The following is a 72,089-nucleotide window of genomic DNA, read 5'->3' as shown; positions in this document are numbered from 1 at the left end:
TGTCCAGTCCAGTTTTATGTCCCAATAATAATAAAATAATAATCATAAGAAGAAATAAAAATCCTATACAAGTCACTTAAGAGCTTCCTATGTTCAATGTCCTATTCAGAAAAAGAATCAGCAGACATGTGTTACATAAGAACGGCCATAGTGGGTCAGACCAAAGGTCCATCTAGCCCAGTATCCTGTCTTCCGACAGTGGCCAATGCCAGGTGCCCCAGAGGGAATGAACAGAACAGGTAAAATCATCAAGTGATCCATCCCCTGTCACCCATTCCCAGCTTCTGGCAAACAGAGGCTAGGGACACCATCACTGCCCATCCTGGCTAATAGCCATTGATGGACCTCTCCTCCGTGAACTTATCTAGTTCTTTTTTGAACCCTGTTCTAGTCTTGACCTTCACAACATAGAATCATAGAATATCAGGGTTGGAAGAGGTCATCTAGTCCAACCCCCTGCTCAAAGCAGGACCAATTCCCAACTAAATCATCCCAGCCAGGGTTTTGTCAAGCTGGGTCTTAAAAACCTCCAAGGAAGGAGACTCCACCACTTCCCTAGGTAATGCATTCCAGTGCTTCACCACCCTCCTAGTGAAATAGTGCAAAGAGTTCCACAGGCTGACTGTGCGTTGTGTGAAAAAAAGACTTCCTTTTGTTTGTTTTTAACCTGGTGCCCATTAATTTCATTTGGTGACCCCTAGTTCTTGTGTTATGAGAAGGAGTAAATAACACTTCCTTATTATTCCATGTTATTTTATTTCCACTTTCAGGGATTCGCCCGTAATAGAAACATGTGTAAATGGCACTTTGCATTTAAAGGTTAAACACCCCCAGAAGTGTCTAACCCCGTGACAGTGTACCCCATAAGGCTTTATGGGGAGGGGGTGCTTATAAATGTATGTATGACATAACTGGAATATGTTTTGTGCTGCCTGTGCCATGTAATATATCTCCGTAAAGGTTATGGTCTACTATATCTATTCATCCTATTTGTACATATATATCATTTTCTACTTGAGGTTAAGAATATGGGCTGTATGCTTGCTTGGTTTCTAAGTAAGCTTTGGGAGGCATTTGGTCAGCTTCTTTAGGAAGGAATTCACCAGATTAAGTACCTGATCAGGAAACACTTGGAGAACAATGAATCTTGGAATGCTCCAATCCACATAAGAAGTCTTCCTGGAGACATGCAAGATACCATGTGGACAATGGCTTTGGCCTGTAAAGACTGAGTCGTGCAGGGACATGTGACTTGCCCAGGTGACTCCAGAACTCCATCTTGGAGCTGGACTTTGCATAGGAGGGGGGTCTCCACCCACAAGAGCGAGTCTCTTTAAACCCGTGGGAGATCCCTCCATTTTGTCTTCAGCTGGCTAAAGAAGGAGCCTCTCCACCCCCCCAGGATTCTTGAAGGAAACTGGAACAAAGGACAGTAACTATAGGGGTTGTGAGTGATTGCTGGACCCAGGCTAAAAGGAGATTAGCCTGAAAAAGGGAGCATTCTGGAACTGGTGAGATTATCTGTGTTCAGTTTGATTAGACATAGATTTGCGCATTTTATTTTATTTTGCTTGGTGACTTACTTTGTTCTGTCTGTTACTACTTGGAACCACTTAAATCCTATTTTCTGTATTTAATAAAATCACTTTTCGTTTAGTAATTTACTCAGAGTATGTATTAATACTTGGGGGAGCAAACAACTGTGCATATCTCTCTATCAGTGTTATAGAGGGCGAATAATTTATGAGTTTACTCTGCATAACCTTTATGCAGGGTAAGACGGATTTATCTGGGTTTAGACCCCATTGGGAGTTGGGCATCTGAGTGCTAAAGACAAGCACACTTCTGTGAGCTGTTTTCAGGTAAACTTGCAGCTTGTGGGCAAGTGATTCAGAGCCTGGGTCTGTGTTGGAGCAGACAGGAGTGTCTGGCTCAGCAAGACAGGGTGCTGGAGTCCTGAGCTGGCAGGGAAAACAGGAGCAGAGGTAGTCTTTGCACATCAGGCGGCAGTTCCCAAGGGAGTTTCTGTGATCCAACCCGTCACAACCCCACCTTGCCGCACACACCCAAATTTAAAAATGAATGTTAATATTCTCTATAGAACTGGTTGTCGTTTTCCTTCTGCTGTTTACTGATGCTGTCCTACTAACTCATGAGAAAGCCAGTGGTTTGATTTCTCAGTATCATCTTTCAGTGAGGGATTGAATTGAAAGGGGAAAAAAAAGGTGATGGTACTATTCTAAGCTTTTCCCACAATATAAGTTCTGCCCATATGAGCAGAGCCAATGGTGGTGCTCACAGTAGATTGGGCTGATGTTTAAAATAGCATTATGTGCTACCATCTGAGCTCCTCTGGACTCCTAGAGCTTGGCTCCCCCTCCTGCAGGCTTCAATATGCCCATTGGCTTTGCTGGGTTCCTTTCTGATTGGAGGGGGGGGGAAAAGTGGTGGCATCTACCAAATGCCACCCTTTGTGGCAGTTAAAATGAGATGTCGCTCATAGTATATTGTGCAGATCTGTGATTCCTCCTCCTTTGTTACTGGAGCAATGAAATAGTTAGCACTGTTGACATTTATATGATCATTTGGGGCATCTGACTTAATATTTAACAGAGATGAACAGGGCAGTGCACACCTCTCACAGCTACTGTTGCGGGCTCTCTGTAGATTCATCTGTGTCTCTTTATTCCTAAAATTCAATCCTCCCTTTTAAATTTTTTTAATGAAAGCTGAGATTTTAAAGAAAAAGACAGCAACTTCAGACAAGTATTGGTCTGCCATACTGTGTACCAGCCCAATCTGAGGCCTGCTTTCAGGCAGCTTCCAAATAAAAACAAGGGCTTTAGCTGATGGGCACTGCCTCTGCTATCCAGGAGCTCTTCTTTCACAACAACACTGAAGCTGTTCTGAGATCACACTATTGTTGTTAGTAAGGAGCCACCATAACAATGCTAACTTTCTGTCCTAGAGGAATGAGTCTTTCCTTTTCAGAACTCCCAGCCCACCAGAGCTGGAATTCCAAACCCCAACCACCAAACAACAAAAACAAACAACACTGGTGTAAGATGAAAACTCATGCCTACAGCAGTCCTATAAACAAGACAAATTACAAATACAGGTCCAATCCTTCACATGACTTTCCCTTCTTGAGAAACTTTCATTTAGGATTCCATTGCACGAGTATTATCATTGTGTTTCAAAAACCTGATTTGGTGGACTCAGTTTTGATACCAGTAAGTTTTAGGTGCCACAGAAATAGATACTACCAAATTAGTAGTGCTGCTTTGTTCTCTATCCTTTAGTTTTCACATCAGGGGACACAATTTTTCTCCATTTCATGCATCACAGCAACAAATCCCACCGTGTTCTCAGTTTTGATGTCTATCATCTAAGCATCTCCAGGGTGCTCTGCATTTTTTACAACTAGGCAAAGTGTTTTTTTTAATTATATCAAAGCAATTAGCCCATCAGGGAATAAGTTTCCTAAGCATGGTATAGAATTTTAGCTGTGTGACTCCAATTCAACAGGAACTAGATGGCTATATCCCCATGCCACATTTTGAAACTCTCCCTGTAGGTGTCAGTCTGCCATACTTAACTAGCAAGTTTTCCTCCAGCAAACATATATTCTAAAAATCAGTTCCAATAAAAGGACAAACACATCTAGGAAACAATTTTCACCATTTATTTTGGCAGTGTGATAATTTCTTAATCCTCTGTGACTCTTCTTTTTGTTTTGCATCCCTTGCAGTGAAGAGCAAAACTGAAAAGCACACGGAAACCATCTAAGCTGGGCTATATTTTCTTACCTGGAGATAACATCAGAAACAAAATAATTGAATGCTGCAGCTTGAACAATCACCCTTTTATTGCAGCACAGCCAAAATAAAAGAGGGGGCCTATTTACCCTATTTTCAGAATTAATCTGTCAAGAGAAGGACGGGTGGCACTACAGAATATCAGTCAACACCCCCACCTACATTTGCCAGTTATTGTAGCTCTTTTTAAAGAGAACAGTGATTAGAAAAATAGTACAGCATAAATAAACCCTTCCAATATGTAACTGTGTTTGCTAAATTAGAACAACCAGTACAAATATAATCAAGTTCCAAAGTTGAGGGCACTTCCTTGAGACTGTCCGGCAAACAGGTTCCTCCCATTTAAACTAGAAGAGGACTGATAGATCCTGTGCCTCAAATGCTGAGGTATAACATGGAGAAGTGGGCCAATTTCTCAGATACTCAGGTGGAATGTGGTTCCAGAGGCCCTGAAGGGCAACAGGTCGGTTTAAATTTTCTGAATTCATTTTTTGTTATGTTGGGAAATGGTCTTTTTTCACAAAGAAATTGTTGGCAGTGTCAAAAGGTTCCATTTTGTACAAAAATGTGGTAACATTTTCACTTAAAAAAAAAAGGTTTGAATAATGTTATTGAAATGGTCGTTGACATTTTTCATTGACCAAAAAAATGTGGTTTTCGTTAAACAAAAATTTTCAATTTTTTGGGGGGGAAACGTGATAACTTTTTTTTTTTTTTAATTTTCACAAAAACACCCAGTGGCTTTCTCCTGAAGAAGTAGACCAGTTGCTGAAAACAGATGGGTGAGGATGGGTTTAATGAGGTTGGCAGCCAGAGGGCTAGCAGAGATTTAAGAAAATGGAGAGAGCTTATGTTGAAGGAGAGAGCTGTATTTATAATGGAGCATAGCCAGGTCACATGTTGTAAGGAGTGCGGATGGGGGTGAGGTGGTCCTCAGGATGAATATACTCATTGTACATCAGTGCAATTTACTGAGGATGAGATATTTGTCCGAAGCGTTAAACCACACTCTTAAAAATATGTAATATAAATTAATTTTCATTTTTTCTTGATGTGACATTGTGGAATCTGTGAAGCATGGAGGTCCATCAGCAAACACATTGAGTAAATAATTAACAACATACTTTGCTCTTCAACCATCTGCCTGACTGTATTAAAGTTCAACCAGAATAGGGCAATCTGTTACATCAGGAAAAACTGATTTCTACTAATATCAACCAGGAATACTTGATTTGTGCTTTGGTAATTATCTAGCAATTTATGCTATAAACAAGTCCAATGATTCTTTGGGGAAAATGACACTGGTTTGTGTAGTATGAACGGATGTTTATCATGCAAAGTCAAGATAAAAAAAAACGAATCTTAAATTACAGATTTCATGATCAGAAAAATTGAATGTTTGCTCCAACAGAGAAGATGCTGTGGATGGCAAGTCTACATTTGCAGAACTGACTATTGAGAGCCGTTAGCAGAAGGGCCCTGTTTTCAGTTGCATGGGTGCTCTCTATCTTCTGAAAATCAGTTTCCTTCAAAGCGTTTCAGATAGGTCACCCACAAATTAACGTGCCTAAAATCACTAGTCAATTGAAAATTTAGTCTGAGAGACCATGGATGACAGTGAATATTAATTAGGTTTGATTGTCAGGCTTGCAAATTACTGCTCTCTTGCTGGAAAAACAAAATATAATTGAATATTATAATGCTCCTGGCTCCTCTTGCAACTAATTACTTCTAGAATGAAAGATAAGCTTCTTGCTTTACAAGGATGATTCTTGAATTACATGACAGAGGCCATGCAGATTCAGGTAGACATTGCAAATTATAATAAACACACAGTCCTTTTAAAAACATATACACTCTACGTAGAGCATATGCACCTCCATATAGAGAAAGAAAGCACTTGTGGTGAACAGCAATATTCTGAATTTCCTGAATCATCTAATCTTTTTTTTTTTTAAATCCTATTACTATGAAATTAAGTGAAACCTTTTGGCAATGAAAACCGTGCTAAGAAAGACAAATCATTAGCCTCACAAGTTATTTATTACACTATGCATGTTTGTCTTTCACCAGCTATTCTCCCTAGTTTATAAATCTAAACCCCCCATAATTCATATATGTACAATTAGTTAAATGTGTTTTCAGGTGTTTTACATAGCATACATCTGACAGGCTCTTCTAATATCTTAGGGTATGTCTACACTACGAAATTAGGTCGATATTATAGAAGTCAATTTTTAGAAATCGATTTTATTCAGTCGATTGTGTATGTCCCCACTAAGCGCATTAAGTCGGCGGAGTGGCTAGCATCAACTCACAGAGCGGTGCACTGTAGGAAGCTATCCCACAGTTCCCACAGCCTCCGCTGCCCATTGGAATTCTGGGTTAAGCTTCCAATGCCTGATGGGGCAAAAACATTGTCGCAGGTGGTTTTGGGTACATGTCGTCACTCTCCCTCTCCCTCCCTCCATGAAAGCAACTGCAGACAATCATTTCACGCTTTTTTGCCTGGGTTACTTGTGCAGATGCCATAGCACAGCAGCTCACCACGGCTGTTGCGAGCATTGTAAACACCTCACACATTATACTGCAGTATGTGCAGAACTGGGCTAAGAGACGGCAGCATGAGGACAATTGTGATGAGGACAGGGACACAGACATTCCTGAAAGCATGGGCTGTGGCAATTGGGACATTATGGTAGCAGTGGGGCTGATTGATACAGTGGAACGCCGATTCTGGGCCCGGCAAACAAGCACAGACTGGTGGGCCCGCATAGTGTTGCAGGTATGGGATGATTCCCAGTGGCTGCAAAACTTTCGCATGCATAAGGCCACTTTCCTGGAACTCTGTGAGTTGCTTTCCCCAACCCTGAAGTGCAGGAATACCAAGATGAGAGCTGCCCTGACTGTTGAGAAGAGAGTGGCGATAGCACTGTGAAAGCTTGCAACGTCTGACTGCTACCGGTCAGTCGGGAATCAAGTTGGAGTGGGCAAGTCTACTGTGGGGGCTGCTGTGATTCAAGTAGCCAAAGCAATAACTGACGTTCTGGTATCAAGGGTAGTGACTCTGGGAAATGTGCAGGTCATAGTAGATGGCTTTGCTGCAGTGGGTTTCCCTAACTATGGTGGGGAGATAGACGGAACGCATATCCCTATTTTGGCACCAGACCACCTTGCCAATCAGTACATAAAACGCAAGAGGTACTTCTCAATGGTGCTACAAGGGATGTTTCACCGACATCAGTGTGGGATGCTGGGAAAGGTGCATGACCATAGGCGTGCGCAGCCAATTTCATTAGGGTGTGCACCCAAGGAGACCCGCCCTAGCCCTGCCCCTGCCCTAGTCCCACCCCCATCCACTCCCTCCTACTTCCTGCCCCCTGACTTCCCCCCTCAGAACCCCAACCCTCCCGCTCCTTGTCCCCCCTGACTATCCCCTCCTGGGACCCCTGCCCCTAACTTCCCCCCAGGACTCCACCCCCTACCTAAGCCTCCCTGTTCCTTGTCCCCTGGCTGCCCCCCTAGGATCCTACCCCCTAACTGTCCCCTGACTGTCCCGACCCTTATCCACACCCCCACTCCCAGACAGACCCCTGGGACTCCAACGCCCCATCCAACCACTCCCCGCTCCCTGACAGGACTCCAACCCCCCCCCCTCCCTGCCCCCCCCCCACCCCCTCCAGAGACCCCCCCCACTAACTGTCCCCCCAAGGACCCTCCTTGCTCCCTGTCCCCTGACTGCCCTGACCCCTATCCACCCCCCACCCCCTGAGAGACCCCAGGACTCCCATGTCCCATCCAATTCCCCCTGTTCCCTGACTGCCCCCTCCAGAGACCCCCCCGCCCCTAATCCCCCCCAGGATCCCACCCCCTATCCAACCCACCCTGTCTCCTGACTACCCCCACCCCTTATTCAACCCCCCGGCCCCGGCCCCCTTACCATGAGATGAGGCTCCTAGCCTCCCCGCAGGATCGCGCAGCCCCAGCCCCGAGAACGCTGCGTGCGGCGGCATAGCTCCAGGGGAGGGGGGGAGCATGTCTGCCTCCCCGCACAGCCCCGGCCCCCAGAGCGCTGCACACGCGGAGGCATGGCAGGGGAAGGGCCGGCGGCTTGCTGCGCTCAGCTGGGCGCTCCAGCCCGGGAGTGCAGACCCCGCGCCGGGAGAGTGGGACCATTTTTCCACCCCTGCATTAGGGTGTGCCTGGGCACACCCAGCACACCCCATGCGCACGCCTATGTGCATGACACTCGCATCTTTAGGAATGCCGGGCTGTTTGAGCAGCTGCAAGAAGGGATTTACTTCCCAGACCAGAAAATTACTGTTGGGGATGTTGAAATACCAATAGTTAGCTTTGGAGACCCAGACTATCCCTTGCTCCCATGGCTCATGAAGCCGTACACAGGCAGCCTGGACAGTAGTAAGGAGCAGTTCAGCTATAGGCTGAGCAAGTGCAGAATGGTGGTAGAATGTGTCTTTGGATGTTTAAAAGGGCGCTGGCGCAGTTTGCTGAGTAGGTTAGACCTCAGCCAAACCAATATTCCCATTGTTATTACTGCTTGCTGTGTGCTCCATAATATCTGTGAGAGTAAGGAGGAGATGTTTATGGTGGGGTGGGAGGTTGAGGCAAATCACCTGGCTGCCAATTTTGAACAGGCAGACACCAGGGCGATTAAAAGAGCACAGGTAGGTGCACTGCGTATCAGAGAGGCTTTGAAAACCAGTTTAATGACTGGCCAGGCTACGGTGTGACAGTTGTGTGTGTTTCTTCTTGATGCAAACCCGCCCCCTTTGTTGATTTAACTCCCTGTAAGCCAACCACCCTCCCCCCTTTGATCACAGCTGGCAAAGGAAATAAAGTCACTATTGTTTTGAAACCCTGCATTCTTTCTTTATTAATTTTTTAAAAAGGATGATAATTGATAAGGTATCCCAGGTGGAGTAGGGGAGGAGGGAAGGACAAGACCACATTGCTTATTGTAGCCACACTACAAATCAAAACTGTTTGAATGACAGCCTTCTGTTGCTTGGGCCATCCTCTGGAGTGCAGTGGCTGGGTGCCCAGAGCCTCCCCCCCACATTCTTGGGCGTCTGGGTGCGGAGGTTATGGAACTTGGGGAGGAGGGCAGGTGGTTGTACAGTGGATGCAGCGGCGGTCTGTGCTCTTGTTGGCCTTCCTGCAGCTCCACCAGACGCCTGAGCATGTCCGTTTGCTCCCCCATTAGCCTCAGCATTGCATTCTGCCTCTTCTTATCACGGTCACTTAATGCTTTCCTGGACTCTGCCACTGAATGCCTCCATGTATTCAGCTGTGCCCTATCAGTGCGGGAGGACTGCATGAGCTTGGAAAACATGTCATTGTGAGTGCGTTTTTTTTGCCTTCTAATCTGCGATAACCTCAGGGATGGAGATGATAGGGGGAGCATAGAAACATTTGCACCTGTGTGGGGATAAAAAGGGAGAGTAAAATTTAAGATGATACATTTCTGAGAACAAAAGGGAGACTCTTTCACAGTGAATCAAGCAATTCACAGCAGACAGCACATGTGCTTTAGGTACAAGGTCACATTTTGCCTTTTATATTGAGCGCCTGCCGGTATGGTGACACATCACACACAGCTGGGCAACAGAATTTGGTTTCCAGGCAGCCATGGTAAGCCAAAGGGTACATGGGCTTGGCTTCTAAGGCCTTGATAACATGTGGGAATGTTTTCAAACTGCAGTGCCCTCCTTTCCCATAGCAAGCAATGCCGGTTGGGTTTGCCATTTAAAAGGAGGGGCTGTGGTTTTCAGGTGGATGTGCAGCACACACCTCTCCCCACCCCTCTGTGTGGCTAATTGTGATGATCCCTTCACCCCTCCCCCCCTCGCGTAGCTATTCTCAAGGATGATTCCTTTTAGCCAAGCGCAAACAGCCCCACTGAATGGGGTCCTTTTACAGTTCCCTTACAAAAATTCCCCTATTTGAACCAGGTGACCATGAATGATATCACTCTCCTAAGGCTAACACAGAAAGATAGAGACCGAATGTTGCTTGAATGCGACCAAAACCCAGGACCATTCACTGCCATGCTTTGTTCTGCAATGATTCCAGACCACTTGCTACTGGCGTGGTAAAGTGTCCTACCGTGGAAGACAAAATAAGGCAGCCCACACCAGAAACCTTTGGCAAAGGCTTTCACAGTACCTCCAGGAGAGCTTCATGGATATGTCCCTGGAGGGATTCATGGATATGTCCCTGGAGGATTCCCGCTCCATCCCCGGACACGTTAACAGACTTTTCCAGTAGCTGTACTGGCCACAAATGCATCCCAAGTCTTCAGGGCAAATCAAACATTAAACACTATTGCTTTTAAATCCTGTACTGTAGTTACAAATGTGCACTCACCAGAGGGGCCTTCTCCGCCTTCAGGGTCGGGGATCCCACCTTGGGAGGGTATTGGCTCCAGGGCGAGGAAAAGGTCCTGGCTGCTGGGGAGAATGGATTCACTGCTTGCCTGCTGCGCATTCTCCTCCTTCTCCTCCTCCTCATTCACAAAATCCTCCTCCATGTTGCATGAGACTCCCCCCTTGCAGGTGTCCATGGACAGTGGTGGAGTAGTGGTAGGGTCCCCCCCTAGAATGCCATGCAGCTGATCATAGAAGCGGCATGTATGGGACTCTGACCCAGAGTGACCATTTGCCTCCTTTGTCTTTTGGTAGGCTTGCCTGAGCTCCTTGACTTTCACGCGGCACTGCTGTGTGTCCCTGTTGTAGCCTCTGTCCATCATGCCCTTTGCGATTTTGGTATATATATTAGCATTTCTACTTTTTGATCGGAGTTCTGCCTGCAGAGATTCTTCTCCCCATACAGCAGTCAGATCCAGTTTCTCCCGTTCGCCCCAGGCTGGAGCTCGTTTGCAATTCTGGGGGGACTGCATGGCCACCTGTGCTGCTGAGCTCGCCACGCTGACCAAACAGGAAATGAAATTCAAAAGTTCCTGGGGCTTTTCCTGTGTACCTGGCTAGTGCATTGGAGTTGAAAGTGCTGTCCAGCGTGGTGACATTGGAGCACTCTGGGATAGCTCCTTGAGGCCAATAATGTCGATTTGCGTCCGCACTACCGCAAATTGGACCCAGCAAGGTCGATTTTAGTGCTACTCCCCTCGTCGGGTAGGAGTACAGAAGTCGATTTTAGGAGCTCTTTAGGTCGACGGAACAGAGTTGCTTGTGTAGATGCATTCATTATAAAATCGACCTAACGCAGCTAAATTCGACCTAACCCTGTAGTACAGACCAGGGCTAAGATACAATTCTCAGGGAAAGCTTTTCATCACCACTGTGGAGTACTTAGGTCCTGATCCTGCAAAGATCTTTGTATGTGCTTAAATGTTTGCACTGCAGAGAACTCCATTGCAGTTAAGAAAACCACTCACAGTGAGTGAAGTTAAGCACATGTATAAGAATTGGAGCCTTAGACTGAAACACTTTTGGGGCAGGGACTATTTTTTGTCTTGTGTGCAAAATGCCAGCCAAAGGGAGGCACCAGTCCCTGACTGGCTCTCTGGGCATTAATTCAATACAAATAAGTAATGATAATAACCAGTAAAGATTGCTTCAGACAAGGCATTTTCACTGAATACATGCATATGTATTTTCACTGAAGGTATGTGTGATTATGCATTTTATACAAACATAGCATGTAATATTTACTCAGTAACTGAGTCCAACTGAAACAGCTGGAGGAAAATACCACCTTCAATAGCTATCAATAGAATATTTCTTTCTTGTAAAAGAGTGAGAGACAAAAGCAGATGAGCTGCCCCTCCTGTGATCTCATTATAGCAGCAAAAATATTGCTGTTGGGTGAAGTTCATAGTCACCTTAAGATTTTCTGGATTCAGTCAATGAAAAATTTCAGTTGTGAGACTGACCTTGACATCTATATGTGATATTCAATTCCTGGGATGTTTTATTCAATTCCTGGTACTGCTCATTCGGACTGTTTCAACTGATGTCCATAAGTGTTCATAGACTGAACAATTTACTACAACTACTGACTACTGTCAATGTAGCATGTTATAGGTCTAAGTCCTTCTTTGTTATTCTGGAGGAATGGGATACCATGCCAGGAGGAAGATGGGATAAATGATTTCCAAGAAGTTGAGAAAGAGGAAGCAGGGCAGAAATTAAAATTAATTATTCACCCCTTTAAATATATATATTTAGTAGAAATGGTAGCAGCTGGACTCACTGCTGTAAAGTCATTTAAAGACTGCTAGCTAGTTGCAGCAACCATACTGCCAGTGCTGTGGTTGATATGAAGACAGCTAATGTAGCTAGCCCTTAAGGAGTTCAATCTATTATGCTACATTATTGAAAAGAAGATTAAGAAGTGATTTGATCATAGTCTGCAAGTACCTACACAGAGAAGATATCCGGTACCAGAGAGCTCTTTAATTTAGCAGTTGAAGACATAAGATCCAGTGGCCAGAAGTTGAAATTGGACAAATTTAGACTGGAAACCAGGCACATATTTTTACCCCTGAGGATAATTAAACATTAGAACAACTTACCAAGGGACATGGGGGATTCTCCATCAACTGAAATCTGTACATCAAGATTATATGTCTATCTTAAAAATATGATATTAATCACACAAATTATGGGGGGTGATATTGGAATTAAGGATGAAATTCTAGGGACTGTATAGTTTATCGCAATGTCCCTTCTTGGTTTAAAGTCTATGAATCTTGACAGAATGACAATTGGGTAAATTCAAGAGGAATTGCAAGAGTGGGGAATCTGTGTAGACAATTTTAGGAGGGAGAACCGTCCTCTGCATTGTGTTGCCCCTGGCCACCTTCCATCTTGGAAGCACAAAGAAATTATAAAAAGTATGTGAGATTTTTTTCCCTGTCAGTTCTTGAAAAGGTTTTTATGTACCTGCAGCCCCTCCCATCTCTCTCTTGCAATTGAAACAAATGGCTCATATTTCTGTGAAAGCTATTCTTACACACCAATTTTTCTTTAGCATAACTTGATGGCTTACTAACGGGCCCTTTAAGTTTGTTCATCTCCCGGAAAAATAGTGTATCTCTTCTCCTCTGGGGGACTGAGCTTTCCTTGTAAATCAGGATCCAGATACCACCTTTGCTAAATGTTAACTCTGAGTAATGATATCCGTTTGCACAGCACTTGTCAGAATATGATCAATAACATTTAATATGCATGAATAAAATAAAGCCAAATTAAAACAACACATAGGCCATATAAAGCTCTGATATCTAACCTAGTGGATGAGGGACACGGAAACAGTATATTCTAAAGAGGAATGGATATCTATGACCTTGCAAACAGATCAGTACAAGAATATTTCCATAAACACAAAGAACAACATGATCTTATGATTTGTATTCATAAGACATTTTTACACTGGAAAGAATGCATTAAATAAATGGGCCAAATGCATCCCTAGGTTAAGTATAGATTTAACTCAAGTTTGATCAACAGCAGGGCATAAAAGTGTATTCTGATGCTTTAAAATATATAACGAATTGATTAAGTTCTTAAATTGTTACTGCATACAGAGCTTTAACATTGCAAACAGATACATTAAAAAGCAATCTGAAAAGTTTTTGCTACCTGCTAATAAAGACTCCAGTCCTGCAAGATCAAGTGACACCTGAAGTGGTTCAAGAGGCTAAATGCTGCACCCAGATTTAAATGTCTCATCAACGCTTGCAGGGAAAGCATGGAAACCTGAATTTGAGTCCTACAGGCAAATACAGGAAGAAATTATTTTAAAATATATAATTCATAGCTGTATATTTAAATATTTTGAGGTGTACCCAGGTATTCTGTGATTCAGTCTCCTAGCTCCATTAGGCTCCTCTGAAAATCCCAGACTTACACTGTATTGTTTGGATGTTTTAAGCCCTTAAAATGTAAAACAGAAATGGAGTCCTGATGGCAAATCATGTCAGACTGATGAGAAATACTCATTCTGGCATCAATTTAGGCACTGTAGGTTGTGTTTGTTGGGAATAGGAGTTTACTCAGTACAAAGACTGTCCCATTAATGACTTGTCTGACATTGGACAGATACCAAAGTTAACTTTGCACAGTCAACTCATCTATCAACCCAGCTGACAATATATTGTTACATTATAAAAAGGCTTCCATGTTAATTTAATGAGGGTGGGGAAACAGATTGGGTGCATGTGTATCTCAAGAGAAGTGAAGGCTATTGACAGGATTAGCCAGGACTTCAAAGGAGCAATGCAAATTTACATCAGCTGAGGATCTGATTCTAAGTATAAAAGGGAAAATTCCACCCTGACTATAACTCTAATTACTTATACATGGGGTGAATTTAGTCCATAGTAATTTCTGTAATGTCTGACTTAGATACATACATAAATTTCTAAGGCCAGAAGGGACCATTTTCCAGCAGTGGTTACACCAGTGCCAAATACAGAGGTAATCTCTCTACTCCTCCAGATTCCCCTGTTTATGCATCCCAGGATTGCATTTGCTCTTTTGGCCACAGAGTCACAATGGGAGTTCATGTTCAGCTTATTACACTGGTCTACAATTTTTGAGAAGTTGTCTGCTTCAGAGATGAAATGTGCTATTTATTATGTATTTTGATGTGCTGAATTCAAATATGACAATTAAAACAACTGATTGGCTACTGTTTCTAAGATATTTAAGTTTTTACATTTTATGTCTATGTATATTGTGTAGATAGTAGAGTTTTAATCATAAATTGTAAACCTAGGTCTTTTCATGTGTTTATGGTTGCTTTACATGATAATATTTCACCTGTCCTGTTTATGTAACACTTTAAAAATCAGCAAAAGGGTTCTATAAATAAAATTTATTATGAAACAAAAGGCAAAAAACTATTCTGTACATAGTTTAGTCCTATTCAGTGTCTACTCGGCGCTTCTTGGCTTGTCTCTTGTATTCATTAAATGGAGCATCTCTTGTCACTGTCCAGCAATAGTCTGCAAGCATTGATGGGCTCCATTTGCCCTGATAGCGTTTCTCCATTGTTTCAATGTCCTGGTGAAATCGCTCGCCGTGCTTGTCGCTCACTGCTCCGCAGTTTGGTGGAAAAAAATCTAGATGAGAGTGCAAAAAATGTATTTTTAGTGACATGTTGCAACCAAGGCTTTTGTATGCCTTGAGGAGGTTTTCCACCAACAACCTGTAGTTGTCTGCCTTGTTGTTTCCGAGAAAATTTATTGCCACTAACTGGAAGGCTTTTCATGCCGTCTTTTCCTGGCCATGCAGTGCATGGTCAAATGCATCATCTCGAAGAAGTTCACGAATCTGAGGACCAACAAAGACACCTTCCTTTATCTTAGCTTCACTTAACCTTGGAAATTTTCCACGGAGGTACTTGAAAGCGGCTTGTGTTTTGTCAATGGCCTTGACAAAGTTCTTCATCAGACCCAGCTTGATGTGTAAGCATGGTAACAAAATCTTCCTTGATTCAACAAGTGGTGGATGCTGAACACTTTTCCTCCCAGGCTCCAATGACTGTCGGAGTGGCCAATCTTTCTTGATGTAGTGGGAATCTCTTGCACGACTATCCCATTCACAGAGAAAACAGCAGTACTTTGTGTATCCAGACTGCAGACCAAGCAAGAGAGCAACAACCTTCAAATCACCACAAAACTGCCACTGATGTTGATCATAGTTTATGCACCTCAAAAGTTGTTTCATGTTGTCATAGATTTCCTTCATATGGACTGCATGACCAACTGGAATTGATAGCAAAACATTGCCATTATGCAGTAAAACAGCTTTAAGACTTGTCTTCGATGAATCAATGAACAGTCTCCACTCATCTGGATCATGAACGATGTTGAGGGCTGCCATCACACCATCGATGTTGTTGCAGGCTACAAGATCACCTTCCATGAAGAAGAATGGGACAAGATCCTTTTGACGGTCACGGAACATGGAAACCCTAACATCACGTGCCAGGAGAATCCACTGCTGTAGTCTGGAGCCCAACAGCTCTGCCTTACTCTTGGGTAGTTCACCTTGTGTTATGAGGTGTGGTTCAGAGGAGGAGGATGGGAGAAAATGTGGGTCCTGTGACACTGATGGTTCAGGACCAGAAGTTTCATCCTCTCCCTCGTCTGACTCAAGTGAGAATGATTCTGATGCATAAGGAACCAGCAGTCCTTCTCCATGGGGTACTGGGCGTATAGCTGATGGAATGTTTGGATAATGCACAGTCCACTTTTTCTTCTTTGACACACCTTTCCCAACTGGAGGCACCATGCAGAAGTAACAATTGCTGGTATGATCTGTTGGCTCTCTCCAAATCATTGGCACTGCAAAAGGCATAGATTTCCTTTTCCTGTTCAACCACTGGTGAAGATTTGTTGCACAAGTGTTGCAGCATATGTGTGGGGCCCACCTCTTGTCCTGAACTCCAATTTTGCAGCCAAACTAAAGGTGATAGGCTTTCTTAACCATAGTGGTTATACTGCGCTTTTGTGATGCAAAAGTCACTTCACCACAAACATAGAAGTTATCTGCACTGTTCACACAAGTACGAGGCATCTCTGCCCACTTTGGCTAAACAGAAATGTGTCTCTTTGCAAAATCAAACACTGACAAATAAGAGAGCACGACACTGTATGATTTCTAGAGCTGATATAGGGCAATTTGTTCAGCAGAGTGATGTAAGCTTCGTTATGATTGCATCATCCATGACTTCTAGGAATAACATGATGCAATTCATATCATGTATGACGCAATACCAGCTTCAGATTGCCTCATTCATTGTTTTGCCTAAAAAGCAAGTACTGTCCACACCCAGTCATAGATTTATTCATAGATCCAGTCAAAGATGTATTTTAGTCATTTCTGGTTTAAATTGAGATCCCTTCCCTTTATAACTCACTTATCCTCCGCCATTCCCAAGTCAAGGGTCGTATATACTGACCCAATAGCATATCTTGAAAACTAGAGCCAATCAACAATTTTAAGCATCATTTTCATTCTCAGTGACCCAGAATTAGTAAAGTTTGACTACATTTATTTCAGAAGCATTTTGGCTATAGAGCAGTGTTATCCACCATCAACCTCAAATCTTTTTCAGTCACTGCTTCCCAGAATAGAGTCCCCCATCCTGCAAGTATGGCTTACATGCTTTGTTTCCAGATGTATATGTTTAGCGGTATTAAAACACGTTTGCTTGCACCCAGCTTACTGACTTGCTAGATGTGATTTAAAAAAAAATCAGTACAAAATATTTTTAAAGGTTATCTATTCGAGCTGGGTGAACAATTCACAAACATAGTCAATGAATAACTTATGCGATGAATTTTGTGTACTTCTCTGAATTCAAGATTAGACAAATAATGTTGTGTTGTTCACCCACTTCAGAGGCATTCGGTCAGACAGTCGGACTCTGAGCTATCGTTTTGTGGCCAGATGCAGGTCATCCACCAAACTGCTATTCTTTCTTATTATATTATACTATTTCTATTTTGGTGAAGTAGTAATCAGGAAGATCCTATTTCTCTGTTCATTATTCACATAGCATCAAGTAATAGGAGAAAAATAAAAATTAGAAAGGATAATTCAACAGTAGACAAATGCTTCTTTAATTAGGCCTTGTATTCAAGTAACCTCCCAACCTAGAAGCCTGTTATGACAGTTTTTGCCTGTGTACGCAGGAATATATTGAGAGGATTATGAAGCAATATGCTAATGGGCAGGGTGAAGCAGTTAAAAAAAAAGTATAATCATTGCTAATAATTACAAGAAAAAACAAACGGCGTTTAATAAATGATCCTCATGCATAATAACAAAAAGAATCAGGATGTTTTAAGATAATCTTGTTTGAATGTCTTATCAGAAGGTGAAATATATTTAAATAAATTATCTATAGTTAAATCCTCCAGGAAGAAAGAATGGGCCAAATTTAGAGCAACAGAACCATACATGAGTGAGCCGGGAAGAGTTCTTCAGCATTTCTCCCCACAGGAGCACAGAATGGGAGGCTGTGGGAGTGCTGGATGGGCATGGGAAGTAAATCAGTGTTGCAGAAGGGAAAGCTGTGGCAGATATAGGCCGAGAACAGCAGGCCAATTGGCTATAGCAACAGCAGTCCAGCTACTCAGGTTCTTCACCACCAGCTTCTGAGTTTCAGGGTGGAGGGAGAATGGAGGATGCTATCCCCCAAACCCTCACTCTGAACTATCTCCTGTGTACGCCTGGCTGGCACAAGGGGATTAGGATTTCACTCTACCTCAGCAGTAAGTTTCAGTTGGATGAGAATGGCATTAAGAAAACAAACTATGCCAGAAAAAGCCATGAACTCATTATAATGAACTAGCAATTCTGAACTGAAGCAGGCACAATAAACCCTCTGTGTTAGTTCATAAATAGCAAAACAAAAAAGAAATCTGAAATACTTGAAGCTCAGCTGTTTTGTGGCATCTGCCTACAGTATTTCAATACATTTTTACTAATCACCTCAAACCCCACAGTTCAGACTATAATGCTTTTTCAATTTAAAACTAATCTTTCCAAAATTCCCTCTGTAGCTTAACAAAAAATTGTGACTGGTTAGTGAAAGCAGGAATCCTGTATTTAAGAGATAAATCAGGGGCTATCATTGCACTTTCAAGCCTAAAGTGTTAAACTTGAAAATTAAGTATTTTTGCTGTTAAGTAATCATAGAATCATGACACTGGAAGGGACCTCGAGAGGTCATCTAGTCCAGTTCCCTGCACTCATGGCAGGACTAAGTATTATCTAGACTATCTCTGACAGGTGTTTGTCTAACCTGCTCTTAAAAATCTTCAATTATGGAGATTCCACAACCTCCCTAAGCAATTTATTCCGGTGCTTAACCACCCTGACAGTTAGGAAGTTTTTCCTAATGTCCTACCTAAACCTCCCTTGCTGCAATTTAAGCCCATTGCTTCTTGTCCTATCCTTAGAGATTAAGAAGAACATTTTTTCTCCCCACTCCTTGTAACAACCTTTTATGTACTTGAAAACTGTTATGTCCTCCCTCAGTCTTCATAGGTCATAGGTCATGTTTTCTAGACCTTTATTAATTTTTGTTGCTTTTCTCTGGACTTTCTCCAATCTGTTCATATCTTTCCTGAAATGTGGCGCCTAGAACTGGACACAATTCTCCAGTAGAGGCCTAATCAGCGCGGAGTAGAAGAGAAGAATTACTTCTCGTGTCTTGCTTACAACACTTTTGCTAATACAGTGTGTGTGTGTGTGTGTGTGTGTGTGTGTGTGTGTGTGTACAGAGCTCTCTCCCATCAACTTATTGTGTCTTCACCAGACTGGTAAATCGATGCCTGCTGCATCGATTGCAGCAGTGCCAATTTAGCCTGTAGTGAGGACAAGCCCAAAGGAGCCAGAAATACATCAGGGAATCTGTCCCTTTTCTAAACATTCTTACCATCCAACCTTGACCAGTGGCAGCAACAGCAGGAGCATCAACGTGGATTAGGCACTAGTGGCCACTAGCATTCTAATCACTGGGTCAGACACACAGTCGTTTAAGTAACTATGATTGCTGGTGCTTTGTCTACACTAGGGCTCCCATCGGTGGAGTAACAACAGTGGAAAATTTTAGGGAAAAGGGCTAGCATAGACCAAGGGTGTTAGGGATGAGTATCGTCCGCTAAATCACAAACACAGCATCCTAGCTTTGACTTGAGGTCCCACCAGTAACTGACCAGACCCAACACTAGTTAGCTTAGATCTGACAAAATCACAGTATAATGAAATATAGCTATAGCCAGTACATCTTACTAATATTTATCACTTGTTAACAGCAGTGTGCATGACACCGAAAATGCATATTCTCCCAGGGAGTTTACAATTTTCTATGACCACCCCATCTGGATTTGTATGCACATATTTTACTTGGACTGTGAGACAAAGGAAAAAAATAATCCAAAGAGTTCTGATCTCACTACATTTTTGTCTATAAAGTGTTCATGAATCCTCTCACATGCATAAATGATTGTTAATTCCACCTCCTTTGTTTGTACCTTTACCTTTGTTGGGATAGAGATTTGAAGAATACATATCCAGGCTAGGCTGTTATTGCAAGGCAGCACATGATCACAAACCAAAAGGGGCTAGATTCAACCACTTTTTTGTCTACACATTTTAGTATATGTTCTTTTACTCACTCAGACTTTCTTACCGCTCCCCAGTAAAAGCAATATACTGAATTCTTTCCCCGCCACCCTAAAATAAATGATGTTAGTGTGTGTGAAAAATGTCAGAAGTTAAAGTCCTATTTACTTACAGATACAACCTGGGCAAAAGCAGTTCAACCTTCTCCACACTGATTTGCCAACGTGTCTCAAACCCTAACATGCAGAGATTGCCTATAGCGATGAGAAACATGTCACAGCAGGAACTTTCTGTTACTACATGGTTGTGCAGGGCCAAGTACAATGGGGCTCTGATACTGGAGGAGAAAAATGAAGATGTGGATGGGAGAAGGATGCAAATCAACAGTGGGAATTCAAATTTCAGATGGTCTTAGATTCTACATTGTTACCATGCTTACCAGGTGAATCAGAGACAACATAATAAGCCACATGGAGATATTGATGTGCCTACCTTTTTTTAGTTGTACAGATTTAGACACTGGTAGTAAACCAGTTGCTACTCTATAGAAGGCCACAGCCTGGGAAAAAGTTCAGGCTGAAGAAACCCAACACAGAAGACGACCAGCACAGCAAAGCAAAGATTAATCAATTTTATTGCTACAACAGCTAAGCTTGAGGGTGCTGAGAAAAACAACAGCACAAAGCAGAAGAGAATCATTATTAAAGCTGCAAAACAGATGTGAGTCCCAGTTTTAAAATGTGGGCGTCCTTGTCTCTCTTTTTGACAGGAAATCTAAATGCAAATACATTTGTTATACCTAAGTATCAATTAGAACATCCAAATACAGGGTTTGAAAATTGGGCCGGTATTCGAAGACACGATGGATCCAAAGGTGGCTCCATTTATATGCCTATAGCACATAGCAGCCTACTCTGGACTCGGTCTGTTGGAATACTTCCTACTGTGTACTATGAGCACTTAAAATCAAATGTAATAGTAAACATTGCTTAATCTTTCTTTGTAAAATAATGGGGCTCTAACATAAGAAGTAAATTGCTCAATGAGGAAATGAACAGGTTGCATTGGGAAACAAGTTGTTAAGAACTGAGCTATGATCTGAGGATTTACATATTTAGAGTCTGTACTTTAATGTTTGCCCAGTGCCTTATAAATATCTGCATGTTATTGAACGCTTCCATAGCAAACAGTGGCAGAATTATTTGTCTGACTTAGATCTGACTTGCATTCTAGTTCCTTCCACACTTTCTAAAAATCCACTGTCTGTTTTCTGCAGCTGAACCTGTGAATTGTTTATGTTTAATAGGCATCTCAGACATTTGTAAACTGTTCCATTGTCATGTAACAACTATTCTTAGGAGATACACTGCCAGCTTTTCATTGTGTGATGTCAGATATATTGTTAAAGCCACCAGAATACAAAGGCACCTTCAAGAAGCCATCTATCACCCAGAAAGCCTTAGGGCCATCATGATAGAGGAGGAGATCTGACATTTTTCTTTTGTAAAACTAGGTTTAGGGAAAAGGTAAGACAGCCCAGTAATGAACTCCCTTAAAAAAAGAGAACCTTTACCTGGATTTGATATATTCTGCTTCCAAGAGAGAATGTGGGGTAGTGTAGAGCTTTGGCAGTAGGGAGAGTGTGTGTGTTGAAGGCAGGGAGTTGGCATGACAATTACCTATTTCCACCTATAATAGTAGCAATGCTCCCAAATAAGGTGGTGGGAAGACTGGGGGTTACTGGGAGAGAATGAAGGATGGTTCTTGAGTGGGGGTTGTGCACGGTGGCTTTGCTCCTGAAGAAATGTGAAAAACTTTAAATGAACTTTTACAATATTGCTAATATGAATATTGCTAGCAGTTAAAGACAGGGGCCCTCATGCTGGCCTCTGTGACTACACAAAACTTGTGCACACTCACTTATGAGCACAAACTATAGAATTTCTTGTGCAAATTATTTGTATATGTATACTATCAGAGGTTTACTGACAAACCTGTACACAGAAAAAGGACTTTATCTTAAAGATATTCTTTCACAAGCAACAGTGTACAAAACTACCCATGTAAAAATAGCACACACAAGCACCTGGTGTGTAAAAATGGAGCCAGGTTGGAGTTGCTTTAAAGAATAGCAGTGGAGGAATCAAAATGATTCTATAGTGATCACAGGAAATGGAAACGCCCAAGTTTAAAAAGACCAGCATGGCTAAAATCAAGGAATTTAATATGGGCTATAATGAACAGGTGATGATTGGAATTTGAAACTTGTTATGTCCGAACACAGGCTGTTCACATTCACTAACAGCTAAAATACAGGGAATCAGTGTCTTGAACAATGAATTTAGAATGCACAAACACAAAAAACAAACAAACAAACAAAAAAACCCTTCCATAACTGTTCTTGGTTGTGGATCTTATCAGGAAGTAGTTTTAAGACATGTTTTATTCAGGACAGAAGTTATACTAAACAAACTACTACATTGAAAGAGCTATTTATAGTAAAAATGCACAACTCAAACCAACAATTTATTCTGTTTCTAGTGATTTATGTATATAAAACACTTGATGTACAAACTCGTATTTGTACACCACCTGTGCAGCTCAGAATGCTTTTACAATTAATTTGAACAACACTCCTCTGAAGTAGGTATTATCCCCGCTTTTAGAAATGGGCACAGAGATGTTAAAGTAAGAATTTCAAACGTGCTCACGATTGGACTAACTGTGCTCCCACTGAAATGAATAGGAGTTTAGAATTGACTTAAATGGGAGCAGACTTAGGCCAACCAAAACTGAGAGTTTAAAGGCTTGTTCAGGGTCTTAGAGTGAGAGAGAGAAGAACAGGAATAGAACTCAGAGTCCAATCTGATTTCTAGACTATGCAGCCTTTCATTTGCTTTTTGTGGAAGTGAAGGCAGATGCTCATCCCATACATTATTCAAAATAGAAATGTTATCTTTTTGTTCTCACATTTCATATTGTCCGTCATCTAATGGCAAACTGTATGAGAAATGAAGTAGACGGTGGTCAGAAGACAGGCCAAGAAAGGTAATTTTTCAATTTTTTCCAACAGAAAACAAATGCTATATATGTTGGGGAGAATATTTTTTATTTTCCATTAAAGACAAACTGCAATGTCGACTGACTTGGTTCATGATTGCCAACTTGAAATAAAATCCAAGGTGGGAATTATTTATTTATGCAAAGATGGGAATGCTCTGAACAAGCAGCAGAACAGGAAAACTAAGGCTGCTGTTTCATTTGTCACCTTGGGCATCTGCATGAATTTTAGATCTGTAATTTGGTTGGCATGTTTCATGTCCTTGAGTCAGCACCCAGCTTATTTACGCTGAGACAAATGAAGAAGGTACCTGAACTGATTTACAAGGGCTGATAAAACAAGAAACAACCACCAACCATAGGAACATGACATTTATAGAAAAAGATATTTATAGTCTAATTCTCTGCTGTGGGTTCTGCCTTCCTATGCACCTAGCCTCCCTGTAATTAGAAGGCCCATTGTACTTGGATTACACTTTCTGGACATATGGAGATTGGTTTTACCAATTAGTCTCAGGCACCCTTTCAAAAAACAAAAAAAGTAGCCACATCATTCTGAGCCGTTGATTACAAAGCTAGCTCAGCGTTGCTTACCACAAAATGGCCAGTGGCTTTGCAGCAATGGGGTCCAGCGGATAGAGCTTAGAAGGAAGACTCGGGAGACCAGGGCTCTATTTCCAGCTCTGCCACTGGCCTCCTGGTGACCGTGGGTAAGTCACGTCCCCTCCGTTCCTCAGTTTCTCCTCCTCCCCCATTTCTAAAATGGAGGTAATAATACCGACCTCCTTTGTCAAGTGCTTTGAGATCTATGGTAACAGGTGCTATAAGATTGAGCTATTATATTATTCTGCTTGCTGAAGAAACCTACATTCCTGTTAATCCCAGTGTTTCCATGCATCATAGTGTAAATTGTCACTGTGAGGCTGGATTCTCCTCTTCAGAAAACTCACGGGGAGGTGGGAGAGGGGGCAACAATAAGTAGGAAATTCTATGAGTTGATAAGGTTTAGTTCCTGACTCATCCCATCAAGTGACATGGGATTTTCAAGGTGTGTGGGCTGACGCATCACAGAACTGTCCAGAGATCAAGGAAAGACCCTGTGCTCACTCCCCTCTCATGAGTACAACTTCATTAGGAGCCATGTTGCCATTGCCTCCCTGCCTGTAAGTGAGCCATCTCCAACTTGGGAAGAAAGTGCACAGTAAACTGTGCCCCAGTTAATGAGGACAGGATCAGCATCTATTCTAATAGGAGCTTTTTTCCCCACCCTGCAAAGGATGGTCACAGGATGACATAAATACAACTGCTGTTAGGGTGACCAGATGTCCCGATTTTATAGGGACAGTCCCGATTTTTGGGTCTTTTTCTTATATAGGTTTCTATTACCCCCCACTCCCTGTCCCGATTTTTCACACTTGCTGTCTGGTCACCCTAACTGCTGTCCTGGGCCTAACACATTATGGTGAGGTGTCAGCTGAGTAATGTTTGCATGTAGGGGCCTTAGCTGTTTTAGTGGGATGTCAATTACTTTGGCAAGCTTCTCCTTTCCCCTCCAGTAGATTCATCCATTCTATGCTGCACGAGATGGGGGTGAACCTGTGCATCTCCTCAACCTCAAATAACAAGACGGAGAATTTATTTGCACAAGGCACCGAAGAGCTTCAAGGAAATGTTAAAGAGAAAACATGTAATCTACAGCAGACCATGTAGAACTTGGTTCAGCAGCGACCTCTAGTGGATGACACAGTAGTTATATGAACTAAAGACGATAATGCAGTTCATACCGCAGAGAACATCTTGTTTTATTTGATTGGCCCGACTTGAGACTGTGCTAGTAAAACAATTTAATTTATAAATGAACATAAGCACGGCCGTACTGGGTCAGACCAAAGGTCCACTAGCCCAGTATCCTGTCTACCGACAGTGGCCAATGCCAGATGCCCCAGAGGGAGTGAACCTAACAGGTAATGATCAAGTGATCTCTCTCCTGCCATCCATCTCCATCCTCTGACAAACAGAGTCTAGAGGCACCATTCCTTACCCATCGTGGCTAATAGCCATTAATGGACTTACCCTCCATGAATTTATCCAGTTCTCTTTTAAATGCTATTATAGTCCTAGCCTTCACAACCTCCTCAGGTAAGGAGTTCCACAAGTTGACTGTGCGCTGTGTGAAGAACTACTTCCTTTTATTTGTTTTAAACCTGCTGCCTATTAATTTCATTTGGTGACCCCTAGTTCTTGTATTATGGGAATAAGTAAATAACTTTTCCTTATCTACTTTCTCCACATCACTCATGATTTTATATACCTCTATCATATCCCCTCTTAGTCTCCTCTTTTCCAAACTGAAAAGTCCTAGCCTCTTTAATCTCTCCTTATATGGGACCCGTTCCAAACCCAATCATTTTAGTTGCCCTTCCCTGAACCTTTTCTAGTGCCAGTATATATTCAAGATGTGGGCGTACCATCGATTTATATAAGGGCAATAATATATTCTCCCTCTTATTCTCTATCCCCTTTTTAATGATTCCTAACATCTTGTTTGCTTTTTTGACCACCTCTGCACACTGCGTGGACATCTTCAGAGAACTATCCACGATGACTCCAAGATCTTTTTCCTGATTTGTTGTAGCTAAATTAGCCCCCATCATATTGTATGTATAGTTGGGGTTATTTTTTCCAATGTGCATTACTTTACATTTATCCACATTAAATTTCATTTGCCATTTTGTTGCCCAATCACTTAGTTTTGTGAGATCTTTTTTAAGTTCTTCACAGTCTGCTTTGATCTTAAACTATCTTGAGCAGTTTAGTATCATCTGCAAACTTTGACACCTCACTTTTTACCCCTTTCTCCAGATCATTTATGAAGAAGTTGAATATGATTGGTCCTAGGACTGACCCTTTGAGAACACCACTAGTTACCCCTCTCCATTCTGAGAATTTACCATTAATTCCTACCCTTTGTTCCCTGTCTTTTAACCAGTTCTCAGTCCATGAAAGGACCTTTCCTTTTATCCCATGACAACTTAATTTATGTAAGAGCCTTTGGTGAGGGACCTTGTCAAAGGCTTTCTAGAAATCTAAATACACTATATCCACTGGATCCCCCTTGTACCACATGTTTGTTGACCCCTTCAAAGAATTCTAATAGATTAGTAAGACACGATTTCCCTTTACAGAAACCATGTTGACTTTTGCCCAACAATTTATGTTCTTCTATGTGTCTGACAATTTTATTCTTTACTATTGTTTCGACTAATTTGCCCGGTACCGACGTTAGACTTACCGGTCTGTAATCGCCGGGATCACCTCTAAAGCCCTTTTTAAATATTGGCGTTACATTTGCTGTCTTCCAGTCATTGAGTACAGAAGCTGATTTAAAGGACAGGTTACAAACCCTCGTTAATAGTTCCGCAATTTAACATTTGAGTTCTTTCAGAACTCTTGGGTGAATGCCATCTGGTCCCGGTGACTTGTTAATGTTAAGTTTATCAATTAATTCCAAAACCTCCTCTAGTGACACTTCAATCTGTGACAGTTCCTCAGATTTGTCACCTACAAAAGCCGGCTCAGGTTTGGAAATCTCCCTAACATCCTCAGCCGTGAAGACTGAAGCAAAGAATTTGTTTAGTTTCTCTGAAATGACTTTATCGTCTATAAGTGCTCCTTTTGTATCTCGGTCATCAAGGGGACCCATTGGTTGTTTAGCAGGCTTCCAGCTTCTGATGTACTTAAAAAACATTTTGTTATTACCTTTTGATGAATGAAATGAAAACACTGATGCTTATATGACAATTAGTAAACTACTCTAGCCCCTTGTACGGCAGTCTCAGATAGCTATCCTGATTACATCTTTGGGGTCAACAAGAGAAAGAAAGCCTGGTGATAAAAAATGAACATTAAAAACAAGTGATTTCAAGACAAAATATTTATTGTACTAAGCTTTCAAAGGGGTATCCATTTTCAATCCTTAAACAATACAGTAGATGTGTAATGGGCTAGTTAGGTACTATTAGAAAACTGAATGCAGTTCCCTTAGTGATTTTTGTTCATAAATTAGTCAAGAAAGATAAAAATTTAGGACCTGATCCTGAAAAAAAAAATTATTATTGGGCAGAGTCTCTTCAATGGGACTACACCCAGTAGCAAGCGAAAGAGTGTTCACAGGACTGGGCCCTTATCCTTTAGTGCTGATATTTATATCACAGTATCATAATTAGTAGTAAATATTAATGAGAAAAATAATGCCAAGCCAAAAGTTCTCAAGCAACAATAACAACAACAACAAAAGTAGAAATGGTGGAATAATAAATATCTACAGAAATGAAAACAAGATAAATTCCTTAATTACAGAAGTTTTGCATTTTACTGGGGAAGGGGAGGGAGAATGAGTGGATTGTAGATTTGAGAAAATGATTCAATAAACAAACCTCCCTCTGGCTCGGTCACTGACGGGGGGTTTACATAAAAAAGGAGATCTAAAAATGTTCAACTCCTTATGTGGAGGAAAGAGCATGAGAATAAACAAATAATAAAAAAACCATGCTACAGTACATATAATTCACCACTTTTAGCTTATATAGCCCTTTATGTATCTTACAAAATTGTATTATTCTACATATTATACGTAAAAATAAAATACAAAGGCAAATCCACCCAATTTGGTGTTTTTTTAAAAGTATAATTTAACATAAACAAACCCATTGCGAGTTATGCTGTAATGGGGAGTGTATGCTTCATATGTGCGTTAATATATCAATGTTTCCAATTACTAAAATAGCCTTTAAATGGTCTGAGCACAAATAATTTCTCACAGACCAGTTCTATCAGAGATTTTAATTCTCAAAATCCCACTGCCTCATACATCTCAAACTAACTCCTGACCCTTTTCATTACTCAGCACCATGTTCAGAAAAATAAGACAAAACATCCCCAATAAAATGATATTTTATAGCCCTGCATATTTGTAGACATTCACATGATCTTCTAAAAATAATTTAAAACATAATGGTTGGTTTGGCATATGCAAAATACCAGCCCCTGTTCCGAAATATTTTTCTGTTTACATGAAGCTGCCTTACTGCTCTTTCTTATTTCAGAGTAAAAAATATCCAAAGCTGTATAATGCAAGGGTGACTGCTACTCCTAGGCCTATACCTTGACATCATAAAGCTTCATAAAGGCTTCATGCTCAAAGCTCTTGGCCTGTAAACAACACAGCTGGTAACAGCAAGTAGTAATCAATCCCTATCTTGCTCCGGGATTAGGAATATGTATTCCAAATAGCAAGAGACTTCTCTTATTAGCTTCGTGCTGACCTCTATCAGTCTCTAGACAAACCTTATTCCCCAGGTCTCAACTATGGGTTGTCCCTTCATGTGCCCAGCCATATGCCTGTTCCTTAAGGCTAGATTTATTTTTTTCTTTTAAATAAAATAAAATCATGAGCCAGAAAGATCCAGCTATCCCCCCCATCTCTCCTCAAAATGTTCCTAAAAGGGATATTCCAGCTGTACCCCAACAGTTGTGCAAAGAAACACTCAAATTAACCTCCTCCATAACCTCTCTCAGTCCCTCCTTCCTTAAGGGGAGCAGAGAGAGGCAGCATGGACTCGGAGAAGCTTTCAGGGAGATTGGTCAGAAAGGGCTTGATCCAATCCCCACAGAAGTCTTTCAAATTAAAGAATGGGAACTTTTTCATTTACTTCAGTAGAAGTTGGATTGAGTCAATAGAGATCAGTTGACACATCAGGCACTGGTAGGCACTGAAATGAATGCATGGAGTACAATTCATTTGACAACAGACAACACAAACTTGAAGTACTGGGAATTCCCCCAATGTGCGGTATGCAGCTGAAGGTTAAGCTAGAAGAGCGTGATGGTTTTGGGCAGTGGCTGCCACAAGAATGGGCCTAAAATAAAATAAATGGAATCACACAGCACCTGGATGAACCATAGGGTCCCTATGCTAGAGTCTGTGCTGGTAAAATCCTCCTGCTTGTCCTTCCTAATAGAATTCGAGAACAGCAAGAGAAAGAGAGAAACGCAGAAATACAAAACTGAAAGCGATAAAAACGGAGGGGGAGGTAATGTACCCTTTTAAAATATGTTACACTTAAAAGATTAAATACCCTTTAAAAATTGATTTGAACTAGTCTAATATTTTGAGACTGTCTAAAAATCATATGATATTGTTAAATGCAGTTACTTAAAATGCCATTCCCCTACTCCCTCCTTGAATAACTGCTACAACTAGCTTTTCATTAATATTGCTTAAAGTAACTATTGCCAAAAAGCATGCAAACATGTAAAAAAGTCTTGGTGTGTATTACAAAGTAAAATCAAGTGTTTGTAGACATAGCTAGTGCTATTGGAGCTATCAGGGCCCAATCCAATTCCCATTGAAGCCAACGGGATTCCTTCCATTATTTCTAGTGTGCACTGGATTGGGTCTTTAATGAGAGAGGAATTTCAGAATGAAAGATTACTAAATGTTGTTTATGTCTTATACTATAGAAACACAAATAGATGCATACATCTATTTGCACTATATATATAGTGCACGTTTTTCATTGTATATCTTAAAACATCTGCTTTTTAGCCAGTAAAATGACAGCCACCAATCCGACACTACATTACAATTTTAAATTGTGTCAAAAAAACTACAGAAATTCATATACATTCATATGGTTGCCTAATGTTTACATCCACTTGAATCCAAATATGAATTTGAAAGGCGGAAGCTGTATTAGTATAATTGCACAATTCATTTTAAATATGCTCTGGATGACTCTGAAGACAGGATATCATCTCTTGGACAGGTTTCCCTTCATAGCAGATTTGATATACGGCAGTGAACAGTGGAAACCTAGCAAAGAAAAGAACAAAGAAAAAAGTAAAAAAGCAACATAAGATTACTCTATAATGTCTTGTTAGGTAGAGAAAAGAGCACCTGAGAATCTGTGTGTTTCTTTTAGAATTTACAAGGCACTCATGCTATGGTGATGAGTGCAGAATACATACAATACCTACATATATTTCTGAAATACGTCAGGCCCTCAAAAGCCTGATCATTATCAAACCATATTGGATCCTGCAACTTTGTTATGCATACCTTGGCAGTTCACTTATTTCACAAATTAAAACAAATACTTGCCACTATCTTTTTTGCAATCATCTTATCACACGCTCAGCTACAAACAGAAAAGATCAACAACCTTTCTGAATAATGATCAAATGTAAAAAAAAAAAAATTAGGCTATCACCATTTTTAAGAGATCCCTTCAGATAAAAATCATGGACCAAAATTTTCAAATGTAAGAGTGTAAAGTTAAGTATGGGTTTTAGGATCCTTAAAATAAATAGGAGGCTGACTTTTTATTTAAATTTATTTTTAAGTTGGCCATATTTTCAAAAATAAAGCTTCCATGTGTGTTTCACTGACATTAAAAGACTATTAAAACAAAGAATTTTTAAAAATCTAAATGTATTTATTTTTATATTCAGTGTGGACAATGAAAACAGACCTAGTCAATTTCACTTTCTAGATCTCAAACAAAGGCTGCAGTGTTTAAGCTGCAAGCACCAAAATGCAACGTTTAAAATCAATGCAAAACTTTTTGTAGGAATTAAAAAAAACAAAATTTCTGTTGGCCTTAGGGGATTTTTGTTTTTAAAATATAAAATCTTATATTTTAAGCCTAAAATTGACATCACAATGTCCCTTTATGTGTGACCATTACTAGAGACGGGAACAAGACATATTGAATTTGCATGAAGCAAAAGTATGCTTCAAATGGGCACAGGTATTGCATTGCTAGTTATCAGGATGTTCAGAGAAGTTACTTGATTTAAGATGGGACCATTGTTTCAAACAACATTTTAATACCAACTCATTGCTCTCCATCACAGAGAATATTTCTGTGAGCACAATTCAGAAGCACTTCAGTGAAAAAATGACAATGCTTAAGCTAATGGTGACGACAATACTACAGGCAGGAACAGCATGTATACTACATGTGAAATGTGCATCTGGGAACATTAAAGGGGTTAGTTCTCCAACTGCCTTTCAGATAAAGAGTTTTATAGCCAACTTACACTGTAAATATACATGCTGATTCTGCTAAGTGCAACTCTGTTGAGTATCACTGACTTCTACGTGCCTCCATATGACATAAAGATCTATGCATCTGCATAGAAGTTTGCAGGATTGGGGCCTAAATTCTATCCTTACTAGCCTTTCAACCCTGTGTTTTAAAATATTAAAAGCAACAGAGTGTACTACACAGTTTTTAAGCAAATGTTTGAAGGCTAGATTAAAAAGCCAATGCCCTTAAAAAAGGATCATTCAGCATCCAATAGGTGCAATCGTGGGAATGAGAAGGGGGTCTGTGTAGTAGCAAGCTGGAAATAACTTCACTAACTGACACAATCCAAAAATACTGACTATTTTACACACAGGGTGTCCAAGAATGCATCCAGCCAAAATTTGCATGAGTTTTTAAAATTACACTTTCGGATAAGGACAAAAGCAGAGAAGTAAACAATAGCCTACTTCGGGTCATCTAGATTAAAAAAAACTGCTGTGTTCAGCTCTGTGCTTGCCAAATGGAAAAGCAGAAAAATAAAAAAATAAAAAGTTATTTGAAGATGTCTAAGGGTAGGTCTACACTTACCCGGTAGTTTGGCGGCGAGCGATCGAACTTCTGGGTTCGACTTATCGTGTCTTGTCTGGACGCGATAAGTCGAACCCGGAAGTGCTCGCCGTCGACTGCGGTACGCTAGCTAGACGAGAGGAGTACCGCGGAGTCGACGGGGGAGCCTGCCTGCCGCATGTGGACCGAGGTAAGTTCGAACTAAGGTACTTTGAACTTCAGCTACATTATTCACGTAGCTGAAGTTGCGAACCTTAGTTCGAATTAGGGGGTTAGTGTAGACCTGGCTCTAAGAGAGCATTACAAATAGTAAGTATTGAAAGCAATTGTTCTAGACAGCTTTCTTCCCCCAACCAGCTTAATTGTGCATATATTGCAGAGATAGGATTTATGTGCCTTATTTTTAGAGCAAGTACTAAAACATTGAAAAGCGGATGGTGCATGAAAAAAATTGTACTTTAAAAACTGCCAAAAATAATTTTTAGAAGGGACTGCCAATCAACAAATGAAACTGTTCATTTTTGTGATTTTGCCTCATCCAAAAAAGGAAGAGATGAAGAAAACACATTCCAAGTTTTACTAAACACAGACTACATATGGCTTTAGGAATCAGGCACATGCAGAATCTCTTGAATAAATACCACCAGGATAACCTGCTTTGTTTTGTATCAGGAAATACTAAGTTACATGATTCTAGTTTACCACAAACTAGGTGTTACAAAGGAAAGAACCACAATATCAAAGCGAACATCCATGCTTCTGACCCTTCTATGAGATGAAAGCAGCCACTACATACAGCTGGTCAGTTAAACAGAATTTTAATAACAAGGCTCCCTTTCCTTGGAGATAAGCAACAAATTTTACCAGCAAGAAAGCTACTGGGTCGTCTCTCTGTTTACAGGGTTTATTAAGAAGCTCAGCTTTATATTTTAGTTTATTGTTTATTTACAGTTCTGCAATATTGTGAGTTAACATAGACCTTAAGTAAATGCCTGTTTATTAGTTTCGCTGTGAGAGTTATAATCTTATGCAGATAAGATATTTCCCTTTTGCATCAGGGAGTTCACTCTTCATTGCATTCCAATAACTTACCAGTGAGAACTAATGCATCACATACTGAAAAGAACCTGAAACTGAGTCCCTAACATTGCTCCAGAAGTACACCAACCAGTTTTGCAGGCAGGCTATTGGGGTAGTTGTGAATATGGATTAAATGGTGGAATTTTGCCTCAGAAGTTTTCAGTTCCTCTGTCGGCTAGCAAACACCAAAAACCAATATACAAGATGCTGTATTTTCCTTTTTGATTTGTCAAGGTGTATAAGCACTGAGCTGCCATCCTTTAGACATATCTTACAATTTTTGTATGCAGTTTCATCTAAGTGATTTGGAATAAGCGCTATTAAGCTGTACAAATCAATGGCCAAACAGCCGATGCAGAAACATATAGTACATTCCAGAGACTATAACCTAGACCAAGCATTGTTAAACGGATGCAGCTTTTCTCTCATGGCCTGACCCTGCAAGGTGCTGAACACCATCAACTCCTGGTGAAGTTGGTGGGAGGTGAGGGCACTTAGCAAGACCATGAAAGATGCTGAGCACCTCACAGGATCAGGCCCTGAGTTCAGAAGTATCCCTCCCACCAATCCTGCCCTGCCAATTTCAAAAAGATACTAAATTTGTCTTTATTTTTACTCTGTTAGTAGCCACAAATCTTAATTTCTGAATTATAACCAGCAGCAATTAATAGAACAATAGTCACCAGGACAATTATTCTAGGAAAGTCATCTGGAATGGCTACAAAATTTGTCAAAAAACTAAATACTTCCCTTATGAGAAACTCAAGATTATTCTGGGAAAAAAGTAAAAGAAAGTCAAAACTAGGCAAAGACAAATCAAACATGCCACTATGCTTCCTAGGCCATATCCCCTCAGATACTTGCACTCATGGCCCGATGCTGTCATCCACATTCTGCCTCTGTGGCATAGTCTTCCACCAACTTCTGACTCCATGGAAGCCCATTCATGGGAACTCCAACTCCCCCCTGGAACCCCCCCCCCCCCCCCCCAAAAAAAAAAACAACAAAAACCAAAAACCAAAAAAACCCACAACCCAACCAACCACTGCTTTTGGCTCTATTAAGTTATGCTGCTTTCTGGTCCGCATTGCATAACCCAACCCTGGAGTGTGTATAAGGAGGACAATCCAGGGGAAGCCGATGGGAGGGGAAGGGAATGGAAACAAGGCTCCTGCAAGAGTCATGCTGTTCAGAGGTAGACAAGAGCCAGTAGGAAAAGGCAGCAGAGCTTAGGCAAGGGGCATCCCTGAGATCTGTGCAGTAAGGAAGTAGAATTTCTATCTCCATGGGAATTTCCATGGGTGCACAACCATATGATTAGGACATTCCAAGTTAAAACCGAGGGTACCTCATCTCTCCTACATTACCTTATTCCTGCCTAGAGCAAAAGGGATCACCAAGAGATCTCTGAGTAAATGGAGGATTAAATTGCATAGCATTCAGTGTTTAAATATAGGCTCCCACTCCATTAGGTCTAGTATAGATATTAAAGTCACGTTAATCTAGCGGTTTTAAAATGTATGCATTTTGTTGGGGTTTAAGTCACTTTGTCAGCATTTTACCTTTTTGCTTTTATGTTCAGGAAACAGTCATCATGATCAAAAAGCTAAGCATTAAAAAATGGAGGGGAAAACAAAACAAAAGAAATGCTCCATATCCTCTTACTTACTTATCCACCATTCCTTTCTGCTTCAGGATACGATATACTTCTGCCGAAGTCTGTGGTCCCTGCAATTTCTGACCATTTAGCATTTCTTGCTCCAGTTCTTCAATGGACTTAATAGTATTTAAAAAAAAATAATAATAATTAAAAAAAATAGGTTAATCATAACAAGATTTTTTACCAACCTAAGAAACCATTTTGAAGAATATTATGAAGAATAAGAAGGTTATTAAACCCTGATAAGGGTCTTCTCCTCTGCTGCATGACCCCACTGCTTCAGCATGAGGAGACAGCTCCCAAAGTTTGCCCAGCTGACGGTGGTAGAACTGAAATCTTAAATGAACAGTCACTCAACATGAGTGTTAAGATGCGTGAAGACTTGATGGGAGAAGCTGGCTAGTGTCATTGCAGGATCCTAACACTTCCTCCAAAAGCAGCCTACGGTTTTCATAACAGTATTTACCTACATGCTTGTGTGTAAACTTCCTCTTTCCCCTACTCCCTACCTCCAGTTCTCCTTCTCTTTGGAACTGCCTCATTCATTCTAGCTTTGCAACATTGTCTCTATGGTAACACACTAAAGGACAAAAGGAGAGACAAGACTATATTAACGGATTACAATGTGACTAGTATAACTACAGTATTATATTAACAAGTCAGCACTGAACCTAGTGCTCCTATGACAGATTTCTGCAATGCTAGCCATCACACGGAGAGGAAGACAGGCCTTGGTACAATACCTTCCCAGTTTTAACAAATGCTTCAGCCACCCTTCGATTGCGGCCACCATAACACGTTGTGATCAGATCAGCGACTCCACAACTCTCCAGGAAAGTGGCAATAGACACCTGTCCCTTGCAAAAGATTTTTGCAAATGCAATCATCTCCATTAGGCCAAGTCGAATAACAGCAGCTTTGGTATTATCACCACAGCGAAGGCCATCACAAAATCCAGCTCCCACTGCCACGATGTTCTAATGAAAGGAGAAAAACAGTGGGAAGCAAATCAGCTTAGAGAACCTCTGAAGTCACAAAGGAAGAGAGTGCAAGTGTTCTGGTAAGAATTACATATACAAATACCTGCTCGCTTGTGTGAGATAGATGGCTGGATTAAGTACAAAAGCTAACACGAATACATTAAAGTTGAGAATACTATAAGGGAAGTCAAAAAACCAAGGAGCCAAATTCAGCCAAGCTAGTGCAGGGAGGTTTTGAACACACCCTTTTACACCAGTCAAAATGGGGGTCAACAACCTACACAGCTAGAGCCATCATTGTGCCCTAGAGTGCGTGTGTGTGATCACCCCATGCGGGGGAGATGGTGTTTGTGCTCCTGGACTCTGCTGATATTTCACTGGCAGCTGTTACATCCTTTTCTCCATTAGGAAATTCCAAGCTGCTGACTGGCTAATTCTACCTGCTTTTTGAACAGCACTGAGCCCTTTCACCTCCCCAGAAGGGGAAGCTGTAGCCACATTGCATTGCCAGAACCTGTCCCTCTTTCTGTCACCTTTTACATCCCTGCTCGCTGATACTAGCACAGGCTGCTGTTCTGACCAAACTAGAGACATTTTCGGGGGACGTGTGAGATGAATACATTTCCCAGGTGTACTGGTCACGTCTGACACTACTGTCTTCCTTGGAGACACAACAGCAAAGCACCAGGTTAAAGATGGATTCCAGTTCAGGTGACATGATCACGTCACTGCAAGACTTCATTACCAGCTTGCCAGCACACATATATACAGGAAGAGTCACAGGTAAAACACAGCCATCTGCAGACAATGGTCCTGGTTAATGGGAGTCATCAAGATTCCAAACCACCATTAATGGCCTACACTCTGCATAATTACAATAGGCCCTCAGAGTTATATTTTGTATTTCTAGTTTTAGATACAAGAGTGGTACATTTATACAAATAGGATGATCACACTCAGTAGATTATAAGCTTTGTAATGATACCTTACAAGAGACCTTTCGCATGAAGCATATCCCAGTTACATTATATTCACTTATCATATTTTTATAAAACCATATAGACTGCAACGTCACAGCTCCACCCCAAGGCTACGGGCTAAGCAGGACTTCCCCTGCAACTGGTCCTACTGGCTGCCAGGGATTACACCTTGGTGCTGGGTACAGGAGCTGGGAGCAGGAAAACTCTCTCTCCTGAGCTCTCATTTATCCTGCTGCTAGCACCCAGGCAGCATGAAAGCGAAAGGAAAAACAGCCTGTCTTGAATGCAGATGGCTGATGAATAAGAAAGGTTGGGGGCAGGACCTTAGGCAGAAATATCAAGCTTGGTTTCTTTTACAGTCCTCAGTGAAGAATAGAAGTGTACGAAGAAAGCTTGTTCATGACTTTAAGTTAGGAAGTTTAAAAGCATGCATGAAAATATTTGTTTTTTTGTGATATTCTATGTGGTTTGGGCAAAGGTGCTACTGGGGCCAACTTCTAGCTCAGGAGCTCTCAAATTTTTCTTAGTGTACTGAAACATGGTCCACAGCATGTCTTGTAGACACCTCCTTTCCTATTGCAGAACGCCTATATGGCAATTCCAGCAAGCGATATTGGGAAGCACTATGCACTTTCAGTTTTCTTTTAATATAAAACTTAGTTGCTGGATATATGAAGGAGAAGCTCTCACCAAGAGCAGCCAGGTGCTCCACCAATCACAATTGGAGAACCTCTGTTCTAGCTTAAAAGGTTGGAGACCATTAGAAGATCAGTTTAATGAAGATCTGTGCAAGACAAGAGAGTCTTATTTTGAAGACAAATAAATAAATAAATAAATAAATAAATAAATGCCACCACCACCTAGTACATGGTGCTTTTCATCAGTAGATCTCAAAGCACTTTACAAAAGGAGGTCAGTATCATCATCATTTTACAAATGGGGAAAACTGAGGCATGCAAAGGTGAATTGACTTTCTCAAGCCCACCCACTAGACCCAGTAGCAGCACCGGGAACAGAGTCCAGGTCCTCTGAGTCCCAAGTCCAATGCTCTGTCTACTAGGCCACACTCTCACTCCTTAATTTGTAACGGCAATGTTAACATACACTCTAGTGGTCCCTACTCTGATAGTTAAGATGCTCCTTTGCCTTTTGCTGCCATCAATAAACTCTTTTTTCCCTGTTGACAAGGTTCCATTAAATTATTTGACAGATGCAAGCTCCAGTACCATCTGCTGCCTATAAGATTTAATATACATGACGTTAATATGCAGCAGCACAGATATCCTGACCTCTATTATCACTAAAGCCCCTATATTTTCAGTTGCATGCATATCCATTACATTTGCAGGAACTCATATTTATGCACAATAGAAATGTGCCTATCTGTTTGCAAGCTCAAATACTCAATTTACCTATGCAAATACCTGTTTGTGTACACAGCTGTGGAGTTTTGGAGTCAAAGTGAGAGCAATTCTATTTTGCAGGTTCATGGTTTAAAAATGTTGTCTTAATGATGACTTGAAAATAAGAGCAACTCGATGCCCCAAGGTAGCCAAGCTAAAATGAATACATTAAATAACACTATTGAAAAGGGTTTTTTTTTTTTTTTTTTAAACAAACACTAAAATAGGTCACCTGTAGGTGACTCTGGGTCTCACTCCATGGTGGCACCTCAGCACACAGGAGCCAACAACTTAACTTTGAATACCACTACCTGCCAGCTATCTCAAGTAAGCAAGGAGGGCCAAGCAACTGGAGTGAATAAAAAAAAAAAAAAAAAAGGAGGAAGTGCTTCTGAATGAGTCTGCCCTGAGAGAGGTATCTTGAGTCTGAGATGAGAGGATCTAAGTGGTAGACAGAGCAGATCTAAGCTAGGACTGGACTTTAACAGACATCTAAGCAATACGATAATATAAAGTTGAAGCCCAAGAAGATGGTTGAGTTTTGATCCTACCCAGAGTTTAGGGACTGTTGTAGAACAGGTGGGAAAGTCATCTTCTCATAAGCAACTTAGTGTGATCACAGAGTCCTTCAGAAATGCAAATTTGATTATCATCAAAAGGCTATGCATATTGCGTATGCTATAGCTCCAGACTTTGATGACCATATGAGCATTTTGTAAATGAGGGTCAGTGCCAACAAAGAATAATTTAAAACTTGAAATCCAACATTGATTTTGACAGTAAGTTTATGGAGTCCCTCATCATGCTGATGCATACAGTTTCAGAGGTCTTTTTAAACCACACACTGTCCCTCCACAATTAATAGTTAAAGGAAAAGCAGAGTGTAATCCATGTAAGATTTCATGCCTTCATCTGTGCTGCAAACCTGAGATGGTGTCTAAGGATACTCGTACAAGTATTAGAGCCTGTTTTCCCTTCTGCTTACACATACTATTTTGCAGAAAGGAGTGAGACAACAGATATATGGAGTCGGGAAGGAAGGAGACCGGCCTGTTTTTTTTTTTGTTGTTTTTTTTTGTTTTTGCCTTCCTCTGCAGCATGGGGTACGGGTCACTTGCAGATTTAAACTAGTGCAAATGGGGAATTCTCTGTAACTTGAAGTCTTTAAACCATGACTTGAGGATTTCAGTAACTCAGCCAGAGGTTAGGGGTCTATTTCAGGAGTAGGTGAGGTTCTGTGCAATTTGCAGGAGGTCATACCAGATGACCACGATGGTTCCTTCTGGCCTTAAAACCTATGAGTCTAATTCTCAGTGCATTTCACAACAGGAACAATTACTGATGCAGAACAAACCGGTGGATACCTTGTTCACAAAACCAGCAAGCTATTGTTTACAGCCATTTCTAGCTCTCTCCCTGATACCACCAGATCCAGTGACAGAACTGCAGCTCACATTTCAAACACTCTGTGAGTTACCATTTCAGTGCTCTCAATCTTCTATACTTCCAAATATCTCCAGCCCATTGTCAGAGAAAACAAATACAGCAAGTGAAGTAGATATTCAGAACATGTGTCTGAACAGCAATACAGCAGATGTTCTTTCATGATCACCCAGCTGTGATAGCCATTTTTAGTCTTCATTTAAATGTGCTTCAGAACAATTTCAAATGTAAAAATATCAGTCAGAAGAATGCTATGTTCAAAACTCTCTTATTTTCTGTGTTCCTTTCAATCTTTAGGCAATCATCCATATTGAAATCATCCCTGCTTGGAGGAGTGAGGGAGGAGGAGAAAGGAATGAAACTAGTCCAGAGGTACAGCTGTATCATAATCTTCTATTGTATACCAGTATATTATGCAAGAAATAAAGCTGGAATATAATAAAGATCTTGTTTTCATATGTCTTTGTTTAAACTACGATGCAGAAACCAGAATCATGTAAACACCTCTCATACTCAAAAATAAATACTGTAGTTGCATTTTACTAATTCCTCCTCTAAAAGCAAGTATTGGGATGGAATATATGCCTTCTACTGTATTCAAGACTGCAGTTTGCAGTGGTACTGCAGACAATTAAAATAGGCACTGCTGCAGAAGTTAAGGTCAGAATCTCTCTTTATTTACAGCAGTACCCTCACAGTATAGCATGTTGTCCTCATGGATCACATAGTTTTCCCCCCTCACTTTTCAAAGAGTGAAATTACATAGCTCCAATTTTCATCAATTTACCATGATGTGATTCCCAATCATATTGAAGAGACAGGAAAACTCCTGAACAGATATTAAAAGCTAGCACACATTTGTACTCTAAAATATGATTATTTAAAAAACAGATATGACCAGGTTAATCATATCTTCAAAAACAAAACAAGAATTTTTTTTACTAAATTACCATTAATACAATTTTTAAAATTCTCTCTATTTTAAAGTAGCCTAGTTTACATTTCACTATCTGTTTTCCCCCCATTTTGCTTAGTATAGACAAGAAAAATAGGTTAGAAACTTGAAGTAAACTGGCTAGTCAATTTCACATTGAGGTTCTCAATGCACTAGCCCAAGAGAGCAATGTTTGAATTATGAACAGCTCAGGGAAGTGTTTACATACCCACAGTCAGGTTGGCACAAAACTTAGGTTTAAAGAAAGAAAGAAAAAAAAGAAAGTGCTTTGCATGACAGACCAAAAAAAAAAAAGTGTTGACCCAAATAAAGGTTTTCATGAAATTAACAAAATTACAATGAGTTTGTAAAAGAAAAAAAATGCATAAACACAAACATTTTTGTTTGCAATACAAATGTTAGCCTAGTAGATGAGAACCTGAAAGTAAAAGATGATTTGTCTATTTCCACTCACAAGAGGGACAGAACTTAACAGCACAAGTAAATTACATTTTTTTTTAAATTCTCAATTTTAATAATGTAATGTATTTTATAATATAGGCAAGATTGAAATCTACAGATGAAAGCGCTAGATATATTATTTGATTTATTAAAAACAGATGGGGCCAGATTTTCACTTGGTGTAGCTCCACTGATGTCAACTGAAATATGAAGATTTACACCACATGGGAATTACACCAGATTGGGCCATGTTTTTTAACCCAGCATGAACCCTTTATTAGTTTTAAACAACCCACTCTGTTTTTTATTTATTATTCCTTGAAAAGCTTCAGTTAATCTTTGATTTCCTGAAAAAGCTCTTCACAGGTGAATCTGGAAGTTGTTTTTGTTTGTTTAATTAGCAATATGCTGTGATCAACATCCACTGGGTTGTCTCCTCAGGGCAGAGTATTTTATCAATTCCTTTTTATGTTCTTTTAAAGAGTCAGCAGCATCAGACGCTAGTAGACTAGGCCTTTTAGACCCATAACCAGTGACTTTATCTGATGAGTAACAACATCTAAAATTCATTCACACCAGTATTCACAAACATTAATAAATAATAAATAATAATAATAAAGAACAGATCAAGAAAATATGAAGATTTAATCTTAGTGGCTATCCAGATTCAGAAGAGAAATGGTCTTAAATTCTTCAACACTTACAGATAGATGCTTATGTCTATATTAACTTGGACCTTCCAGCAACGAGCCAGCAGACATCCAAGTCCTACAGGAGTTGAGACACACCAATCTCAAGGTCCCTTTCACCTAGAGCTCACTCTCTGAGCTGAAGTCAAAACCCAACATTCACTGGCTTAAGTCCCACCTCTAATTCTGCCTCCAAGAGTTTTCGTGTTCCCAGAGAGTTCTTTCTTCCATAAGTATACAGGAATTAGAACTGGTCAGAAAATGTCAAAATGAAATTTCAACAAGCAAAACAAGCGAACAATCTAAATCTGTAATTTTTTTTCTGAGCAACTCTAACAGGATTGTGTGCAGGGGTGTTTTCCTGGTCACTTTGCATATCACCAGTAGAACATCTTAAAGCCATGGATAAACTAGGCCAGATTCTGATCTCAGTAACATCAGTATAAATTCAGAGTCACTGCAGTAAAGCCAGTGGAATAACTCCAGATTACGCTAACATAACGGAGATCAGAACCTAGCTCACCAGTCCATTACAGGCATCCTGCCAGTTACATAATTTCAAGCAGGATTTAAATATGCCAGATTCACAGCAAAAGCTATTTGAAAACCAGGCTCCTCGTCTCCTACAAATTACCTGAATGTAGTTTAAGATTCCATGATTTCCCCCACAACAACCTCAACCTGACTAACAGAACCAGAAACCAAAGAGCCCCTCAAGTAAAATAGAGTATTTCATGTAACTTTTACTAATCGTTACAGTGTTTATGCTGACTAGCACTACATATTACTTTATTATATTTGGGAGTCTTATTTTTCTTTTCAGTTATTTTCTGAAGCATCATAAATATAGCTTTACTAGTACATGACTGTGTTCAGTGAAATTGCTTCCCGTCACAAACATTAGAGAACACGAACTATTGTATAACTGGCCAAGCGCCCAAGCCATTAACTACATATATATATAACAATTTCCTGTAAATTAACCCGAAAAGAAAAAAAAATCAATAGGAATCATTTTAAGCTACACTTCACTTCCTATCGGTACAATTCAGTTACAAAAACAAAAGAAAAAACAGCTTTGTAGTTCTTTGAAAGAATAGAAAAATATTTGTTTTACTGTTCAGCAATTCTGCACAAACCTTATCCAATACAAGTTTGGAGAATACATGCACAAGATTTGTATACAACAATATAGTGCTTTACATCTTCAAAAGTGCTGCAACAACATTCACTATTTGAGAAGGACACACAGGTAATGAAAAAAAAAAAAAAGTCCCACTTCTTGTCCAAAAAATATTTATACCTACTACAGTTGCAACCATCATCTCAAATTACTACAGCTGGAAGGAATTAGAAGACATTCTCCATTTTTAGGTTTACTCTGTGCACATTTGACAGCACTTTATGCTTAGTCAGTTTACTTGTTTTCCTTATTGTTTGCATGGGTCTTTCACATAGCAAACAGGGGAGAAAAAAAGCATTTTAAAGAGTATGAAAATGGCAGCATAATGCAGACTCAAATCCAGTTCCTGAAGTTACTTTTAACGCATTTTTAAAAACTGTTGTGATTTCATGTTCATGGAGTCCCTTTACTACTTACTGCTCATTTCCCAGAAATGTATTTATTGCTATTCTCATTTGCAGATGGAGAAACTATGGCTCAGAGGGCCAAATTCACCATTGGTGTTATGTAGATGAAGTTCTAGCGAAGTCAATGACAACCTACCAGCTTATTCCTGTGGTGAAACTGGACAAGGGAGACTAAGGCTCCATCCATGCTTCTGAAACTACCTCTAACCTGATAGGATGAAAATAGCAATTCACAGGATTTCTCAGCAAGCGCCAGGCTTTATCAGAATAAGCCAGAATTAGGTACCATAAGCAAAAACAGGGATAAAAAGGAAATTCCCAGTCTAGTGTTCACCCAGACTTTGGTATCTGGGCACAGGGCCTTGCCATTCTCTCTCTCCTCTCCAGGATCCCTTATACCGCTTCACTGCAGTACCTACTTAAGGGAAGAGGAATGTAAATCTCGAGTTAACACCTAACCAGGCAGTGTCTGACTAGACTGCTCTCTGCCTCTCTGTTTTTCAAAGCCATTCCAGCCTGCACAGTTGAGCGAATTGTATAGATGGGACATAACTTTGCTAAAACACCTGGCCTGGGATAAGTCTTTAAAAAACTGTTTTAGCAGAGTTGTGTCCCACCTATACGGTCGGTAAAACCGTGCCAGTAGAAGCGGCTTCTATAAACAAATGAGATAGGGAGCAAGGGAACTATGTGGTTTCCAGTGCAAAAAAGGTTAACTTCAGCGTCCCATTCCTCTCCCCTTGCATAGGGGCTGCTGTACACACAGGCCTTGCCCAGAGGCTGGAATGGATTTTAAAAGCGTTTCAGGAGTGTAGATGCAACCAGGAGCGGTGCCAGGGTTTTTGCTGCCCTAGGTGGCAGCACTCCTCCCCAGAGCGAGTGAAGGACCCGCTGCCGAAGCGCCCCAAAGACGCAGAGCGGAAGGACCCCCGCCGCCAAATTGCCTCCGAGGACGGCAAAATGCCGCCCCCCAAATCCTGCCGCCCTAGGCGACTGCCTAGGGTCGCCTAGTGGAAGTGCCAGCCCTGGATGCAACATACTTGCTCTGTGGCTTCATGCAAGTTAAGTGGCAGAGGTAGGAACAGAACTCAGGATATCTTGATGCAGAGCTCCATGCACTATCAACATGCCTCTCTTCAGTTTTATGTCTAGTATTTGCAGAGTTGTGTGTTCAATTATTTTAGTTTTAAAGCATGTATTTTTTATATTTTAGAGAGAGAGAGAAAAACACACAGATAGACAACCTTTTAGGGGTAAATACTCTCCCCTTCTCCCCCCCCACCCCCCATCATCTCCCTTCCCCAGTCATAAAAATTCAGCACGGCTAACTGTACCTTAAGAGCGCCACAAAGCTCAACAGTATCTGCATCGTCTACTACAGTTATTCGGAAGTTTGGCGTCTGCAGGAGTTCTTTGAAAAGAAGGCCATTCTCCAGGATTTTACTGCCTGTTGGGGGAGGGAGGTGGAAGGGAGAAAGCAAGCAATGAATAATGTATTCATTTATTATGCTGTCTTTTTAGGGCAAGGCATAATACTTCAAAGCAGGAGTTAGATTGTTTTTCCCCATTTCCCCTCCCTCCAACCAAGATAGTTCTTAACATGGAGACATTTACCAGTAGTCTAAGAGCTCAGAATAGACAGAAGAACAATCATATAACTTCACCACCACTTCCTTTTTGTTTAAATCCATTTCCCTTGTTTTCTTATTATTTAAATAATTAAAATTGGTTTAAAAAAAAATCTGTCCAAGTTATCTTCTCAGCAGCTGCAATTCTATGAAGTACTTTAAGCACACGTTCATACCTACTGGTAAAACAAGTCACAGATACCTTATTAACGCAGCAAGCTAATGTTGCCCTGAAAAAGAAGTGTCTGTCAACATTTTAAATTAAATCAACCATCTAAAATAATTATATGCAAGAGATGTTAACGTGACACTAAGCTCACAAAGCTAACTACACAAAAGTAAAAAAAAAATTTATGGTCTAACAACATTAACTCCCTCAGATTGCACACAGCTGTATATATTTGAATGCACATGTGAGACTTTGTGAAATCTCTCCAGCCTTAGATGGGTGCAGAGAAATCTGTGCTAGTAATTCCAATTGCAGGATCAAGGCCAACACCCGCAGTTTGGAAGAATTAGTTACGATGAAAACCTACAAAGGATACAATAGCACCCTTAAAAAGTTATAAATATGGAAAGAGAGAGAGTTTCACAAGCTTCAACACCTGTACTAAAAAACATCTAATCACTTGATATTAGACTATGTAGCAACCTATGTAGCAAAATGTTCTGCACAACAGTGGCATGGCTACTTTATCAGTATTAAACAGTATAATTGTTATTTTGTGGGTTGGTAATTATTTCATTGTAAAAGAAATAAGAGTTGGCTCTGAAGACACAATCCTAATGAGATTTCATAATCTCTCCTCCCAATGCCTTACTGCTACATTTGGAAGTGCAAACATTATAGGAAGTTCAGAAATTAAATATGAAAGACTTAGCAGCTTCTGATAATGATTGATTAAAGCTGGCAACGGTGATGTTCAAATTATTCAATGTGGAGTTTTGAGCATAGACATCGATATTTTAAACATTTTAATTACACAGAATGTTACCTATTGTGGTTTCACAGAACTTCTCTGCCGCTACCTCATTGGCAATGTTAGCTCCCATCAGCACACTGATGTCTATTCCCATTTTCTCTCGAATAATGTCAGAAATCAGTTTGAGTCCCTCTGGGCCTTCATCTATTCCCTGCAGCCAACATTAAAGTGAATTACTGAACAGGCATTAGACAGAATAGACTGCGTCACAATTATCCTTCCTGGGTGGAAGCCACAATAAAGTTTATCCAGTTAGTGACAGAAGATAGTGGACTTGCTACCATTGAGATAAGCCACACAGACACATCTGGCTATACAGCCTTGCCTCTACTGTGACCTTTTATGAGGTCTTCCTCTGATACAAAATTGCACTTAAAAATTAGGAATTAGCTACCAATATCTAGATGATGACAACAGGGTTTATTTTGTGCTAAATAAAGGGCACAATCCTGTAAGGTGCTGCAAGTTCATCTCCTCTGGGAACAGATCCTCAGATGTAAATGAATGTTCCCCTACTGAAGTCAATGGAGCGACACTGATTTCCACCTGTTCAGGAGCTGGCCCACTGACCTCAGTAGAAAACAACGAGGCCCAGAAACTCATAGGATTGGATTTTAATATTTGTATGTAATATTTTGTGGGGAAAACACTCAAACTGAAATATCATAGAGAAATTGCTTCATGTTTAATGACAGCAACGGCTTACTAGTCAATCAGAGTTCTAGTCATCTTGAACACTACTACAAAGTGAAAAGCCCATTTGTAGATATGGAAGAAGCTGACTAATAATACTTTTACTCTTAGGTAGCATTTTTCATCTATCGATTTCAAAGTGCTTTACTGAAATATCATTATCCCTGTTCTCCAGAGATAGAGAAATTGGGGCAGAGAGAGACTGAAGTGCCTTGAGTAGATCAGTGCCACAGTGGAGAATAGAATCCAGAACTCCTGACTGCTTATGCCTTTTTCAAGGAACTGCAGTACCTCCTTCGTCCAAAGCTATTTCTCCCATGGAACCAAAATGTGGTGAATTAACTGTGCTTTTCCCCTCTATAGAAGCACAAGGCTCAAAACTGTCCACCTCCTTCCCAAAAGTATAAATATTTAGGAGGTTATAGAAACATTTTCTTTGTAAAGCCTTATTTTTAAACAGTTTCTCATACTTAGCACACAGAAGACCATCACTTTGAACTACACCATGGCCTTTTTTTAAGTATAAAAAGGCATTGCTGAAATCCATTAAACTTTATATAAGCCACAGAAGACATTCCTGGCTGGCAGAGTTTTGCATTCCTAAGGCTCAAAAAATGGTTTATTTTTAAAAACACTGCACAACTAAGAGACATTGTGAGACACACACGTATGAAACCAGCCAATTAAAACGTAAGTCAATTACTATACTGTTGCATTACTTTTTTCACTCTCATGCTCTCACTTAACATCTTTGTGGACCATATTGTACAGTGATGAGAATATGAAAGAATGCTCATGTATGTGTTATTTTTTAACAGCTCCAAAGATGTCTTGACAGTCTATTTATTAGGTCCCCGAACAGGCAATTAACCAACAGCTGCCATTCAGTCTCTTTAAAAGGCATTTGGAACAACTACCTAGATATGAATTTGCGAACTTGAATGAATAACCTGCATTGAGAGAGATCACATGTGACTGGATACTAAATCCAGACCTGCCGTGGACTTCTGCTGAAGTCAAAGGGAGCTGCACCTACTTCTATGCGGGCTGAAGTTGATCTTAAAAGAAGCAGGAACCCAGGTGGATCTGACCTGATAACTTTCACAGTGTAGGGGTATTCCCCATGTGGTGTAGAGCCAATGTAATGGCTCCCAACATAGGCCAGGGCAATAGATCTAGATGCTGCAATGGTCAGCAGAAGCAACTAGGTGTAAATTAGAACAACCCAAAGGCTGGCCAGAGAAGCTTTCAAATTGCTTTTCACTCCTATGCTCTTCTTGAACTGCAATGCTAAAAAAGCAAGTTGGATTCCATTTCCTCTTATTATTCAACACAAACATTTACTGAGTTCCAGTCATTTACCCTGTCATAATCAATTTAAGGCAACATGATTACAGATGCATCATTCAGGGCCTCGTCCAGCATTCACCAAAGACCCAGATTTATTTTCACATATTAGGTTGAATTTGCAGGTCTGGCAGTTAAACATACACCTTTTATTTGTAAAGAGAATATACTGCATATAGAAATCAGACAGAGAGAGGAGCCCACCAATGCCATTTTACATAGCCCTCTTTCAGAGCGGAACTACACTAACTACAGCATTTGTTACCCATGGCCACGCTAAATGTACTTGCATAGTGATATAAATAGAGCAAGTGTGTGTATGCATGCACGCACGTGCATGTGCTTAGAAATAAAAAAATCCTCCATTACTTATGAATGGTGAGATGATTCCATTCTCACATGCTCTTTTGTTACTGAGATCAGATCTCTGCCCCTTTGTACAGATTTTTGTCCCATTGACAGAAAGTGGAAATAGGTAGTTTGCACACAGTTGCAACTGAATTAAAAAAAAAAAAAAAAAAAGTTTGCACCATTTCTTTAAAGAGAGCACCTACTGGACCACAGAAGCAGCTTAACAATGGGAAGTTGTCTGGTAACCAGTTCTGGCTTGTGTAAGAGATGTCATCCAACATTATATTAAATATTCAAACTAAGAATATACTAATGTTTATGGAAGAAAATAGAAAGTGTTTTCCCTTGCATAAATAAATACTTTTTTCTTTGCATAATTTTACCAGTGCATTAAATATTTATTCTTTACATAAATATAGTCAATAACCATCAAGAATTTAAACTGTATTTTTAAAGAAATAAAGACCCAGTTTCTGATCCAAATCTGATCACAGTAACCAGCCACAGTAACCAGACATTTAGAGTTATTCTGGTTTCACATTGACATAAATGACATCATGGTAAACATACAGGCCAGAATAAGTTAAGGAAGAATCAATTACATTTCTCTCAAGAGTTTAAGAAAAAGAGTGAAGGAACATGTCCTCAATTCTGTTGGTGTAGGCTACTTGGTGCCTTCAAAATGTTCAGTCTGGGATTTTATTTTCATCTCAGATAGCCAGATGGCTGACATGGAAGTTTTCGTCGCTATATATTTATTGCTTTCAACACTATGCCAGAATCATGTGCCCTGTTTCTTTCATCCTTCAATTCAATGAATGTATAACCAAAAATTGATCTGTAAAGTACAACACCTGAACTAGAGCAGTGTTACCTTTTAATAAAATTCAAGCTTTCAAGACAAAATCCCTTCGATAGGGCAGCACTGACAAAAACAAGATTCAATGGTTTCAGCTAAACTAAAGAGAGACAAATTTATTTAAAAAATAAAAATGAAAGATCTGGAGGGTGAACCTGTGCCAGGAATGAGAACAGACAGGGGAACTTGTGCCGAGAAAATAAAGCACTCCCACCCTCAACCAAATGAAGGGCAAGAACAAAGTAATGTCTTCTAGAAGCTTGTGGGAATAACCAGATCTACCATAGCTTAATATTCAGAAACAAAATGTCATTTAAAACAGAAACTCCCTTGCCTCCAGCTCTATGAAAGCTCCTTTAAAATGCTGTTCCCAACAAGTTCCCATACTGGGACTGGTTTATCTTTTTGGATGGCTCTGAACAGTTTCTCTTGTTGCAGCAAAATCTTTGATGTGAACGAGAGCACTGTCCACTCAGTCACATGAGAGTCTCTCGTCAATTTTTAGAATGATCAGCTCAGTGTTTGGGATGTGAATTAACAACCAGACTATTATAGTTGTGCTCTGCTCTCCATCTAGTGATGTGTCCAGAATGAGAAAGTAATAGGCAGAAAAGCCTGGTGGTGCAAAACATTTTTTTAAGTTAGTCTTGCAAGCAGACTCACCTCCCTGTTACTGAAAATGACAGAATAAAATAAAAAAACACTGCATAACAATTCACTAGTGACTAGGACTCAAATTCTGATTGTACATCCAAAGAAGTCCTACTGAACAATCAAGAAAAAAATAACAATTTGGCTGGGACATGGAAAGATTTTTCATCTCAAACTCTTAGTTGAATGGTTTCAGAAGATTCCATTATATATTGACAATGTTAACATATAGCATTTATTATACCTTGATGAGAGTTATCCCAACAGCTTTCTTTGGTACCCGTCCTGTGATCTCATCACAGATCTTATGAATAAACTGGTGAGGAATGACAAAGACCAACAAGTCTGCATCTTGCACAGCTTCGTTAAGATTTGGAACGGCAATCTGTACAATTATGGAAGACAAAGGGGGTTGTGAAACAAAAGAATTTTTAAAAAATTAATTCTATTCAAAAGTTCTCTAAAAATAATCTAGACGAGCTTTCTGAGAATGATAATTTCTATCATGTTATATCAATAAGAGAAAAAAAACCCATGCACATTACATTCCTACACATGTGAGAGCATCAAATGCTTTCAAGCCAACCCAACCCAAAACATATTGGGCCAAATTTTGAAAGGGGCCTTTCCCTGCCTTCTAATATTGTGCACACAATCAATTGTACCTGCAAATGACAGAATTTAGACAGATAACTACCAAATTTGCAGGAGCAAATGATGTTCGCACCTACAAATCAGAGTTCAGACAGCTAACTAATATTCACAACCTAATTGATTGAAATGCAAAATTAGAGGCCGTTTTTTAATGTCTCTTGCTTAGCTGCTGGTTTGGCAAAACAGTTTACATTTCTAATACACTACTGCACTCAGAAAAATTAGGCCTGGTCTACACCTAAAACTTAGGTCGACCTAGCTACATTGCTCGGGGCTGTGAAAAATTCACACTCCTCAGAGACGTAGTTAAGTCAACCTAAGCACACTGTAGACCTAGCAACCACCTCTCGAGGAGGTGTATTTACTGTAGCGATGGAAAAAACCTTTCCCTCTCACTGTAGCAAGTGCCAACATTACAATGCCACAGCACCACAGCTGCAGCACCACACCTGTGCCACTGTAGTGCTTGTAAGATAGATATGTCCTGTTTAAAAAAAACAAAAAACCTTCACCAGTCTCTCTTACATCTGTTTCCTGATGTTCTATTTTTGATTCTTAAAAGGTTTTGTTTTTCTTTTTAAGGTGACCAGCTTCCAAGCCACCTGCCAGACTTCACCCTTTTCCAACAAGTGATGAGGACTTTAAAGTAGTCCTCATGTTTAACCACACTTGAAATAACAGAGGCACCAAAAATGAGTTCTGGGGTTGTACAGTGGCCTCTGCAATCACTATTAATGGAGGTAATGAACATGAACAACCTGGGTAACACCAAAGTTTCTCTGGTCTATGACAAAAGGGAAATAATAAATTGCCTAGGGAGATAAAAATCTCCAGTGATGGAGATTCCACAAAGAGCAGGTTAGACAAACATCTGTCAGGGATTGTCTAGATAATACTTAGTCCTGCCATGAGTGCAGGGGACTGGAATAGACCTCTCAAGGTCTCTTCCAGTTCTATTAGTCTATGATTTACTTCACATTAGGAGACTGGTGCAGCATTTAGGTTTCAATGGCACCAATAGAACCATAATCTAGCTACAGGCAGTTTTTAACCCATAGGTTTTCCTATTAAATTGTCAGTTGCTGCTCTCTCCTCCTACTTCTAGCTCTTTCTGGGCCAGATTCATGATTGCCCACCACAATATGTTGTCATTTACACCAGTGCGAACTGCGTGAAAAATGTCACCATTCAGGTTTGGCAGCACTTTAGACTGGCATAAATGACTACAAAAGTGAACAGCCTTTACATAATTCAATGCAGCTTTCAGTAGTGAAATTCCAGAGGGTCTGAAATTCCACCTTTCTTCCAAACTTGTCAGTCAGTTCCTTTCCAAAACTGAGGGCAAATCTTTATGGTAGTTATGGGCAAAGGCATTAATCTTTCTATTATTTTCACGTGTTTGCATATATACACAATACAGCATATGGTGCCATAAAGTCATTGAAGGGGAAAATCTATTACAAGATTATGTTAGCTATCAACTACCTTAGAGAGCTCACCTGTTCGGAACCCTTGATTGTGCCCATATCATTAACAAAATAGTTAGAGTTTGACAAAAAGCAAAAAAGTGAATGAAACACTCCTATCTCACTTCTGACTGTAAGCAATTTATATATATATATATATATATATTTTTATACACACACACACACGCCAAGTTTAGCTTCCAAGTCTTACCACATTTTCAGGCAGCTTGTAACCAGGGAGATATTTTACATTTTCATGTTCATTATTTATGATATCTGTCAGTTTTCTCCCATTAATATTTTCCTCGAAGACCCACATTTTCACTGTGGAAGCAAACTTTTGCATATTTTTTACATTATTGCCTATTATTTTGGCAACAGCAGAGCCCCTAGGAAAGAAAACAGAAAAAGAAGATATTCTAAAATTATAGTAACTTTGTTCTGGAAAAAAAGTCACTTAACACAAACACACACACCCGCCATCCTACCCACCCCCAAAATACCCAGGCAATTGGTCCAATTACTATTTAAAAATTTTGAACTAACAAAATGGAGGGGGGGGAAATCAACCAATCATTCATATATTTTGCTTTTGCTTAAACAAATACAGTCAGAAAAGAGCTCAGTAGACTGAAACATTTACTCATATCCCTCTAATTGCTTCTTCTACTCATCAGACATCCAGGGGGAGTTCAGTAACTTCATATGCACAGATTCAAAAGGATTATATTTTTCAATGCAGTGGTAAGAAGCTACATACAACTTCTAAATAACTGAAAAATTAAATTTAAAAAAGAAATGATGGGTCAGCAAGTTTTGTAAAATCCTCTTGCCAGTGGTGAGAAGATTTCCTCTGGCAGGGGGGCACTAACCCATCAATTTCTGCAGAACATCAACTACAGCGTGACAGTCTGTGATCTGATGCAGTGCCATCTTCCTGAGTTTGCAGACAAACACTTTCATTGCTGCTCAAATCTTTTTTCCTCCCAAACAGCAGCAGAATAAAATTAACAAGATTCTGGAGTCATATTTACTCAGATCTCTGGACAACAGTGAAACTGCCCAAGAATTTCATTATGCAGGAAAAGTTACAAGCAATAGCAGTCAGGTACAGGAACTATATATGAGGGAGAAGAGTAGATTCTCCCACTCCCAATGGCCTTGGGTTCATGATTTGTGTGTGCATGTGTGGGTTTTTATGTTACTTATTACTATCATTATTAATTTCCTGCATTCTCCCATTTGCCTTCATCTGCCCCGCAGCCTAAGGGGAGGCCATTAGAAGTAACTTCATGGGTGTGGGAGCAGGAAAAAAGGTGTGTGCTTTAAAAGACTGCATATTAAGAGGCAAAATACTGTTTTAACTTTATAAATTTAGCCACATATAAGCCCCTAGCATGATTCCCTAACAGCCAAAGCTTATTACAGAGTATTTGTAGTGAATTAGATTCATTCTATAAGAGCTTTTAAGGCAGCAATAGGGATTTGGCTATTACAATCCTTGTGATCACTTAGTAAGCATAAGAAATATTTATAACATGCCATGTAAAGGCTTTCACTACATATAACAATTCCTGTTGAATTAAATCATAAAAGTGTTATTTCTTTAAAAGACTGCAAGAAAGTGTTTTTTAATAGAGTATTTCTTTTTACAGCAGTACTTCATGTTCCACAAAATTTCCTCAGCCAAGAAGGTGACAATGTTACCAAAACTAACATCTTGATTATAAATGCTGCAATGCCTGCTTGCTACATCCTGGAAAGCATAAGTCAAGCTATTGTCCTGAACTAATTTACGTTGCTTATGGAGTTGGAAAAGGAAATGAAAATTAGCTTTTAAGACTTGGGAATTAAAACAGAGAGGGACTTTGATGTAATGGCCAGAACACAGGAGTGGTAGATGAGAGTTCAGGGTTCTTTGCCTAGTTCTGTCACCAACTATCTTGTGTTACTATAGGCAATTTACCTTACCAATCTGTTTCAGTTTTCCTGTCTCTGCAATGGAAATAATAATATTTGATATATCACAAGGTGTGTTGTGTGTAAAGTGTTTTGAAATTCTCGGATGGAAGGACTAAAAAAACTTCGTTTTTATAGCCACTATATTTAAATAAAGACTGTTAAGTTTCTCTCTTTGGTCTTAATCTCCACTAAGTATTTTGCAAACATTGTTGATAGAGAAATACAGTGTTAATTCTAACTCAGCCTAAATGTGCACATGGTTTTTGTTTTGTTTTTATTGTACTGTACCATACACTGACATTTTTTATTACAAATATTTGCACTGTAAAACAAAAGAAATAGTATTTTTAATTCACCTAATACAAGTACTGTAGTGCAATATCTTTATCATGAAAGTTTAACTTACAAATGTAGAATTACGTACAAAAAAATAACTGCACTCAAAAATAAAACAATGTAAAAGTTTAGGGCCTACACGTCCACTCAATCCTACTTCTTGTTCAGGCAATCGCTCAAATAAATTTGTTTACATTTGCAGGAGATAATGCTGCCTGCTTCTTGTTCACAATGTCATCTGAAAGTAAGAACTGGCGTTCACATGGCACTGTTGTAGCAGATATCACAAGATATTTACGTGCCAGATGCACTAACCATTCATATGTCTCTTCATGCTTCAACCACCATTCCAGAGGACATGCGTCCATGTCGATAACGGGTTCTGCTCAATAACAATCCAAAGCAGTGCGGACCAATGCACATTCATTTTCATTATCTGTCAGATGCCACCAGCAGAAGGCGGATTTTCTTTTTTGGTGGTTCAGATTCTGAAGTTTCCGCATCAGAGTGTTGCTCTTTTAACTCTTCTGAAAGCATGCTCCACACCTCATCCCTCTCAGATTTTGGAAGGCACTTCAGATTCTTAAACCTTGGGTCAAGTGCTGTAGCTGTCTTTAGAAATCTCACATTGATACCTTCTTTGTGTTTTGTCAAATCTACAGTGAAAGTGTTCTTAAATTGAACAACATGTGCTGGGTCATCATCCAAGATGACTATAAGATGAAATATATGGCAGAATGCAGATAAAACAGAGCAGGAGACATGCAATTCTCCCCCCAAGGAGTTCAGTCACAAATTTAGTTAGCAATTTTTTTCAATGAGCATCATCAGCATGGAAGCATGTCCTCTGGAATGGTGGCCAAAGCATGAAGGGGTATACAAACGTTTAGCATATCTGGCACGTAAATATCTTGCAATGCTGGCTACAAAAGTGACATGCAAACACCTGTTCTTACTTTCAAGTGACATTGTAAATAATAAGTGGGCACCATTATCTCCCGTAAATGTAAACAAACTTGTTTTTCTGAGCAACTGGCTGAACAAGAAGTAATATAAAGTGAGCACTGTACACTTTGTATTCTGTGTTGTAATTGAAATCAATATATTTGAAAATGTAGAAAAACATCCAAATATATTTAATAAATTTCTATTGGTATTCTATTGTTTAACAGTATGATTAAAAGTGTGATTAACTGCAATTAATTTTTTAACCGTAATTAATTATTTTTAGTTAATCGTGTAAGTTAACTGTGATTAATTGACAGCCCTACTTTGCATATGTACAGTGTGCACTGCTCACACCACAAGTTCCATTATTGTTTAACAGTTAGATGGTCTGGACTGTCTCTTTTCCTTCTTTGACTGTAATAAGAATAAGCTGGTTATTGATTTCCTGTGTTCAGGAATACCTAAAATGTGACTTCACTGCTTCCTATTTCATTGTAATGTTACAAGAACTAAACTAGAAGTAAATTGGGCAAAGTCACAAGAATGACATCAGGAATCTAAATGCCATAAATAGAGTGAGATAGCAACTCCCCACCCCCATTTTAATCAACACACAAATCGGCACACTCAGATTTCCTACAACTGATCACATGGAATCAGAAGTCCATTCCTCACCTTGGGTTGACTTAAGAGTGCATTCATGACATTATCAAGCAAAAGAATTGGTATGCTTACTGATTTGTTTATAGTAAAATACTTCCGGCATCATGGGTCAAGCTGTAATATTTTGTGCCTACAGTAGTTCAGTTGCACAGGAAAACCCAGTACATTCTTCTCAATCACAACGGGAACACCTTCCAAGTGAAAGCTAACAGCACTCAGATCATTAAATAAGGTAACTCAATTTCATAGGGCAATATTCCTCCTTGGTGCAAGTGCAAAGTTCTGGCCAGGAATAAAAACCTGTTTAATGCAGGGCTCTGGGATTCTTTGCGGTGAGAGGGTCCCAGAGTTCAGGCTGCAGCTTGAGCCAGAACAGCTATACTGCAGTTAAACAGCTCCTGAGTCCGAGCCCCATTAAACCAAGTCAGCTGGCACAGGCCAGCTGTGGGTTTTTAATTGCAGTGCTGTGTTGACATACCCAAAGAGGGTAATTGGGAACTATCAAGGTAACTCACCAGGCAACACAGTGCTGACTTCTTTTGAGTGATGGTGTAGTAGAAGAGAAGTGTGGAAACTGTCAGAAAGAAGTAGGTGAGGTAGGATACAGATGGTTCAGTTTGTTAATCATTATGGAGTCCATCTAAAGAGCCCTATGTTACAGGTAATTTGACACATGGCAGAAATCCACGAGAGGTGCCACAGTATGAGATTTTTTGGGGGCACTTCTTTCTCCTATGCAAAGTTACTAAAATTCTTGAATGTTGTATTGTGTGTCATCATGGATGTCAAATTTGCACAATGAAATGAATTAAGCTCCATTCCTGCAAATAGTCTTGAGTTCAACAGAGTACTCACATGCATAAACAAACTGCTTCTTGTAGCACTGGTATTCCTTTAATCTAGATATTTTTTTAAAAAATATAAAAACAAAACAAGATCCAAGATGTGAAAGCTCCTGACTAAGACCCTGTCATAAACAGATAGTTAAGGGTTAATGCCTCTTTTACCTGTAAAGGGTTAAAAAGTTCACCTAGCCTAGCTGACACCTGACCAGAGGAACCAATGAGGGGATAAGATGTTTCAAAAGGAAGGAGGGAAGTTCCCTTTGTTTAGAGTTAGTTTCAGTTTAGGGGTTCTGAACCTGAACCCAACCAGAGGGGGCCCCGCAAGGAAGGGGGCCCCTAAAAGTGGCAAAATAAATACCGCATTCCAGTTTCTGCATTGTAAGGGGCCCCGCCTGGACATATGCTCAGAGGGGGCCACTGTTCGGAGGGGGCCACGTTCTTTGTTGCTACGGCCCAGGGGGTTCACATGCAGATGGGGACCTGCATTTGAACCCCTAAACTGAAACTGACTCTCAAAAGGAAGGAGGGAAGTTCCCTTTGTTTAAACATCTTATCTCCCCATTGGTTCCTCTGGTCAGGTGTCAGCTAGACTAGGTGAACTTTTTAACCCTTTACAGGTAAAAGAGGCATTAACCCTTAATTATCTGTTTATGACAGACCCTGATCCAGCAAACATTTACACATGTATTTCCATTGCTCATAAGCATTTGCAGAATCAGAGTAATAGGCCCCAATTCATGGCAGCACTTAAGCATATACTTAATTTTAAGCATGTGATTAAGTGCTGCACTGAACTGAGATGCTTTCCTGAATCAGGGCCTTAGTCAAGATCTCTCACTTCTTGATTCTTGGGAGGGGGGCACGGAAGAATAGTCTGGATTATAGAAATACTTGTGATTTAATAAGGAGCTAGAAAATAGTTGCTTATCAAAATATTTCCTAGATTAAAATCATTTTCATTCGTTTTTCTTTCTTCCACCCCTTCATAGACAATTCACTTTCCCTTTAAGAGATGTGTGGCAAACTGTTGTTTGGCCCAAAAGATAATGACAGTTCCTACCACCGAAAGCACAATCTCTTCTCACAATTTAGCAGATATGATTATTTTGCCCTCCAAATATCTGTCAGCATACACACGGGCAATTCTTGAATACTGAGCTGATCTAATTAGTAATCACAACAAAAAAATAATTAAAGCTACACCCACACAGTTGTAGCTAGTATATAATTTCAATGAAGCTTATCACACTTCGATTCATGCTAGTTTCAGTATAGACCATATGTAACTGCAGTTAATTTAATTAGCAAAGATTCCTATTTGCTTCATGTATGAGACTGACAAGTTGAAAGGAAATAAATAAGCAAAAGCAAAAGTTATGCAGCATTTTATAGAACAAAGTTCATTTTACAAGTTAGTACAAGGCAAGCATCAGGGTATGATCTCAGTTGGTTAACCATCACTCCCTCAAAAAACAAAAACAAAACTCCATGTGACCTTGCACTGTGCAACTTCCAGAACTTTGCAAAACAATAGCCATATTAAAAGGCAGTTACATAAAGTGAACAGCAGCAGCATTTTAACAGTGGGATTGTTAAAGTTACTTTGACCAGGGACTCTAATGTTCTGGTTTTGTTTCACAAATTGTAGTGTCCTGTCCCTTTCTATCTAGCTGAATGTTACCATTCATGGGAAAACACTGGAGTTCTCTAAAGTTAAACATTTTTTTAAAATTATATCTAACTGATGTTATTCATAAGTCATCCCTGGCAGCATCCTGTTTTTAAAATTAATTAAAGTGACAAACTGTGAAGATACATTTATATAATTAATAAATAATAATACTCTGTACTTCACACTTTTCAACTGAGGTTCTGCGTTCTTTACACAGATGGGAAGTAAAATGGGAAAAAGACAAAGTGGAAAACTGAGGCACAGAAAGGTCAAGGGCATGGTATGGCTCCTATAGAAATTAATGGCAAAACTCCCATTACCTTTAATGGAAACAAAATTGGGACATTAGTCATTTGTCCAAAGTGAAAAGCAAGTGGCAGATTTGGCAATCAAGCCACATTTTATTAAGCCTTTTATGCTCCACAACATGTAGGAAATTGAAGTCCATCTGACCTCAACTCCCCTTCTTGATATTAAGAGATTACTGATACAGTATATTGCCCAGTGTCCTGTAATTCATCTGAAAGATAGATGCATTGGCAAACAATTTGTATGAAAGACACCATATAAAATAAATTTATATTTCCATCATTTTGGGGGCTGAGTTCGTCCAAGTTTAGGCAACATAATCAGCTGAAAATGTGCAGAATCTTTAACGTCTTTGTCAGCTAATATCAGAGCTGACAGAAGTGGGCACACAACAGATGCCAGGTTAAAAATATCCTATTGTAACTTCTGTATAGAAAAGTTTAACTTACACGGGGGACATAGCAGTGTGCCTGATTCTCTAATGTGTTACACCACTGACTTTCAGTGGATCATCTGATGCAGAACTAGAGCAATGGAGTGGGGGGGATCAGGCCCAGTGTAGCCAAAGTTTGCTCTTCCTGTATGGTTGGGACACACTGCCACATTCTTCCTCTTCAACGTTAACAGAAGTAAAATGCATCCTAATTAAACCTAAACACACATATCCTAAAACAAACTGACTCTACAAAAACAAACATCGAATCCCGGATTTTCCACAAATTGACAACCTGATTTGGAGAGATTCCCCAGAAGCAACACACGAAGTAGGTTTAACTGAAACTAGAGATGAGCAGAACAACTTTGGCCAGATTTTGCTTTCAGAACGGTACCACTCCAGAGCCACTCTAGTCCGGTACCAACGCTTCACTGCGTGCAAGCCAGGGGAGAATCGGGCCCGGTGGCCTTGGCACAGAGTTTCCTGAGGCGGGGAAACCCTCCATCCCCACAGGTGGAAGGCTGTACACCCAGCCTTAAAATCCATCCTCCCCGACCCCTGGCAGAGAGCGCAGAGCGGCTCCGGCCTACGCCCTCTCCACGCGTTGGCCCGGGTTTCTCTGCCCCCACAAGAGGCACCGCCGGGGAAGAGGCGAGGGGCGGCGGCTCCTCCCGCGCTGCTCTGCGGGCAGCCGCACTCACCAGTTCCCCGAGCCCACGATGCAGACTCTCAGCGGCGCCGAGACCAGAGCCATGGCGGGCGCTGCACCACCAGCCGCGAGCCGCGCCGCTCGGCACCGGGTCTCGGCAGGGGAAGCAGCGGCGAGCGCCTCCCAGCCGTGCACCGGAGAGAAAGCCCGGTGCACGCCGCCCGCCCTTAGGCGCTCACATGCTGCCGCTCCCGCGGCTTGCTGGGAGCTGTAGTCCGTGCCCCGGTGCGGGTGCAAAGCTGACGCCCCCCCCCGGGCTAGTGTCTGCACTGGCTTCCTAGAGTGCGCTCTGCTTGCAAGCCGGGCAATGGAGGGCGGGGCGGGCAGGATCCAGGATGGTCTCTTGTGCATCCTTTTCCACAGCTGGGGGCATGTTCATTCTTGGAGCTGGGGGGTCAAGAGGCTCCTTCCCCAGATCTCCTACCCCCAAACATCAGGCAAGCAATCGAGGTCTCAGGCCATCTGTTGGCCAAGGAGAGCTGGATGGGGGGCTCCCTTTTTCAACCAGGGTGAAAAGTTGTCCTGATGGAGAGAAGCTGCCCCAAGATCAAGGCTCCTTGGTTATTATGTAAAAACAGGCGTTTTGCCCTCTTTTCAAAGTATTAATATAGTTAGATACTAAGCTAAGAGCCTACTAAGGGGGATGTGATAGAGGTCTGTAAAATCATGAATGGCGTGGACAACGTGAATACAGAAATGTTATTTACCTTTTCCCAGAATACAAAAAACGGGTCACCCAATTAAATTAGTTGGTAGCAGGTTTAATACAAATAAGAGGGAGTACTTTTTCAGAAAGTGCACAAATAACTGGATTCAAAAAAGCATTAGATAAGTTCATGGAGGATAGGTCCATCGATGGCTATTAGTCAAGATGGTCAGGAATGTAACCACATGCTTTCAACCCCAGGGATGCAAACCTCTGACTGCCTGAAGCTGGGAGGGGAAGACAAGGGTGCATCACTCCAACTGCCCAGTTCTGTACACTCCACCTACAGCTCTGACACTGGCCACTGTCGGAGTCAGGATACTGGGCTGAATTGACCATTGGTCTGACCCAATTTAGCAGTTCTGATGTTCTTAATTTACATTCATATAATGTCTTTCATCTAAAGAATTCCCAGATTCATTACAACATATGATGCAAGGGCCATCCCGTACAGATCCAGATGCAGTACTGGGGCCTATAAATACAACACCAATGAAATACAGCCATCTCTGGGGCAAGCAGTGGCAAATATTTATCAACAAACATTCAACACAACAGTGGAGAAAAAACATAGATTGGCCAAGGCCACCTGAGGAGGCCCCTGCTCTTACAGAAAGTGCTATAGGATCTTTTATGTTCAAACACAGCAGATAATTTTTAGGTCTTATCTGAAAGAAACATAGAATACCTGGTACCCACTTAACATCTGTAGCACAGAAAGCAGAAGGGCTGGAATTTGAACTTGTAATTCCATGAGGTGCGGGCTTTTCAAGAACAAGAGTAATATATAGTTTCATATGCTGTGCTTAATGTAAATCGGATAGAGGGAGAGAGTAATAAACAAAGCGACCATTAAGTAGACTTCTGTCTGAAGGATATGAAACCAAATATTTGCTATGTTTAAGTGGTTCAGTGCTCTAGTTTTGTTTCGTTTTCTGAAGTTGTTCATCCACATTTTTCCCCTGGGTTCTTCCTCTCACTTCACTCATGCTGATGGAAAAAGACCACATGGAATAAATGTTGCAGTATTGGGAAGGACAGAGACAATTTCCATGAAAGCAGATAAAGAGCCTTAAGCCCATTCATTAGGTTCCAAGTTAGCTCCTGTGCACGATCATTGCTTATGTAGCTCAATTGTTTTAGCTATTCTAGATATTTCTAAGATGTTTTGACACCTCAGTGTTTATGAGAAGTGTCTCTTTGTCAAATACCGTAGTCAAGGATCAGGGCCGGCTCCAGCTTTTTTGCCACCCCAAGCATTGAAGCAAAAAAAAAAAAAAGATAAAGCCACGATCGGCGGCACTTCAGTGACAGCTCTACCCCGCAGCTTCATTCTTCGGCGGCAATTTGGCGGCGGATCCTTTGCTCCGAGAGAGACTGAGGGACCTGCTGCTGAATTGTCACCGAAGACCCGGATGTGCCGCCCCTTTCCATGGGCTGCCCCAAGCACCTGCTTCCTTGGCTGGTGCCTGGAGCCGGCCCTGTCAAGGATCCAGGGAGAGAAACCAGATCTAAGATTTGAATGCATAGAACCCTGCACCAACCAAAAAAATGTGACAACACAAAAAAACATAGGAGGATTAACTATAACAGAGGACTGTTTCATTTAGACATTTATGTCTGTATTGGCAAAGCAAATAATTTAAGACAGAAATAAGTAACTATTTGGCAAACTGAGGTTAAGTAAAAGTCAGAATTTTCATTGAAAACAATACTACACATAACATTATCATAAAACACTATCATGAGTACAGCATAAATTTTTCCTCATAATATAGTTCATTTGTATTCTCTTTCCAAAGTTTGTGTGTTCCGTGCAAGATCTTAATCTCTTTTTATGTTTAAATGTCTAATTATGTCACTGGAAGCTATTAAAGTGTTGAATCACCCAAAAATATAGTTTAAATTCTCCAAATGATTTTTTAAACATTCCTCCTAAACACAGGCCATTGTGCGAGGTGTGTGACTTCTTTAAGAAGATAATCTCTATAGCTCAGTTATGTGTGCGGATTAGGTAGAAGAGAAGAGGGTTATAGGATGGCCTCTAGGCGATGAAGATGATTATTTAACATTTTTATAAGCCACCACAGACTTGTGCTAGGCATCTTGTGGACAGATATGAAGAGAAGGTCCTTGTCTGAAGAGTTTGCACACTAAACAGAAAGAGAGAGGAAGGGATGAGTTAACTGAACACAGGAGTAAGTATCTGTCTGAGTTCCACAATTTTTGTCTGATTTTTGTTCTTAATAGTTCCACTCCTGCAAGAGGTCAGGAAGGCCTAAAGCTCCTAAAGAGCAGGGGCACAGTAAGGCTAGCCAGGGCCAAGAGCCGCAAACAGTTTTGAGGCTGTGTCTACACTAGAGAGCTTATAGCGGCACAACTGTACCAATGCAGCTGTGCCACTGAAAGATATCCTGTGTAGCTGCTGTATGCTGAGGGGAGAAAGCACTCATATTGACATAATTAAACCACCCCCAAAGAGTGGCAGTATCTATGTTGGTGGTAGAGCACCTTCCGCTGACATAGCACTGTCCACATTGGTGCTTCTGTCGGTGTAACTTATATCACTCAGAGGTGTGTTTTTGTCACACTCCTGAGCGACATAAATTATACCGACAAAAGTGCTAGTGTAGACATAGCCTGACACTTCCTCCCAGCCAAGGCTCACCAACTCCCTCCCTCAACCGTCCATTGCCTCCACCTCTTTCACATAACCTACTGTCCCACCTACAGATGCTCCATGTTCCTACATTCTCTCATTTATGTATTCAAATGCTTTCTCTATATTCACTTCTTCATCCCCCAACCCTTGTCTCAATCCCCCTCTCTTCCTTTGGATGGCTATCCATTCTGTGTTTTAAGGGATTACTAGTATTTGGTGCCTAATGTTCCATAACTCACCCCCATTAAAGAGCTATTGAGAAGAATTTTATTGTCATTCACTGTGATACAAATCATAATTCTGTAGCATGAATGAACATTGTGAGGTGGTGTCCTTTAAAAAATAAGCTCCTCCTCTTGAGCATCCTCTCAGCAGCACCATACAGGTATAGGACAAGCCAAGCAGGTATCTAGCAATGCCTACCCTGTCCTGAACCTGGAATCCTTCCCTGTGACTGTAGCAACTTGGCCTCCCATTGATCCAAGTTTCAAGGTTTCCTGTGCCTCCTCCTAGCCCAGATCTGTCCACCTCTATCTAGATAGGGCTTTTAAAGAGGAAATGTTAGAAGTGTAATTGAGCTTAAAGAAGAGTAGGCATTATTTACTTAGACCATGTCTACACTATGGAGACTATACCAAAATAGCTACAGCTCCAGAGCTACGTTGGTGTAACCCCATAGTGTAGACACAACCTACACCAATGGAAAAAAAAATCTGTCGGTGTGGGAATACCACCTCCCCGAGCAATGGTATCTTGGTTGACAGAAGCATTCCTCCTTGTTGTGTCTACTCTGGCATAGCTACATCAGTGAAGGGTGGAATTTTCATGCCCTTGAGCAAAGTAGCTATGTTGACCAAAATTTTAAGTCTAGATGGTCTAGATCAGGAATTGGCAACCTTTGGCATGCGGCCTGTCAGGGAAATCCGTTGGCGGGCCGGGCCGGTTTGTTTACGTGCAGCATCCGCAGGTTCAGCCAATCGCAGCTCCCACTGGCCGCGGTTCGCTGTTCCAGGCCAATGAGGGCTGTGGGAAGCAGCGGCCAGCACATCCCTCGGGCCACACCGCTTCCCGCAGCCCCCATTGGCCTGAATGGCGAACCATGGCCAGTGGGAGCTGCGATCAGCCAAACCTGCAGACGCTGCAGGTAAACAAACTGTCCTGGCCCGCCAGCGGATTTCCCTGATGGTCCACATGCCAAAGGTTGCCGATCCCTGGTCTAGATAATACTTTGTCCTGCCATGAGTGCAGGGGACTCTTGAGGTCCCGTGCAGTCCTATGATTCTAGACCAGGCCTTAGTATCTGTAGCCATATTCCTGCAGAACGAAGACTACATGCGATTCTTGCTAAAGATACTAATCAAACTGGACTTGGATCCTGAGATAACCTTTCCTCTAGGATGCTGACTACATGAAGTTTCCTACTGAAGATATTAATTAAACGAGACTTGGATCCTTCCTGAGGTAAACTGTAATATACTAGCTAGTGTGTATGTGTATCACTGCTCATAGCTGGATAGAATGAATGCCAATCCCAGGTATGTGTCATTAACCCAAATATTATTACAGTTGGGGAGATTCTCCTTTAACTCAAGTGATAGTACCCTGTGCTTCTGGCGTAGAAGAAACCTAAGTTTTATCTTAATTTATTAATATGAAATTGTGAATGGCCACAAAATATATTACCTCAGGCACCTTGTCACTCTAATATCCTGGGACTAACACTGTATAAATTAAATTGAATCAGGTACACCAATGCATGTATTTGGAATGCAAAGTGCAGGGATCAGAGACTATCTGCTGGTTTATTTTAAGAAAAATAAATTCATGTAATCATGCATGTGCTGGTGTACAGTTAATATAGCATGTCCGAGAATTATAAGAAATAGTGGGAGAAAGGCTCTCTGCTTTAAAATGGAAATGTATAGTTGGAGTATGTTGCCTTTTCATCTCAGCTAAGCTGCAGCTAGGAATGGTATTCTGAAACACAGTTTTAAACATTGAAGTCACATGTGTATAAAGTATGGTTGTCAATTAATCACAGTTAACTCATGTGATTAACTAAAAAAATTAATTGTGATTAAAAAATGAATCATGATTAATCGCACTGTTAAACAATAGAATACCAATTGAAATTCATTTGGATGCTTTTATACATTTTCAAGTATATCAATTTCAATTACAACACGGAATCCAAAATGTACAGTGCTTACTTTATATTATTTTTTATTACAAATATTTGCACTGTAAAAATGATAAACTAAATAAATAGTATTTTTCAATTCACCTCATACAAGTACTGTAGTGCAATCTCTTTATCATGAAAGTGCAACTTACAAATGAAGGGATTTTTTTGTTATATATTTGCACTCAAAAACAAAACAACATAGGCACCGAGTTTCTAATCTGCTCCACCCAGACTCCTCCCCCACTCCACCCTTTCCCCCAATGCCCCACCCCCACCCTGCTTCCTCCCACTCCCACCCTGCCCCCGCCCCTTCCCACCCCACCTCTTCCCCACCCAGTTCTGCTTCCTCCCCCTCACCCCCAGTGCTTCCTGACGCCACGAAACAGCTGATCCTAGGCAGGCAGTAGGCGCTGGGAGGGAGGGGGCGGCGCTGATTGGCGGGGCCTGCCAATGGGCAGGAGGCACTGGGGGGAGGGAGAGGCATTAATAGGGGAGCTAGTGCACCCACCATTTTTTTCCTGTGGGTACTCCAGCCCCGGAGCACCCATGGAGTTGGCACCTATGCAAAGCAATGTAAAACTTTAGTGCCTACAAGTCCACACAGTTCTACTTCTTGTTCAGCCAATCGCTAAGAGAAACAAGTTTGTTTATATTTACGGAAGATAATGCTGCCCACTTCTTAATTACAATGTCACCTGAAAGTGAGAACAGGTGTTCACATGGCACTGTTGTAGCTGGCGTCGCAAGATATTTATGTGCCAGATGCGCTAAAGATTCATATGCCTCTTCATGCTTCAGCCATGGTTCCAGAGGACATGCTTCCATGCTGATGACGTTCGTTAAAAAAGTAATGTGTTAATTAAATTTGTGACTGAACTCCTTGGGTGAGAATTGTATGTCTCCTACTCTGTTTTACCCGCATTCTGCCATTTATTTCATGTTATGGCAGTCTTGGATGATGACCCAGCACATGTTGTTGTTCATTTTAAGAACACTTTCACTGCAAATTTGACAAAATGCAAAGAAGATACCAATGTGAAATTTCTAAAGGTAGCTACAGCTCTCGATCCAAGATTTAAAAATCTGAAGTGCCTTCCAAAATCTGAGAGGGATGAGGTGTGGAGCATGCTTTCAGAAGTCTTAAAGAGCAACACTCTGATGCAGAAACTACAGAACCCAAACCACCAAAAGAGAAAATCAACCTTCTGCTGGTGGCATCTGACTCAGATGCTAAAAATGAACATGAGTACTTGTGGCACCTTAGAGACTAACAAATTTATTTGAGCATAAGCTTTTGTGGGCTACAGCCCACTTAATCGAATGCATAAAATGGAACATATAGTAAGGAGATATATATACAGATACAAAGAACATGAAAAGGTGGGAGTTGCCCTACCAACTCTAAGAGGCTAATTAATTAAGACGAGCAATTATCAGTAGGAGAAAAAAACTTTTGTAGTGATAATCAAGATGACCCATTTCAGACAGTTTGACAACAATGTGTGAGGATACTTAACATGGGGAAATAGATTCAATGTGTGTAATGGCTCAGCCATTCCCAGTCTCTATTCAAGCCTAAATTGATGGTATCTAGTTCAGCAGTTTCTTGTTGGAGTCTGTTTTTGAAGCTTTTCTGTTGCAAGATTGCCACTCATTCAGTAACAGACTTAAAGGTGGCAAAATGTAGAAAACATCCAAAAATATTTAAACATCCAAAAATATTTAAATAAATGGTATTCTATTATTGTTTAACAGCGCAATTAATAGTGATTTTTTTTTAATCTCTCAATTAATCACAATTAATTTTTGAATAGCTTGACAGCCCTAGTATAAAGTTCATTTTCTGCACAGTGAAAATACAGCTTTGTGATTGAATCATTGACCCACTTTCTTCTCATAGTTACATGGATCATGCACCTATCTTGAATCCACATAACCAAGAGCAGGATTAGGCCAAATGATAGCTTTTCTAAATTGCTGATCTTTGTACTAATATACTGATCCTGCTAACTTTGCTCATTTGAGCAGTTCCAGGGGCTATTCACATGAGCAGAGTTATGCAGGATAAGGGAATAAGGCTTTAAAAAGTTGTAAACAACACAAGAATCATTTAACACCCCCCATGACACTGCACCCCATATTCTTCATAGAAATATTGTTATGATATGAATATGGCATAACTAAGATATGTTTTACACAAGATGGATCATGTGAGGTATCATTGGAAAGATTATGATCTACTGAATGTGTTTATCCAAGTTGTATGCATGCATCATTTCTGTATCTGAGGTTAGGAATACTGACTATGTAACAATTACGACTGTGTGTGTATCTGGGAGAACACCCACCAGACAGTAGAAAATCAGCCTCAGTGGGCCATTAGGAAGAACAATAAGACTTGGAAGATACTAATCTCCTGCCTTCCTGAGAAGCTCCCAGGCTGCTGCTTTTTGACACTACAGGGTCAAGTGATCGTGTCACCTGGTACTAGACCCCCATCTTGGGTTTTCAGTGTTTTTCCAGTAACAGGAGGTGGGGGGCGGTCAGATAGGGAAACAAAAGATTCCCGCCTAATGTAAATTCTATTTAAGGCTGGGAAGTAAGTCAATCAAGACTCTTCTCCAATGCCTCCCCATCCAAGAAGGAAGATTGTTAAAAACACCTGAAGGGAAAGGTAGGGGCTGAGACATGGGTCCAGTCTGTAAAGAGAAATAACTAGAACTCTAAGCTACAGAAACTCTGCAACCTGCCTAAACAACATTTGGGGTGAGAAATTACATTTTGGATTCTGTTTCTTGAGTGTAAACTTAGTTTGTGCATTTTGTTTTATTTGCTCAGTAATCTGCTTTACGTTTGCTATCCCTTATAATCACTTAAAATTTACCTTTTGTAGTTAATAAACTTATTTCTTGTTTGTTTCAAAACCCAGTTTGTACAATTCATATCTGAGGGAGCAGAAAGCTGTGCATATCTCTCTCCACATTGAGGGAGAGGGCAAATTTTTCTGAACTTGCGTTCTGCAGAACTTTCTATATTATTTTGGGTTTATATCCCAAAGGAGGTGTGCACTTGAGTGCTGGCCATTCTCCTAGCTAAGTGCTCGCACACAGAGCTGATTTCAGTCTGTGTCTGCAGCTGAGTGTGGCCTTACCTGCATGTGTGTGCTGGAGAAGGCTTGAGAGCCTAGCACAGCAAAAACAGGCGGAGGAAACACAGGCTGGTGGAAAGGGCGGGCTCAGTGAGAGCCCAGCACATCAGATAGCACCCCAGGAGGGGGGGGGGTTAACCCATCACACACACACACCCCCACACACAAGGTAGGTGTGTACAAAAGTGCAAATGATTAAAAATTACAAGACTGCTCGGAACTTCACGAGAAAACATTTCCAGAGCCTCTTAAAACAAAGGCAAACAACTTCTTTTATTCAGTGGGACTATATTAAAAAATCAGATAAGATAAAAGAAATTTTTATCTACAGTACATTAAACAATATGATTTTATATATTGTAAATGACAAGCAAAATTAATATTGCCAATACAATTTCAAGGTTACTAAATGTTAATGTAAAATTTGAAAGGAAAAAAAAAAAAAACTACAGCGCCAACACCCTCTAAATAAACTACATAGCATATAGATTCAGATAGGAGGTGTTTGTTTTCATAAATGCAACACAAAATGATGATGGAAGGTATTTAAAAGGTTTGGAGTTCTGGTCCAGATAAGCACTCAAATGCTTGATAATTATCTGAAGTTTATCCATACTATCAAGATCTTGTGAGATCTTTTCTACAAAGCCCAGTTTCTCCTCTCCCCAAACTAGAGGCTCTTGCTCCTCACTGCATACTGTATTTAATCTTGGGGATGAGATGGAGGGATAGCAAGGCCCAGGCCTTCTCAGGCTTGTCTCTTTTTGGGGGGTGGGTTGGACAGGTGGCCTGTTCCCTCCATCTGATCTTCTGTAGTGGGATCTGGTCCAACTTCTTACTAGCAATAGCCCATTCTGTTTTTACCTCTTAACAATTTAAGAGGCATTCCAAGATTATGCTCCTGAAAACATTGAGAGATTGTGAAATCCCAAAGCATGCAAGCTCCAGCTCTTTGTGCATTGAGAACTGGTAATCTTACTAAACTCTATACAGTATGTATGATCTAACATTAACATCAGTATTCAGAATTTTTGTTATCAACATTCCAATAAAGAATAGAATGCCCTGAAAGAGGCTTTGTATCTGCGGTGGCTAATTTTTTGGCTCAGGAGGAAAGGACTTGGTTTATCTTTACTGCAGATTATCAAAGTTCAACAAGGTATTCCAACTCTCCACTCTATTATTCCACAACAAAATCCATTTGAGATGATTGCTTATGCAGACAACCCTCTAGAGCATTGATATGTGGAGCAAATTTAGCATCCATAGTAACTGTGGCTGACTGAAGTAAATCTTTTAGGTTAGATTAAAACTGTATTCTCAACAAGCATCAGGGAAGAGTGACAGGCCAAGAGGTGCTGAGACAGCTTTCAAAGATGGCAGGCTGCCAGCTTTAGTGCCTGTCTGGTAGGATTTATGTATTTAAAAACAAAACTCTCCAGGTTCCTTAGTGTTATTTGTTTGGGAATATAGAGAGAATCTGTTCACAGGCAGAGTGTGACCTGGGTGGCAAGAACAAAGCCACACTTCTTGGTTAAATTTGCTCTAGTACCTGAGACACAGCATAGCTCTAGCTGGCAGGTATAACAATGAAAAATAACTGCAGGATCAGCTCCTAAGTGCCATTCTCAGCAAAGGCAGATAATGTAAAATATGTGAAACATGACTTTCATTTGAAATAAACAGCACACTTTGGTGGGGAGGCTTCTTTTAAGATCAGAGGGAGCTGCTGTCACTTATGAGTATAAGATCTGTTTGATTCTCAGCTGCTCTGGACACACAACCAATTGATAATCTATGAGATGGGGACTTTACTGACCGACAATGTCCATTTTAGATTCTGGCACCAGCTGGCAGACACAACAGGCCCAGATGAAGTCAGTGGGATTACAGCAGGGAGGTATTTGAGCCGACATTTCTAGACAACGGTGACATTAAAATCGAGCTTTCAGTAAACTCTGTAAATATCTAGCACATGAGAATTGACAACAAGATGAAATAAGTCTCCCACAAAGACAATTATAACACAGGACAGAAGTCTTCAATTTGAGGACTGGACCAATACAATATATAAATCTCATTGATTGTATATAATTTTCTGTACTATTGTAAAATTTATGGTATCTTTTAGAGCAGGGGTGGGCAAACTTTTTGGTCCGAGGGCCACATCTGGGTGGGGAAATTGTATGCAGGGCCGGGGCAGGGGGTTGGGGAGCGGGAGGGAGTGCGGGGAGTGGGAGGGGGTGTGGTGTGCAGGAAGGGGCTCAGGGCAAGGGATTGGGGCAGAGGAGGAGTGCGGCGTGTATGAGGGGGCTCAAGGAAGGGGGTTGGGTGCAGGAGGTATGCCGAGTGCAGGAAGGGGCTCAGGGCAGAGGTGCAGGAGGGGTGCAGCCTGCGGGAGGGGGCTCAGGGCAGGGGGTTAGGGTGCAGGAGGGGTGTGGGGTGCAGCAGGGGGCTCAGGGCAGGGGGTTGGGGTGCACAGGGGTGCAGCAGGGAGCTCAGGGCACGGGGTTGGGGTGCAGGAGGGGTGCGGGGTGCAGGAGGGGGCTCAGGGCAGGGTGTTGGGGTGCAGGAGGGGTGTGGGATGTACGAGGGGGCTCAGGGCAGGGAGTTGGGGTGCAGGAGGGGTGCAAGGTGCAGGCAGGGGCTTAGGGCAGGGAGTTGTGGGGCTGGGTGCAGGAGGGGTTCGTGCTCTGGCCCGGCACTGCTCCAGGAAGCGCTGCGGCCCCTGGGGGAGGGGAGGCAGAGGGTTCCGCATGTGCTGCCCTTGCCATGCCTCCAGGTACCTCCCCCGAAGCTCCCATTGACCTCGGTTCCCCGTTTCCGGACAATGGGAGCTGTGGGGGGCGGTGCTTGGAGGCAAGGGCCTGGGGGCCGCAGGGACATGGTGCTGGCCGCTTCTGAGAGTGGCACGGGGCCCGCGGCGCCACGGGAGACAATCCTGAGGGCCGGATCCAAAGCCCTGATGGGCCAGATCCAGCCTGCGGGCTGTAGTTTGCCCACCCCTGTTTTAGAGGAAATAAAGTATGATGTATTCTGTTAAAGATAGATTTTCCTATTCACTATGCCTAGAGACCACATACTAGCTTTAGTTTCTTTCCTGGTACACTGTCAACCTCTGCTCAGTGGCTGATATTTAGGGGAGGTAGACCTCTCTTGTATTAATTTGCATGGAATAAATGGGCACGAAGAGTCAAGGGTGTTAATATGACCCTGTCACTGTCCAACATTAAACGGTTTTAAACAAGGTTTGGGGTTTGATATACAGAGACCTCAGACTGCTTAGTACCATGGCAAACATCAATAAACATCGTTTTAACATTTTATTAAAGATACAGCTAAAGAGTTAAAGTGTATGAAATGTAAAATATTAAGTAAGGCTTTCATTTAACCACATTCCTTGTTCCCTTCCCCTTTACCTGGAGAGGATCTTTAGAAGGAAATGAAAAACCTTGTTTGACCATCCTTTAAATCAGTGGTTCTCAATCTTTTTTCTTTTGCAGACCCCTGAAAAATTTCAAATCGGGGTGGAAATCTTAGACATAGTCTGCGGACCCCCAGGGGTCCACGGACCACAGATTGCGAACCACTGTTTTAGATGGTATCAAAGATGGTAATTTGGGGAAAAGAAAAGAAGTGAGTTGAGGTGAATTGGAGCTGCCATTGTTGCTATTGTTGTTAAAGTCCAAACCCATTTCCTAGAAAATAAAACAAGAAAAATGCACAAAAGGGGAAAGAAAAGAACAGCAAAGTTAGAAAATGCAGCTTCGGTCACTGATGTTGACTCTCATTTGAAACCTTATTGCTGGAAAAACACAGGCCCAGCCCATGATCTTATCAGCCACTCTGAGACCTGACAAACTTGTATCATCATCAGGTTGTCAAGGGCATTGCTTTTATCTGCATCTTTGATCACAAGCTTACTGCTGTGTTATAAAACATGTGTCGGAGAAAAACAGAGTTCTCACTATTTGTTTAGGTACAGCAAGT

The 72,089-nt window shown here is 40.8% G+C and overlaps 1 protein-coding gene across 2 annotated transcripts; it reads right to left on the bottom strand.

The window, feature by feature from the left end:
- Window positions 1-26,924: 26,924 nt before the first annotated feature.
- Window positions 26,925-59,546, bottom strand: GPD1L (glycerol-3-phosphate dehydrogenase 1 like). 2 transcript variants are annotated; one of them, XM_034760843.1, is made up of 8 exons: window positions 58,982-59,250; window positions 51,730-51,907; window positions 49,643-49,783; window positions 45,510-45,648; window positions 44,221-44,333; window positions 35,149-35,382; window positions 34,415-34,521; window positions 26,925-29,879 (listed from the first exon to the last, which is right to left on the bottom strand). In XM_034760843.1, the coding sequence occupies exons 1-8, from the start codon at window positions 59,233-59,235 to the stop codon at window positions 29,783-29,785; spliced, it is 1,263 nt and encodes a 420-aa protein (XP_034616734.1). In that variant the 5' UTR covers window positions 59,236-59,250; the 3' UTR covers window positions 26,925-29,782. The 2 variants fall into 2 exon arrangements, with proteins under 2 accessions (XP_034616734.1, XP_034616735.1); XM_034760844.1 differs by lacking the exon at window positions 58,982-59,250 and adding an exon at window positions 59,391-59,546 and having other exon boundaries at window positions 27,355-29,879.
- Window positions 59,547-72,089: the final 12,543 nt, after the last annotated feature.

Source organism: Trachemys scripta, chromosome 2 (assembly GCF_013100865.1).
Source record: "Trachemys scripta elegans isolate TJP31775 chromosome 2, CAS_Tse_1.0, whole genome shotgun sequence".
NCBI classification, from domain to species: Eukaryota; Metazoa; Chordata; order Testudines; family Emydidae; genus Trachemys; species Trachemys scripta.
The sequence above is the reverse complement of the archived record's forward strand: the minus strand, read 5'-3'. Positions and strand labels throughout refer to the sequence as shown.

What these genes read in the sequence shown, in the direction of transcription:
- GPD1L (XM_034760843.1), bottom strand. Translation starts at nt 59,235, where the DNA reads ATGGATTTTAAGGCTGGGTGTACAGCCTTCCACCTGTGGGGATGGAGG. An exon ending in GTTCTGTGAAACCACAATAG is followed by an intron (nt 44,334 to 45,509) that starts GTAACATTCTGT and finishes CTCCCCCAACAG; the next exon opens with GCAGTAAAATCCTGGAGAAT. An exon ending in CAGAAAGGAATGGTGGATAA is followed by an intron (nt 29,880 to 34,414) that starts GTAAGTAAGAGG and finishes TTTCTTTGCTAG; the next exon opens with GTTTCCACTGTTCACTGCCG.